We start from the raw sequence: 50,978 nt of genomic DNA on the forward strand, positions 1-50,978 counted from the left end.
AGTGATGCACAGTTCAAGATCCTCGGCATTACATCCGGCCGCTCGAACAGTGACGGCGGAGAACTTGCATTGGTCCAAATCAAGCCATTACAACTGAATGAGACAGAAGTAGTTGAGCCTAGATCGTTCAAAGAAGCACGCATATCAACCATCAGTCCAATCGACATAACAACATCAACCACTGATCGCTCCACTACGGTCGAAACTCAAACGAGTAAAATAATAAAACTCCAAATTATGGATTCATCTGAAGCTCGAAACATTTCAACCAGAGAAAGAAAACTACAGTATGAAAACCACCGCACGGACAACATCATCAACATAAGTCCACTGAAACCTGTCTCGCTACACGGTGGTCCATCGTCATCGCATCGCAGAAGAGCAACGGGATCGATCAAACTCACGGGCGAATCCGATTTGTTCTACATCCAAAAACCCTCCTCACCGGCGCCGTTCAAAAAACACCACCAACCGAAGGAAAACGACGTTATCAGTGATTTTGTGATTCAGCGGTACAAACGCCGGAAATACAAGTCCAAGTGCCGCTGTGAACGAATCTGGAACTGCCCACGAATTCAGATCTCAATAGCTAGATGCGCACCCGACTATTTTATGTGCTGCTTCTAACGGTGGCAATTAGCGAGAAAATCTTAAGAGTGATAAATTAGGCTTAGAATCGTATTTATAATTATTTATGCAATAAAAACACCACAAACAACTGCCAGCGTAGCTTTGTGAATGAATTCGCAGAAATAAAAGAATAAATCAAATTCGCTTCATAACAGGAAAGAAATACGGTTACGTACAAGCAAAAGAGAAGGAATAGGGAAACCAAAATAAATTTTTAGCATACATAATGCTAGGCGAATAACGTTGCAGTGGTGAAAAGCTGAATCGTGCTGTGCTTTTCTCATTTATTACTCTCTTAAAGCTGATCAAGTAGAAATCACCTCTAGCACACGAAAAAAAATAAGACGATGCCCGATGCATAGACGCGCGGTGAATTACACCACTGTACCGTTTTTCGCGCAGTTTCTTATACGATGTACACGCTATTTCAAAACAAACCAAACTGAACCTGCCCAAAAATGGGTAAACTATGTTGGGTTATCTGAACAAAGTCGATCGGATTCATGTCGATGTTGTCCATTTGTCAACTTGTCACTCCCAACACAGTTTACCCATTTTTGGGTAGGATCAGTTTTGGCCGATCTGGGTGGATTCTTTCCAAATTTGGGTAGTTTTGAAATAGCGTGTAGTGAACTCTATCACGGTGTTTGACGAATACTCATAGCGTCACCCAATTTATGATGTCAAAGTTCCTCCATTTTCTGACAGCTGCATACATGATTTGAAAATGGGTATTTTTTAACCCTTTAATAGATATTCGCCAAACACCGTGAAGGGTGGGCGATAGGGTGGAGCATAACTTCGTAACCCAGTTTCACAACAAAAAAATGTAATACACAGCAAAAAAAAATGTAATATCGTTCAACGCAATTCAAGCTGATGTATGAAATAATGATGTAATAGCAATAAGCAGATACAGCAGATTTAATTATTTCAATTTATATGATTGTTTACTGTAACATCACTCCTTACACAGCAAAAAATTAATTTAGATATCACTCAAAGTGGATGCACTTCAATCGTGTCGAAAATATGGTCTAATATTACTTGGCAAGAAGGACAAAATTATCATTAATACAGTGCATGAACAGACATTACCCTGCATTTACTGCATTTGTTTATTTTTGTAGCCATAAAAATTACATGAGATTTTTGACATGATTGGAGTGCATCCTTATGGATGTAATTATAAATTATTATTTTTGCTGTTCAGTACGACTAAACCAGCAGAAGGATTAACGCAGGAATTAGAAATAACGACTCACTGATTTTAGGCCTACTTTCAAAAAATAGAATTGAGTTTAATCAACTCAACCAGTTACAATATTCTTTTTTAGGATTGATTATGCATTAGGAATGTTGACAAACAGATAGTGTTCCATTTTCTGATGACACACTTACCTTACCTTCCCTAATAAAAATGTTATGGTTAATTTACTTAACGACGTGTTCGGGGTATCATCCAAACCATTTGTGAAATAGTTTAATCATTTGGGTTATCGTTCGTTTATGGTAATTTTTTATTAGGGTTACCAATCAGGCAAAGGCCTTGTTTTCCTCTGCTGTCCGAAGAAGTCGTCTCCATTCTACTCGATCCATGGCCACAGTTCGCCAGCCTCGTAGTCTGCAAAGGGTCCGCAGGTCACCTTCTACTTGGTCGATCCACCTTGCCCGCTGCACGCCTCTTCTTCTTGTTCCTGTTGGGTCGCTTTCTAGAACCATTTTCACTGGGTCGTCGTGCGGCATTCTTACGACGTGCCCAGCCCACCGTTGTCGCCCAATTTTTGCAATGTGGACGATGGATGGTTCTCCCAGCAGCTGGTGCAATTCGTGGTTCATTCGCCTCCTCCACGTTCCATCATCCATCTGCACTCCACCGTAGATGGTACGCAACACCTTCCGTTCGAAAACACCAAGGGCGCGTTGGTCCTCCACGAGCATAGTCCAAGTCTCGTGGCCGTAGAGGACCACCGGTCTAATCAGCGTCTTGTAGACAGTCAACTTCGTGCGGCGGCGAATTTTATTCGACCGGAGCGTCCTCCGGAGTCCAAAGTAGGCACGATTCCCTGCCATAATGCGTCTTTGAATTTCTCTGCTGGTATCATTTTCGGCGGTCACCAGTGAGCCCAAATACACGAACTCATCGACCACCTCGATTTCGTCACCGTCAATCTGAACTCGGGGTTGGAGGCTAACATTGTCTTCCCTAGAACCTCTTCCTTTCATGTATTTTGTCTTCGATGCGTTGATGGCAAGTCCAATCCGCCTAGCTTCAGCCTTCAGTCTGATGTACGTTTCCGCCATCATCTCAAAGTTCCTTGCCATAATGTCAATGTCATCGGCGAAGCCAAGGAGCTGGATGGACCTCCTGAATATCGTGCCACTCGTGTCTATCCCAGCTCTTCTGATCACACCTGATTCTAACGTGATGTTGAACAACAGACACGAAAGTCCATCACCTTGCCGTAACCCCCTTCGAGATTCAAAGGAACTCGAGAGTGTCCCCGATACTCGAACAACGCACATCACTCGATCCATCGTCGCCTTGCCCAATCGCGTCAGTTTGTCCGGAAATCAGTACTCGTGCATAATCTGCCATAGCTGATCTCGATCGATTGTGTCGTATGCGGATTTGAAATCGATGAACAAATGATGTGTGGGCACGTTGTATTCGCGGCATTTCTGCAGAACCTGCCGAATCGCGAAAATTTGGTCCGTGGTAGCGCGGGCACCCATGAATCCCGCCTGGTATTGCCCCACGAACTCTCTTGCAAATGGTGACAGACGGCGGCATAGAATTTGGGAGAGTACCTTGTAGGTGGCGCTCAGCAGTGTGATCGCGCGGTAGTTGCAGCAATCCAACTTGTCGCCCTTTTTGTAGATTGGGCATACGACACCTTCCATCCACTCCTCCGGTAATATCTCCTCCTCCCAAATCTTGGCAATTACCCAGTGCAGCGCTCTAGCCAGTGCTTCACCACCGTATTTTAATAGCTCACTTGGTAGTTGATCTACACCAGTTTCTTTGTTGTTCTTCAGCCGACCGATCTCCTCCTCAACTTCTTGAAGATCAGGGGCCGGTAGCCTGTCGTCTTCTGCGTGTGCTCCAAGGTCTGTTGCCGTGCCACCTTTGTTTTCTGCTGCTTCACCGTTGAGGTGCTCGTCATAGTACTGCTTCCACCTCTCAATCACCTCACACTCGTTCGTGAGAAGGTTACCGCCCAAGTCCTTGCACATATCGGCTTGCGGCACGTAGCCTTTGCGCGAACTATTTAGCTTCTCATAGAACTTCCGTGTGTCGTTTACGCGGTACAGATTTTCCATCGTTTCGTGATCCCTGTCTTACTGCTGAAGCTTCTTCCTTCGGAAAACCGAGTTTTGTCTGTTCCGCGCTTGTCTGTATCGCTCCACATTCAATCTCGTGCGGTGTTGCAGCATTCTCGCCCGTGCTGCATTCTTCTCCTCTACTAACAGTTTGCATTCGCCGTCAAACCAGTCATTTCTTCGGTCCGGGATTGCAGTACCTAGTGCCGCTGCAGCAGTAGTACCTATGGCTGAACGGATGTCCCTCGAGCCATCTTCAAGAGAAGCTGCGCCAAGCTGCTCTTCCGTGGGTAGTGTAACTTCCAGCTGCTGCGCGTAGTCCTGGGCAACTCCGGCGTCCCGTAGTTGCTCAATGTTGGGTCGCGGCGTTCGACTTCGACGTGTGTTATGCACCGTTGAGAGTTTTGAGCACATGCATACTGCAACTAGGTAGTGGTCCGAATCTGTGTTCGCACTGCGGTACGTGCGGACGTTGATAATGTCAGAGAAGAATTTCTCGTCGATTAGAACGTGTTCGATTTGGTTTTCTGTGTGTTGGTCAGGTGATCTCCAGGTGGCTTTGTGGATATCCTTGCGGGGGAAAAAGGTACTTCGAACCGAGGGGGACGACTCTATCTACGATGCAGGAAATATTGTGTTTTGCTGTGGCTAGCTGCGCGTACGCTGAGTAGATAGAAAGAAGATTTATCACGATTTTGAAGATTTCCTGCAAAAAGATGATGCGCGATGCAAGTAGATACGAGAAATGAAAGAAGATTTTTCGAAGATTTATTCGCTAGTGTGAGATTTTTTGAGCATCTGGAATTGAGATTTAGATGTATCGCCCCCCTCGCTTCGAACTACCATACCCCGAGAGGCTGCAAAGTTCACGCATCGTTGGCCGTTGTCGTTCGATACGGCATGCAGGCTGTTTGGCCCAATTGCCGGTCTATACATTGCCTCCCGTCCTACCGTAGCGTTCATGTCGCCGATGACGATTTTGACGTCCCGTTGCGAACAGCCGTCGTACACCTGCTCCAGCTGCGCATAGAACGCTTCTTTCTCGTCGTCGGGTCTCCCTTCGTGTGGGCAGTGCACGTTAATGATACTGTAGTTGAAGAAACGGCCATTAATCCTCAACTTGCACATCCACGCGTTGATCGGCTGCCAACCAATCACGCGTTGGCGCATCTTACCCAGCACTACAAAGCCGGTTCCCAGTGTAGTATATTAGTCATACCTTTACCAAAAAACCTTTGTGTCTAAGAAAATAGGACTACCTTTGGGTTAAGCTACCTTGGCCTTGATAAGGGTGTGGTAGTGAAAGAGGTAGTGAAAGCATAGACGAGAACGGGCAGGGAGAGAGATAGAGAGGGCATTCAAGTAACGACCAGCTAGCGAGGAGGCCACGATACTACAACCTGGCGACTTGGTGGGATTAATTTTCAAAGAAAATGGTAAGCATAATGCTGAGTTGTGAAAAATATACAATGCTGAAATATTTGACTGTCGGTGAAACTCGTGCTGAATGTTAAATAATAAAGAAAACACGGAGACGATTGTCCAATCCTGGAATTTCGGACAAAGGAAAATGTTGCTACGGCAGTGGCGTGATTTAGCAAATTCCAAGAATTTGCCTCGCAGCACCATGGTTGAGAAATGGTCAGAAAAAAAAAATGTTATTGAATCGGAGGATAGCGGAAATCAGTAGGATTTCCCTGAAATTTTGTGAAAACCAGTAAGGGTTTTCCATGAAACGACAGAATTTATGTAGGTTTGTTGGAAAATAGGCGAAAATCTGAAGGGATTTTCCACGTGGAGGTTAAAACTGAAGAGGTTAACTTTGGAGTGGCGAAAATCGAAAGGATTTTCCCTTGCGAGATCAGAATGCGAAAATTATGTAAATTTTCCATGCATAATGAAATCGGGAGAGATTTTCAATGGAAACAGAGCTTGAGGTAGTAGTGAGTTGAGAAGAGCAGTGTTTTTTTGAAAAAAAAAAAGAGAAATCGGTGCGTAGACATTGTGCAGAGACGCTAAGTGAAATTTTGTGTTTGTTTCCATTTCAGATGGAAGAATCACGTCCGGTACCACCTTTCAGGTGCAACCAGATTGAAACAAGCAAGTTGGCAAAAGAATGGAGATCCTGGAAAGAATCGCTGGAATGCTATTTCGCAGCGTATGGTATTACGGACCAGCAAATGATGAGGGTTAAGTTACTGCATCTAGGCGGACCAGCGTTACAAACCGTTTTCAAGAATTTGAAGGATCGTGACCAGATGCCGATAGTCTTGCTCGTTCCGAAATGGTACGATGTAGCAGTCGAAAAGCTCGACGAGTTTTTTGAGCCTCGTCACCAAACGACGTCGGAGTGCCGCAAGCTACGACAGCTAAGACAAAAATCCGGTGAGAGATTTGCCGATTTCATCATTCGGTTGAAGCAGCAAGTTTCTGAATGCGGTTTCGAACGATATGGAAGGGAGATTGAAGCGATTTTGACGGAGATCTACTTAACAGATGCTGTGGTGGAGGGATGCAGTTCGAACGAAGTAAGACGAAGAATTTTGCTTAAGGATCTACTTTTCGCCTATATTGAAGCTCTCGGAATCTCGTTGGAAGGCGTGGATCAACAAATCGAAGAAATGAATACGAACGAGCCCCCTCAGAAGATTTGTCGAGTGGGTCAGACAAAACAAGAACGATTTACGAGGTCTAAAGCTTCGTCGGTGAAATTCAAGCCAATGCGGGATAATGCGTGCTACAACTGTGGTCGTGTAGGTCATGTGGCCGCGTCGCAAGCGTGCCCAGCTCGTAGCAAACAGTGTATAAATTGTCAGATTTATGGACACTTTGAACGACTGTGCCGCAAACAGAAGCAACGACCACTTCCGGATCAAGGTGGCAAGCAGATTCGAACGGTACAGAATGAGCAACCAACTTGTGAGGACAGTAGTAACAACAATCAATACGAAAGTAACGATTTTAAATTGGCTCACCACTTTAGTAGCCTATTGGTCCCAAGCAAACGATTAACGTACCCTATTCTAGTTGAAATTCTATTACTACACTATGTTTGTTTTGATTCGCTATGAAAGTTTGACAGATAACATCAGGGGTGTGTGGATTCATGCAGAACATGGAGGGGTGAGTGAAATAGCTTGGGACTGCTTGGGACCGTTGTTCTGGTACTAAGTGAGCCAAAAATAATAATGATTTTCTTCGGGACCCAGTGGTCTTAGAGTTACCTCTATGGTAGTAATGTCAAGGAGGAGATTGGACAGGACAAAGTATACTATGCTTTCTACTCGGGCAACGAAAGCAACGTTGTGACGTGCGACATCGGTGGCGTTGAATTGGAAATGCTGGTAGACTCCAGTGCTGACGCCAATCTTATCAGCAAAGCGTCTTGGTCCAAACTGAAGGATAAACGGGTATTGTTGCAGTCATCTACGGAAGGAAGTACCAGGATCCTAAAGGCTTATGGAAGTAATGATCCGTTGAAAATTTTGGGTTCTTTTGTTGCTGACATAGAGGTGGGAAAAAGCCGAACTCAGGCGGAATTTCTGGTGGTCGAAGGTGGCCAGCGTTGTCTGCTAGGCGACACTACTGCCAAACAACTGGGCATTCTGAAAGTTGGGTTGAATATCAACAAAGTCAACGATTTGTCATCACCGTTTTCGACGATCAAGGGCGTAGAAGCATTCATTCACGTTGACCCCAACTTTGCACCTGTTTTTCAACCCATGCGCCGACTGCCTTTGCCTCTGGAAGCAGCTGTCAACAAAAAGTTGGACGAGTTACTTCAGCGTGACATTATTGAGCCGAAAACAGGGCCGACAAGCTGGGTATCGCCGCTAGTTGTGGTAGGGAAGACAAACGGTGAAGTACGATTATGCCTTGACCTTCGTCGTGTAAACGAAGCGGTCTTAAGAGAGCATCATCCTATGCCGGTGGTGGATGACCACATTGCGCGACTTGGTAGAGGTACGGTCTGGAGCAAGCTTGACATCAAAGAGGCCTTCTTGCAAATCAAACTCGAAGATGAATCCAAAGATGTTACCACCTTCATCACAGGACGAGGATTGTTCCGGTTCAAACGGTTGCCATTTGGGTTGGTGACGGCTCCGGAGCTCTTCCAAAAAGCGATGGATGAGATTTTGTCAGGATGCGAGGGAGTAGCTTGGTACCTCAACGACGTCATCATCGAAGGCAAAGATATGGAGGAACATGATGTTCGCCTAAATGAGGTAATGTAACAAGTTTTGTTTTGATAATAAAAGTGAATGAAATAACATCGAATTTGTGTTATTTTATTTTGTATGTGATGATTCCTTGCTAGATAAATGTACTGTTTCAGGTGTTGTCCCATTTCAAAAGTCGCAATGTCGCCCTCAATTGGGAAAAATGTCAGTTTAGAGTCACCGAGTTAGAGTATCTTGGACACAGAATCAGCGATAAAGGGATCAGGCCATCGGATTCGAAGATACGAGCTTTGCTATCATTCCGGGAGCCTAAAAATGAACAGGAGCTCTGCAGTTTCCTTGGGTTGGCGAACTACATGAACAAGTTCATACCTAATTTGGCAACCACAGATCAACCGCTACTGAAGTTGTTAGCAAAGGACGTCAAATTTGAATGGTCAAAGGAACAGGATGACTCTTTTAATGAGATAAAAGCGGTTTTAAGCAATGCTCAAAATTTGGGATTCTATAGATTAGAAGACGTAACTGCCGTTATTGCGGATGCAAGTCCGCATGGGCTTGGGGCACTGCTGGTTCAGTTCAACAAGGATAACGAACATCGTGTGGTCAGTTTTGCCTCCAAATCGCTGACCGAAACGGAGCGTAGGTACTGCCAGACGGAGAAAGAGGCGCTGGCTATCGTCTGGGCAGTAGAGCGTTTTCAGTTTTATTTGCTAGGGAGAAGTTTCGATATCATGACTGATTGCAAAGCGCTATCGTTTTTGTATGCAAAACGTTCCAGGCCCTGCGCGCGAATCGAACGCTGAGTTTTGAGGCTGCAAACGTTTGACTACAGAGTTATACATATCGCTGGTAAGGAAAATGTGGCTGATTCTCTTTCCCACCTAGCTGTACTAGAACCCAGACCATTTGACGCGAATGAAGAGATAGTGGTTCAAGAAATAACGATATCTGCTCTTTCTTCGACAGCGCTCACGTGGAATGATATCAAAGAAGCTTCACAATCAGACTCTGAAATCAAGAACATATTAGAACAGCTGTTCAACGGTACGCAAGATAACCTGCCAATTGAATATCGGGTGCTGACAAATGAGCTGTGTCAGTTTGAAGATGTTTTGCTTAGAGGAGATCGTATTGTAGTGCCAAAATCCCTTAGGAATAGGGTTTTGTCTTCTGCTCATGATGGTCACCCTGGAATATCGATGATGAAGAACCATCTCCAGAACAACATGTGAAAAGGGCATACAAGCTTTTTGTAAACAAACCTTTGTAGGCCCTTTTCTCACCAACCGAGGGTTGCCCACGCAAACCAGCAATATCATCGGGAAGGGGAAAGTTTCCCCTACCCGGTGATGTTAAAGGTTTGCGTTGGTGTCATATGGGTGGTGAGAAAAGGGCATAAGAAGGTTTGTTTACAAAAAGCTTGTATGCCCTTTTCACATGTTGTTCTGGATCTGAGGTCAAATTTGTGGTGGCCTGCACGCTTGTGGCAGCCCCAGATCCACCAGAAGCAATGACCCGTAGCCAGCTTCCGTCTTATCCATGGCATACTTTGGCCGTTGATTTCCTTGGTCCATTACCGGAGGGACAAAGTTTGTTTGTGGTCATCGATTATTACTCTCGGTTCATTGAAGTTAGCGAAATGCAATCCACTACTTCAAGCGATGTAATTAGACAGTTGGCTATTATGTTCGGTAGGTATGGAGTCCCTTCGGTCATTAAGGCAGATAATGCTCCTCAGTTTAGTGCTGATTGTGCGGAAATAAAAGAGTTCTGTGCATCAACAGGATTAAAATTTTTGAATACCATCCCTTATTGGCCACAATCCAACGGAGAAGTGGAACGCCAGAACAGATCCATTCTAAAACGCCTTCGCATTGCCCAGGAGTTGGGTTTGGACTGGAGGAAAGAACTACGTGATTATTTATTGACGTATCATTCGACAAATCATCCCTCAACAGGAAAGTCACCCGGGGAATTGATGTTTGGAAGACGTATCAGGAGCAAAGTTCCATCAATCATGATATTCCACGAGGATAGTTCGGTCCGAGAACGAGACGCCATTGTCAAACAAAAGGGGAAAGAGTATTCAGACAAAAAGAGAAATGCCAAGCATTCTGAAATAAAGGAGGGTGATATTGTATTGGCTAAACGAATGCGAAAGGGTAACAAGTTGGATACGAATTTCAGTAATGAGGAGTTCATAGTTCAGAGCAAAGTTGGGACTGATATAATCATCAAATCAGCAAAATCCGGTAAGGAATACAGACGCAGTTCAGCTCACTTGAAGAAGGTGTTGGAGCGAGTTGAGAGAAATGATCTTGGGTATTCTCCAAATGGGATCGCTTCTAAAACAGTCGCCCCACAGACTCAGGTTGATGATTTCGAGGGTGATTCTACATCTGCAGGAGTACCTATTAAAAGGATTAGGAAAGCTCCAAGCAAATATGAGGATTATATCTCACACTGAAGGGATAAAGCTGTTTGTAAACGGATAAAACAATAAATGAAGACATTGGTAATCTACAATGCATTTTTATTCCAAGGGGGGGGGGATTGTAGTATATTAGTCATACCTTTACCAAAAAAACCTTTGTGTCTAAGGAAATAGGACTACCTTTGGGTTAAGTTACCTTGGCCTTGATAAGGGTGTGGTAGTGAAAGAGGTAGTGAAAGCATAGACGAGAACGGGCAGGGAGAGAGATAGAGAGGGCATTGAAGTAACGACCAGCTAGCGAGGAGGCCGCGATACTACACTCAGCTCGTTGGTGGTGCCACAGCTCTGGTAGAAAGTAGCCGCTCGATGCCTGCTTTTCCATACCTTTTGTCCCGTCCAGCAAAGTTCCTGCAGTACTACGACTTCGAAGTTGCGTGGTTGAAGTTCGTCATAGATTAACCTATCGCAACCCGGGAAGCCGAGCGATTTGCAGTTCCAGGTTCCGAGTTTCCAATCGTAGTCCTTATTTCGTCGCGTAGGTCTGTGCCGATTGTTCCGATCCGTATTTCTTTCTTCAGTATTTGCAACTTTGTTTTTTTTTTTCCAGGGCGGCTTGTTGGGCCTGCCCCAACCCCCTGTCTCGCCGGGGGACCATCGTGCACAGCTCTGTTTAGAGTCCCACGCTGGCACTAGGATGGTAATCAGCCGCTCCTAACATGGAGAACAGACGCCGTTTTGAGCCGCACCTCCATGATGAACAGACGCTCAGGTTTGGTGAAGCATTTCCTCTATCACCGTACTATGGTTACCGCGCCAGTGTTCGCGTCGCACCTCTTCACTTTGCTATTGCCGGACTGGCAACATTGCCCAGGCTACGCCACCCAGCTGTGTCCATGTTTCAGCTGGTAGTCTTTTGTTATCATATGACTCGAGGAGGCGTGAAGTAGGAACTTGCGAGGACCAGGGCTAGGTATTCCGCTCCTTCCAGGTAGTCAACTCACCATTTTCTAGCCTTATGACACACACTACATGTAAATTTCGGTTCCCTGAGACCGACACATGTAAGCGGCCCTTTTGACATAAGAATCAGTTGAAAGAAACGTGAAATTCAATTCAATCAAACGTTCTCTTCGTCGACTAGCTGATGTTTCGGTTTGAGAACACTTAATTTTACATGAAATGTTTGTTTACGTTCTATGATTTACGTCCAATATGGATTACGTCTCGTGTAAAAGTAGTTATTTCTAAGTGTGTACGTAGGCATCAGCAGATCTTAAAACACATAGGTCCTATAAGAATGCATAAATGGTATGTGTGACCGTTTATACATTTCGTTTGAAACATGATCTTCATTAACTTTTTTTTACAAGTGCTTATTAGTTAACTTATAAGGGGATTTCTATCCATGAGGGTTGGTGAGCCAGTAGTGGAAGAACTAAGTCAGTTTATTTATTTAAAAAATAATTGTGATTAGTGCGATAAGTATAATAGTGCCACGCATTGGTTTCTAATAGATAACACTATTATAGGAACACCTCCGCAACTATAGGATCAAAGGATTCAAAATCTAAAGGAAAATTAATAGTTTTCCTTGATTTTTGGGCTAATTTCAAGTTTTAAGTATGCTACTTTATGTTAAGAAATTACTGAAAACTGAAAAGCTTAAACTAACTTACTTACTTACTTAAGGGTCCTGTGCACCACCAGCGGTGCAAAGACGTGAAAGACTTCCATCCTGGGCGGCTGCTCGCTTTTGCCCAGGTCAGATTCCTATCGACTTGCTTAATTTCCTTATTGAGGCTCCACCGCCATGAGCCCTTGAGTCTGCCTGCGATGTCCTGCCAGATTCCAATCCAGCGCTTGCTTTCAGATTTCGTTTCCGCCCCGTCGAAGTGTGTGGCCGACCCACCTCCACTTTCGCTCTCGAATTTCTGTTGCTATCGGCTTCTGATGACATCGACGATGGAGCTCGGCATTCGAGATCCAGTTGTGAGGTCACCAGGCACGAATTATATACCGCAGGCATCGGTTGATGAAGACCTGCACCTTTTGAGTGTTCTCCGCTGATACATACCACGTCTCGCTGGCGTATAACAATACAGATTTCACGTTCGAGTTGAAAATTCGGATTTTGGTGCGTTGGCTTATCTGGTTGGATCTCCATACGTTTCGTAAACTCGCAAAGGCAGCCCTAGCCTTCTTGATTCGTGCACCTATGTCGCTCTTGGCCCCGCCGTCCGACGCTATTTGGCTGCCAAGATATTGGAAACTTTCGACCTTCTCCACTGCTTGCCCCGCTACCGTAAAGTTGGAAGGGTTGCCCGTGTTGATATCCAACGATTCGGTCTTGTTGACGTTGATGGTGAGACCCGCCGCAGAGGAGCGTTCGGCTAGGTCATTGAGCTTACTCTGCATATCAGAGCGCCGTTGTGCTAGTAGAGCAACATCATCAGCCAAATCGAAGTCGTTGAGATCGTCCATGGTGATAGGCTGCCAAAGCAGCCCACGGTTCGGTACACGGTCAATTGCACCTACCATGATCTCGTCGATTACGATGAGAAACAGTAGCGGTGATAGTATACATCCTTGTCTCACACCAGCGACTACCCGGATAGGGTCAAACAAGGCTCCGTTATGCAGAACTCTGCACGTCAAAGCCTCATACTGCGCTTCGATGAGGTTGACGATTTTATCCGGGACTACCTTGCGTCTCAGGGCGCCTCACAGATTCTCGTGATTGAGACGGTCGAAAGCTTATTCGTAGTCAATGAATACCAAATAAAGGGACTCTTGGAATTCATTGACCTGCTCCAGGATGATGCGGAGCATGACAATATGGTCCACACAAGATCTTCCGGCACGGAATCCTGCCTGCTGCCGTCGGAGAGTCGCGTCAATCTTCTCCTGTATCCGATTCAGGATAACTTTGCACAGAACTTTGAGAACAATACACAGTAACATGATGCCTCGCCAATTGTCTCACACAGTCATATCCCCCTTCTTTGGGACCTTCACTAAGATGCCCCTGCATCCAGTCAGCCGGAAAAGTCGCGGTGTCCCAGATATTACAGAATAGTTGATGCAACATTTGTGCGGATAGCATGGGGTCAGCTTTGAGCATCTCTGCTGATATGCGATCGACCCCTGGAGCCTTGTTGGATTTCATGCTTCAGAGAGCTGCTTCAATCTCCTACAGGGATGGGGCTTCGGAATTGACGCGAGTGATGCGCCGCACCCTAAGCAGATCGTGCCGAGATGTTGATGGCTGGTTGGCCGTCGAAACTTGAAGAAGTTGTTCGAAGTGCTCAAACCAGCGTTTCAGCTGGTCAGTGGGGTCGGTAAGCAATTGTCCAGTCATGTCCTCCACTGGCATCCTCGGGTTCATCCTTGCTCCACTCAGGTGTCGTGAAATATCGTAGAGGAGGCGTACATCGCCAGTGTTTGCTGCTTTCTCCCCTTCGTCGGCCAGGGACTTCACCCACGCTCGCTTGTCCGGTCTGCAAGAGCGCTTGACTTCCTTCTCTAGAGCCGAGTACCGTTGACGGGCTTCGTTCTTGGCTCCTCTGGTTCTCACCCGCTCTATCGCGGCTTTTGCTTCTCTACGCTCCTCAATCTTCCGCCAGGTTTCATCTGTGATCCACTCTTTCCTCTGGGTGCGCACCTCACCCAAGTTGTTCTCGCTTGTTTCTGGAAAGGCATTCTTGATGGCCGTCGATTGTTCTTCTACGCTGCCACCTTCTGGAACGTCCGCAGCTCGAGTCTCAACCCTAGTAACACGGTTGTCACAAATCGGTTGTGGCAACTTCTATACAACTTATATCAGTCATAAACAAGTTGCTGCAACTTATTGTAACGGAAATGTGCTATTCGGGAAGTTCTTCAACAAAGACCTTTTTACCGCTGGATCTATAATTTAGAAAACCATTGTTTTATAGCAAGTGAGTGGAAGCAACCCTGATGTTAAAGACTGGGAGTTGGCGTTTCCATTCTCCCCATTCATTTCGCTTCAATCAGTGGACCCTCCCGTACCCAGTATTAAATGCTTCATATAATAATGGAATGAAAGTTAAGAGAACAATAAAGGAAAGATCTTACCCGATATGTTGCAAAGGAATCCATGAAATCACGATGATTTCGAAGAGCTGCCATAGATATGCTGTCGCTACTTCTTCAACCGATGTTAAAAACAGTTCTCTCGTCGTTCCTTCGTCCTCCGCAGCGAAAACCTCCAACAACCACTAAACACACTCTTGCTGCTCCGACTAGAGGGATATCAGCAGAGAGAAAAAAGGACTGCGACCACTTTCAATTTCCAATCACTCACGACACAACGACTTCAGTTCACCAGTACACAGTGTGGAAAACGCAGCACACCGGCCGAATCATCTTGCAACCAACGTCGAAATCAGAACAGACAACTCCAGCGACTGAAAACAAACGCGTCTAAAAGCAGCCAAGGCACACTTCGATTGCAATTCTGAAACACAACCTCAACGCACAACATTTTTTTTTCCTTTGGTTTGTTTTTTTCCGTCGATCTTGTTTTCCATGCTGAGCAGGAATGACGTGCCAGGAAGGCAGCTCCCACACCTGGACCCTACCTATCGACCCATCAACTCATGAACCGGGGACCAACGGCTTTACTTCCCATCCGAAGGAAGGCGTGATCAGAGATGTTATGCCTCAGAACATCCCGGCGGCGCCGACTGGGATTGAACTCAGGCCTGCTGGGGTGAGAGGTAATCACGCTTACCACTACACCACCGGCGCCGTTGACGCACAACATTTGACAATCGCCTTTCGTCCGGGAGGTGGAACGCCAGCACGCAGCAAGCAAAGGCAAGAAAAAATGCACACTCACAGCACGACACGAGCTGAACTGCTAACGTTGAAAGCCAAACGCGAACTATGGTCGCATGCATCTTAAAATTTCGATTCTTAATCATGCAAGCTGTTATTGTTTAATCAATTTTATCAATGGATTTTTCAATATTTTTCAATACATAACAAATAAAGCATGTGCACCAATGTTATCAAATTAAAACTTTTGATACATATAAATCAGTTCATGGTCACATACAAAAAGCATTGCGAAACTATTAACTTTACTATGACATAAACCAAATCGAAACAATACTTCAATTCTATTCTTAATTAAGACACACACAAATAAATACAATGTTTAAGCATATACTAATTAGTTAAGAATTTCTGCTTATCTAAAAAAATTTATAAATATGACATGAAATGTGATGAAGTGTAACAAAACTTTTAATTTCATTCTGTTAACTATTGAAAAATGGTTAAAAGTAAACCATTGTCTAAAGATGGTGAAAATCGATTGATTTTTTTATATTCTTACCGTGCGGGACCGAAATCCGTACAGCACCGAAATCCGTACACCCTGTTGAATTTGTTTGTTTATATGCATCATAACAATGTAAATATTATACATGAATACATATTCATGTTCATTCATGCATCAGCTTGATGTTTACTTCAACAATTAAGCAGTATAACATGCAATTAAAATAAGAAAAATAAAAACCTTATCACGTGTCGGGCATTTCTGTCAATCGGTTGAGTTCTTAACGATTTTCTAAGAAAATGTCTCGGATTTACTTCCAGTTGTTAAGCGTATTTAAGTGATTTTTGCAAGTAGTTTCCTGAAGGTCGATCGGAAAGGTAAGTGTTTATCGTTTTATATCTCAATTCTAAGCAATGGATCGTTCATATGGTATTTATTTATCAAAATTAGTACTGTACGGATTTCGATCCATATATAACAGCTGATTCTAAATCCGTACACTTGTGCATCACTAATGACGATTCTACTTTATCTAATGTTTTTCAGCAGATCATGGAAACTAAATACACGCCGGAGGATTTGGAGAAGACTGTGGCAATGATGCGTGCGGAGAAATCTTACCGAGAAGCATCCAGGGATTTTGCCGTTCAATTCACCACCATAAGAGATGCCGTATTGAATCGCTACTCTCTTATTTTATTCGTATTGTAAACGTTATATTATTAATATCTTTTAATGAAGAGCGTCAAGAACCAGCCGAAAAGTAAAACAACGCAGCTCCCCTACAGGATATCACCAACACGCATATACAAATCAGGGACCATGCATAAATGACGTAGCATTTGAGGGGGGAGGTGAGGGTTTCAGAATTTGTGACCGGCCATGTATTGGATATAGCCAAATACGCTACGAGGGGGGGGGGGAGGAGTATAAAATTGATCAAAAATATGCTACGTCATTTTTGGATGCTCCCTTACAGAGAGCAGACAGAAATGGGCCAGAGAGCATTCCCAGCTACCAGCGAGGAATGACCGGAAATACACATGAAAGTAGTGCGGGCGAAAATTGATAAAGAGAACGCAAAGAAACAAAGGATTGAGGAACGACAAAAGAAAAAGGTTGAGCGAGAGAGGAAGAGGAGGAAGAAAAGGAAGAAGAGCAAAGAAAGTTCCCTAATAAACGATACCATGAACGAACTTTATCCCGGATGGGTAAACTTTCCCACAAATGGTTTGGATGATACCCCGAACACGTCGTTAAGCTCTCTATTATGGTTATTTTTATTAGGGTTGGAAGCAAGAAAGCATTATAACTTGAAAAGGCAATGGTAACAATGGAGAAGAAGCAGAAGAAAGCTGTGGAAAAGAAGCAATGAAAGATCTGTATTTTTATGATTATTACTCTCTTGACGTATTAAATTAAATTAAGTTATAGTCGTTATTTTACCATTTTTAATTTTCATGCACAAAACGAAAACTAATCCTTGATGTCAGTTCATTGTCTTTTTTTGTTGGTTTCTAAGATGGTTGTATTTTTCTTTTACTTATCCGCCATTATAGGGCTACCATCTTAGGAACCGGTTAATTTATCGCTTGATACCAGTGGGTTGGTGGAGTTCCAAAGTATGGCGCATCTTGCACGTTATCACATGTCAAATTTCAAAAACCTCGAAGTTTTGATCGGAGGAAAACTCCAGTAAGAATATTTAACCCAAAGCACTGGTATAGAATAAAATTTGGAAGAAATTAATCCTTAAACATGATATTAGTTAGCATAAAAATCCAGAACAGTTACCTTCTTAAATACAAAGAATTCAGTTACCTCTCCTTTGAATCGATTGGAGCATCAATTAATCTAACGCTGATATCATTAGTAAAAAAAGTAAAAGTAAAAAAAATGAACTTGAACCTTTGAAGAATGATTCTTATGTAAAATCGTGCACTGAATTCAACAATGTAGTCGAAAAAATGTCAGTAGGATAGTTTTTGAGATACAGCTAAAAATGAAAATTCACTTTAAACAAGTTTGATTACTATAATACAAATATCTCCGGTTGTAATGAGATTATATCAATTATTTTAACGCTAAATTAGAGGTAAGAAATTTTTTCGTTCGATCAATTGAACATCAATTGTCAGTGAGATTGATGGTATTGTTGTTAGTTAATAGTTTGTTTTTTAAGTTTTCCTAAGAAAAATTGAATTTCTGCTAAGTTTTTAAGCAATGTTAATTAAAATGTTTATGGTGGTTCTACCATTACTCTCACGGAAAAATAGTGTTATAACGATCGAAATAAAATTTTATCACGTTTAATTTGGCGTTAAAATAATTAATATTACTTCATTGCAGCCAGAGATATTTGTGTTTTAGTTTTTTTAACGTGAGATTTCATTTTTTAGCCATGGGAAGGAGGGGCATAGTGAACAGGCGGGGCATAGTGAGCATCCCGTACTTTGGCTCTGGATCTCCAACTGCATGAAACAAATCAACTGGTAGTAGGATCAATATCCTTAAGATATTGATCCTACAGCCAACAAATTTGTTCTGAACGGCCGGAAGTCCAAGCTGGAGCACGCGTGATGCTCACTATGCCCCACCTGTTCACTATGCCTCTCTTACCCCTATATCTCCAAAACTATCCTACCGAGATTTTTTTTGACTATATTTTTAGATTCAGCGCACGATTTTACATGGGAAATGACCATCAGCGTACAAAGTTCAAATATGCTGTAAACTAGTGTATTTAAACGAATATAGCTGTTTTGGACTCTTAGCCAAGCAACTACAAAAAAAAAATACTTTATTCAAGATAGCAACACGTTTTTTTTTTCATTGAGTTGGATCGATTTACATTCATGTACGGATTTTGATTCATGACTGTACGGATTTTGATTCATCCTCAACACAGTGTACGGATTTCGATTCAAAACTGTACGGATTATGATTCAATCGTAAAACGCTGTACGAATTTTGATTCAAGATATGTGCAATTTAAATCCTTTTTTCTAATAATTGAAGGTAATTTTAAGACCTGGTGTTTGCAAATATTGGAAAAATAAAGATAAATGTAAAGGAAAAAGATGTGATACAGAGCATAATGTGATAGCATTATTTAGTATTGACCGTTAATGATTCTCTCGTGCTTAGGTGTACGGATTTCGGTCCCGCACGGTATACTTTCTCCAACCGAGACATCAGATGCGAGTATCTGACGCCTCTGATATTTTCTGTTCTACTATATAAGCGTCCAACAAAGTCGCCCGTTCCATCATTGTCTATCCGATCGTCGACCCAGCAGCAGAGCAGCAGAGCAGCAGAGCAGCAGTACCAGAGCAGCGGAAGCAGAGCCTGGGGGCGAAAGGGCAACTACGCCGAGTGCGTTGTTGCCAGTGCTCCGGTATACTGGGCCGCCGTCATGGAATGAACAGCTGCTTCAGTTCTCAGTCGGTCGTATTCACCGTCTGCTCCGTAAGGGCAACTACGCCGAGCGCGTTGGGAAAATGGCCCTTTTCAGGGCCACAACATTATCAAGAAAGAGTTTAACGTACGTATGCGAGTATCTGACACCTCTGATATTTTCTGTTCTACTATATAAGCGTCCAACAAGGTCGCCCGTTCCATCATTGTCAACAACATCAGCCCAACAAAACGGCCCTTTTCAGGGCCACCAAACTTTCGCAAAAGAGTTATTAAGGAATATTCCTAAAATATAATATACACAATTAAGTACAACACATAACAGACGTTATCCAACGCCAACCCTGCGGTCGTATGTAGTATACAACCCTTCCAACTTTTTTTTGTTTTACAATCTATACGAAAAGTTAATTATGAAGCGGAAACTGTGAACTGTGCTAACTTTCTGTCGTGCTTTGACCACATACGCGTGACTCTTTTATACGTCTGCACGTGCGTGAATAAGCCAGCATGCCACATCAACACTGGCATGGTATCTGTTCGCACGCCGGTAGCTACACACGAGGCGGCGTCTCGTAAACAAACCGATCGATATAAAGCTCCGACGCCTTTCAAGGTATAAGATGTAGTCAAGCTTCCTATCGCTCTTGTTGTGTTAGTAACCAACCTATCGTCATCGTCCGTCAGTGCCATTGGCTGGCGACGGCCACGACGATGTCCAACCACCGCGTAATTTCATCGAACATCAGTTGCTGGTAGATCATGTCGGTGTAAGGTTCAGCGTTCGAAACAACGTGCATTTTAAGTGTTTCTTAAAATTTCTCTGTTGCATATACCGTCTGCGTCTCCACTCTCCAGTGATAGCCGGTAATTTTTCTCATTTTCGTTTTGTCATTCTGTTCTGTTTTTGTGTTTTTTGTGTCACATAAAAGGTGGATAACATCTTAACTCAAGGTTATTTCATCTATACACAGTTACCAGCTGGTGGCGATCAAAATATATGGCATACATATACCTATTTCGAATGGAAGTGTGATTTGATAACAGAGGCTAGAGTATCTTGGGTCAACCGGGAGTACATCCTTCAGAAAGTGCGCCCTATTACTCAGTCCAATCAGCTGTTCATCTTCAGTGAATCCATCTAACGGCGAATAAAAAGAACTTTGCCTGCGGACAAAAAAAAATATTGCGTAATATGAAGTGGTGCGTATGTGATTAGTGGATGTCAATTTGGTGTTTTCGGTAGTGTTCACAGCTGCTGTTGGAAATAAAGATTCCATATTATTCCAGTATCTGGTACAGATTGACTGACAGACGTAAAACCGATGTGGTTCGACGATAAGATTTTTTGTGACACAATTTGTCATTGATTGACTATATTTTTATGTTATCGCCTTTTAGATTGCATTCATTTTAAAGTAGCTTCAATAAAACTAACGAACCAAAACTCATAAAATCAATCTGGTCTAGACAAATCCGATGCCAATGACAAATGAAGTGAACAATTATATTTAATGATGATTACATCCGGATTGGACGTATTTTGCAATGTCTACGATGATTCTATCAACTTGTAAAGACACTAACCTCAATCTGTTGTTCCTACTACAAGTAAAAGCTACAAAGTCTATTATTATCATTCTCTTATCATCAAACTAGCAGGAGAGAATCGTACGACTTAACAATGATTTGAACCAAAAGGCAACCATCGAAACAGGTACCTACATTAATATTCTGGATTTCGTTTCATTTTGGATGGCTACAAAAACCGGATTGCCGAATGATTAAAAACATTCCAGTTGGATCCAGTTATCTGCTGGGCTAAATTCGTCTGTCCATTAATGCTTTATTATTGGTTACGTAACGGGTAGTGGTAATGAATTTATTTATAGCATATATAAAACGATACCGCTTCTTCCAAAATTAAGCGAAATTTGGCACCGTCACAAGTGGATGCACTCGACTATAACCTATTTCCATGCTAATAACTCAGTGCACGCTTCGAAGAAAGCTCGAATAGATTGAGCCGGTTCTATGCACTAATGGAAATATAAAACATTGCTCACCCATTGGTAAGAATCTCACCAACACATGCGTGAGTTATTAAGTGTGACTATGTCTGGACTGACGTCGTTAATTACCTTGAAAAGGGTCAACCGCCCGAATAGAAATTTACATTAACCCAACGTTTGATTTTGATGTCTACATCAGCATCGAAATCAAATGTATGCCTGATGTCAAACATTAGGAAACATTATGATTTAGTTGTATTTAAGCAACGTAACATGGTGTATACATCAGAAATTTTGGAACAAAATTTTGCCATTCTAATGTCGGTCTGACGTCAAAAATTTCAATCTATTGACATTAGAACCAAACGTTTTAAGGATGTTTTCAGATGTACAAAACGTTAGAACTAAACGTTGTTCGGATGTTTTTAAATGTAAACGTTTTCTGATGTTTTCTAATGTAGATGTTTCCTGATGTTAGAAACAAACGTTTTTGGATGTTTTCAGATGTAAAAAACGTTAGAACTAAACGTTTTTCGGATGTTTTTATATGTAAACGTTTTCTGATGTTTTCTAATGTAGAGGTTTCCTGATGTTAGAATCAAACGTTTTTCGGTTGTTTTCGGATGTACACAACGTTAGAACTAAACGTTGTTCGGATGTTTTCAATTGTACTTCGTGTTTGATGTTCTCTGATGTTTTCAGATGTACAAAACGTTTAAAGTAAACGTTGTTTGAATGTTTTCAAATGTAGATGTTTACTAATGTTTTTAGATATACAAAACACTAGAATCTTACTTTTCAAATGCTTTCAATTATATTTACAACACATTAGAACTAGAAACATGATCGTGTAAACACTACACACGATTGTTGTTAGATTACATCATAAAAATGCGTGCATAACAGTCAATGCTGAAGCTCCCGTTTCCCACCAGTCAGTTAACTGACCTTAGCTAACCTAATATCATTGCGGCAACTCTCTATGCGGCAGGGGAACTATGCCATTAGCGCGCTAAGAGTTGTTAGACCACTGACATAGGCGCCAATTTGTAGGTGACGAGGCACTTGGTGACATTACAGCGAGCTTGACGATTTTTGCAGCATTTTTTTTAGCAAACTACCAGTTAAGGTGTGTAGTGTTTACAAGATCTTGTTTCTAGCTCTAATGCTTTGTACAATTGAAAGTATTGAAAAAGTTAATTCTCATGTTTTGCACAACAGAAACCATCAGAAAACATAAAATTGTACAAAAAAAGTCATCCATTCTGGTAGACTATCTCTTTAATGCATAAAGAATAGCCATTGCTTAAGCTCCCGTTTCCCACCAGTCAGTTAACTGACCTTAGCTAACCTAATATCATTGTGGCAACTCTCTATGCGGCAGGGGAACTATGCCATTAGCGCGCTAAGAGTTGTTAGACCACTGACATAGACGCCTATTCGTGGGTGACGAGGCACTTGGTGACATTACAGCGAGCTTGGCGATTGTTATAGCATTTTTGAGTGAACTACCAGACAATCATGACAATGTGATCGCTGCGCCTCCAGATCTCCCTTTAAATCGACCCACTGTGCCAGTGTTCTCATTGACTTCGTTCCGTAGCTTATTAACTAAAGTATCGTACCAAATGCATAATTGAATTGACGAACTCTGAAATAATGGATTTCTATTGAAGTTTTCTGCTCGATAGGCCCAAAACGGGCGATTAGGCCGAAGTAGTTCTCTACCCTACGTTATTATGACATTTTGTATTTTTAAGTTACAAGAGGACGTTGCAAAGGATGAGTTTGACGTATGAAACCTGTGCATTTAGTTTTCAGAGAGTCGCAATCAGCGAATTATTCATTAAATCACTTATGGCTGTAAGCTTCAATCGGTATTATCCTCGGATTATATCCCGATCAAGAATGTCCGGCTGCTTTGATGTCGACATCAGAGTTATTCAACACGATGCTATGCAAACAATACGCAGATCATCCAAACAGGGACGGTATTAAAAGTTAATCCGAGTTGGAGCTTACCGCCATTATTGCGGCTCTCTGAATCCAATATTAATAGGTTGAAAAAATGGTTTAAAAATGGAACCTAAATCAAAAAATTTCATAAATTTTGGTTCACATGAACTATGATAAATCAGTGTTATTACATTTGCAAACATCACTATTTTAGCGGCCCTCGCCATAGAGCGAACTGTCATTCAAAAGGATATTAATGTCATCTAAAGCAATTTATCGACAATTTAAATCTTGGTTTACAAATCGAGATGAATGTCTATGGGAACGATAAAAATATATTTGTGCTCAGAAAACGAAGCTCGTTCAGATGATGTATAAAAATTTGTTTGTTTTTCGAAATTATACAACCCAATTCCAGGTTTTCCACACAAAACGATAACTAATGGATACGTATTCGGTTTCCCCATTGGGACCCGTATTCGGTTATCCCATCGGGATCCGTATTCGGTTTCCCCATTGGGACCCGTATTCAGTTTTCCCATCGGGATCCGTATGCGGTTTTCCCATCGGGATCCGTATTCGGTTTCCCCATCGGGATCCGTCTACGGAATCCCCATCGGAATCCGTATTCGGTTTCCCCATTGGGATCCGTATTCTGTTTCCCCATCGGAATCCGTATTCGGTTTCCCCATTGGGACCCGTATTTGGTTTTCCCAATGGGTTCCGTATTCGGTTTTCCCATCAGGATTCGTATTCGGTTTCCCCATCGGGATCCGTATTCGGTTTTCCCATCGGGATCCGTATTCGGTTTCCCCATCGGGATCCGTCTACGGAATCCCCATCGGGATCCGTATTCGGTTTCCCCATTGGGATCCGTATTCGGTTTCCCCATTGGGACCCGTATTCGGTTATCCCATCGGGATCCGTATTCGGTTTCCCCATTGGGACCCGTATTCAGTTTTCCCATCGGGATCCGTATTCGGTTTTCCCATCGGGATCCGTATTCGGTTTCCCCATCGGGAACCGTATTCGGTTTCCCCGTCGGGATCCGTCTACGGAATCCCCATCGGGATCCGTATTCGGTTTCCCCATTGGGACCCGTATTCGGTTTTCCCATCGGGATCCGTATTCGGTTTCCCCATCGGGATCCGTATTCGGTTTCCCCGTCGGGATCCGTCTACGGAATCCCCATTGGGATCCGTATTCGGTTTCCCCGTCGGGATACGTATTCGGTTTTCCCATCGGGATCCGTATTCGGTTTCCCCATCGGGATCTGTATTCGGTTTCCCCATTGGGACCCGTATTCGGTTATCCCATCGGGATCCGTATTCGGTTTCCCCATCGGGATCCGTCTACGGAATCCCCATCGGGATCCGTATTCGGTTTCCTCATTGGGATCCGTATTCGGTTTCCCCGTCGGAATCCGTATTCGGTTTCCCCATTGGGACCCGTATTTGGTTTTCCCAATGGGTTCCGTATTCGGTTTTCCCATCGGGATCCGTATTCGGTTTCCCCATCGGGATCCGTATTCGGTTTCCCCGTCGGGATCCGTCTACGGAATCCCCATCGGGATCCGTATTCGGTTTCCCCATTGGGACCCGTATTTGGTTATCCCATTGGGATCCGTATTCGGTTTTCCCATCGGGATCCGTATTCGGTTTCCCCGTCGGGATCCGTCTACGGAATCCCCATCGGGATCCGTATTCGGTTTCCCCATTGGGACCCGTATTCGGTTTTCCCATCGGGATCCGTATTCGGTTTCCCCATCGGGATCCGTCTACGGAATCCCCATCGGGCTCCGTTTACGGAACCCGTCATCGGGCTTGTAGCTTTTAGTAAAAAAATACACTGACTAACCTGCAAAGAGATCTGGCTGCAAACTCCCCGCCCGGGATCCAGCTTCGGATTCCCTACCGGGATTCGGCTGGGACTGGTACCGGTACACTTTCCTAAAAACAAAAAATAATTACATTACATTAAATTAATAAATTCACATTTACTTACCAGAAAAACATTGCATCGCCACCAAAACTTGCGACGGACACATTATTGGCACTTTCCCGGGCTAATTCGTAAACAAATCAAACTTTTCCCATACTGCGAAAAAAAACTGTACACGGCCAATGAGATCACGCATATTTGAGTACAGTGTACTCAATATCGAAAAAAGTGCAGGATGAGTAAATTTGCCGCATGTTTTCCTGTGGAAAACCTCAAAAATCTGGAAAATTTACGAGAATCCAGAGAATCCAATCTTTGCTTTTCTCATATTCGGAACATGAGGGAAATTAATTCAAAACTGAGTTCCTGCACTTTTTGCGATTTATGAGTGAACTAACCTCAAATTAGGGTCGTTCTCATTCGCCGTGTAGTGCTGACTCAGGACAAAACAAACTTTGCATGCGGCGAGAGACCGAGGGACAACAATTTACATCGTGATGAACTTTGATTCTAATGTAACGTTAGGTTCTGTTGTCATTGGATGTATTCTGATGTTTTATGCGTGCAACAAATTACATCGTGATGAAGTTTGATTCTAATGTAACGTTAGGTTCTGTTGTCATTGGATGTATTCTGATGTTTTATGCGTGCAACAAATTACATCGTGATGATGTTTGATTCTAATGTAACGTTAGGTTCTGTTGTCATTGGATGTATTCTGATGTCAAATTTTACATCGTCAAGACGTTTGATTCTGATGTAACGTTTGAGGCTAATGTATTTTTATGTACTTGGACGTCACACTGAAGTCTGAATACATTAAGGTTACAGCAATACACGTTAAAATTTAATGTATTGAAGATGTCTGCTGATGTTTCCTACATTACAATTTCTATTCGGGCGGGTTTGTCTAGAGCAAAGGAATAGCAACACTCACTTTTTTTTCTTGTTTTTAGAATCGAGTAGGATTCTAAAACAAAGGGTTTTGCTTTATCTCAGGGTGCTTTCAATTCATTTTGGCCAAAAAAAAATTTTATGAAATTATGGAATAATAAGATAGTACGATGATACACATACGAGTAATAAGAAAAGATCATAAGTTTGTGTTTGACAAATAAAACCTGTACATTTAGCTTTGACAGCGTCACAATGAGCGATTTTTTGATCGTCACCCACACACTTAGATTGTTTGCCGAGATGGACACCACCGAGCAGCTCGGCAATCTATTTTGCTGGATCTCAGTGAAAAATTTGCCGAGATTCAGTTAACAAACGGGAATTTGCCGAGATCTCGGCTAACAACCATATTTTTTGTATACATCTATATCTTTTCCGGTACTATAGAATCAACAAATTAAAAGTGGAAGGAGAGCAGCAAAATTAAGCACATGCGATACGATAATGGAGTGGTGCTTGTTAATAAAAAAAAAACCGGTTTATAAACCTGGTTTTATAAGACACAACTAGGAACTCAAGACAATCATACAAAGATATAGGACGTCGAAATGTCGTATAACACATCAGAAATATATGGGAGACTTTTGGGAGACTAGCAGGTACTAGCAGCAATGACAGAAGGGTAAAGAAACAGTAAAAGTTGCTGATCGTTCTAATTGTTGCAAATAATTGCTCATATTTATACAAAAATTGCTTATACTAAATACGCGCCAGAATACAAAAAAAAAGTATTTTTTGTTTTTATTTTGGAAGTGTGAATGCGTTACATGTCAATTGATGTATCGATGTGTTCATTCGGGGCTTATTGTAAGGCGACCTAGAATGTACGTGTATGAACAAGAAATCTTGAAATAGGTCGTTGGATGTACAGTAGACCTAACACCTTCCATCTCCAGGGCTAAAAATGTTTGCATCTATGTATAAAAATAGGTGCAACCATTTTTCTTCCATAAAAGCACTGCTGGTCAGTGGGAAATGTATTGGATACACACACACAAGCCATTCTTTAGTCGTACGATTCTCTCCGGCTAGTTGGTAAGATTATGATTATAATATATTTTGTGACTTTTACAACAGATTGAGGTTAACGTTAATACAAGTTGCTAAAATCCAATCCGCATGTAATCACCATTAAATATAATTGTTCATTCCATTGGTCATTTACATGGGCTTTGTCTGGACCAGATTGATTTTATGGAGTTATACCAACAATCAATTCGAAACTAACGATTTTAAATTGGCTCACTACTTGACTAGCCTATTGGTCCCAAGCAAATCGATTAACGAACCCCATTCTAGTCAAAATTCTAGTACTACACAATGTTTGTTTTGATTCGCTATGAAAGTTTGACAGATAAAATGAGGGGTTAGTGGATTTTCCTATGTTTCGAGGGGTGAATCGATTAGCTTGGGACCGAAGATAGTACAAGAGCTGAGCCAAAAAGTTGAGCACGTTTCTTCGGGACCTTCTAGTCTTAGAGTTACCTCTATGGTTATACTTCGTAAATTTTATTGAAGCTACTTTAAAATGAAAGCAATCCAATAGGCGATAAAACAAAAATAAAGTCACTCAATGACAAACTGTGTCGCAAAAAGTCTTATCGTCGATCCAGATCGGTCTCATGTCTGTCAATGTATTATAGTATTTGGACCAGATACTGGAATAATATGGAATGCTTATTTAATTTTTGACCTCCTAGGTTTTTTTTTTATTCATTTATAGTGATTTTTAACCGGAGGTTTTTTGGCCTGATTTTTATCATTAATTGACTCAAGACACGTACTCACGGATCTTATTCGTTTTTCCTACCATATCTCCTGAAGTTGGAGACCAAGCGATAACATATTTTGATATTCTGATATAATTGTTCATGGTAATAATGCACAGTGGGCCAGGAAGTAGATCTAGCAGGAAGACAATAATAACGGTCTGGGATTGCATCCAATTGAGTTGACGTCTTGAGTGAAGTTTCTTGGATTAATTCGGAACTACAATTTGAGCGATAAAAACAGTTCAAGTTTTGGCCGCAAAGATGGCGCAGCGTTCTAACTTTTTTATTTCACAAAAGAAAGTTTGCTGTCTTCGGCAAAGTTGTACTTTGTTCAAGACCACAAATCGATTGGACTTCTGTGCAAAAAGTGACCAACCATTTACTTTTGGCTTACTGCACCACGCATACCACGCATACCAGGCCTGTGTATATGGGCTTATAAGTATGCGCGGCGCACTTGCCCTGAAGTTAAAAGTTAATAACATTTAGCGCAAATGTCTAATCGGTTTGTGATCTTCGACATAGTTGTTCTGCATAGTTTTTCGAAAAGGTTTGATCCAAATTGTTAAAATTTTTGAATTTTTGACAAGAAGGGTAAGTGAACCAGTTTTTGGCCCAAGAAGTTCCCTAATTGGCCCTATCTTAATTTTTAATGTTGTTCAATGCTTAAGTTAAACCCTAGGGCTATAAATTGGAGCACTAGTACCATAACTGGCACACTTACCATGTATGAATAGTTTAGATTCGTTTTCTATTTTTTTTCAAAACAAATTTTAAAGATCTCCCACAAATGCAGATTATAACCAAATTCATTCATATTTGTCACAGTTGTTGGGAACCTCAATACAGATCGAAAGAACTTTAACAAATTTGACCCACCTACGTAATAGAATAATATGAGCTTTAAATAAAATATATTGTTTGAGAATCAAATATCACAAATATAGCTCAATATACTCTGATATATTTTGAAGAATTAAATTTTATTCGATGCAATTGCATATGAATTGCAATGAATAATTGATTTTATTTTGCGTTCACTTACGCATTTATTAAAAAATTCATTTAGAAAATCACGTGTTTTTTTTTATTTCATGTGATATATATTTTTCAGTACTCTTAACATAAAATCACTGATCTGGAAAATAATGGATTGATCAGAACCGATCGAGGAAAAAAGGTAAAAGTATTCTTTTGAACGATTGTTCAAACTGTAATACTAAAAACGTGAATTTCCGGCAAAGTTTTTTCGTATATCTTACTCGTTTGAAGATGTACAGCTTTATGGTTCTTCGATTTCGGTCAATTTTAAAGTGTCCATTGTGTCCAATATCAGCAAAATTAGTATACTTGATAAGCTTTCAAATAAACATACGTTTAATGATCTAAAAATGTACTTTTTTTTTTGCTACAAAAGTTTCATCAGTTTTTTTTTCTGCAATTTTTGACATTTATTTTTTTTTTTTTGGGTACGCGATCCAGTTTTCTACAACTTTGTCTTAGACGTCTTAATGCCGTTTTAGAATAAAAGCAATATATATATATTTCAAGTGCAAGTACCTTTTCATAACTGTTCATGTGAAGAAATTATTCAGATTTTCCCAAGCACCCTTGATACTGAATATCTGATGACTGCTAACACGGTCACGCTATCAAAACGAATTAATTCCGCCTATTAAATCAGTACAGCTGGCTGTGCACAATCGCGCTTCAGCTTCTATGACTGCATTAGCCAGCATAGTGGCTCATGACAGCGCGTTATTTATTAGATATACAACGTAGTTAAATTTATTTTATGATTTTCAACAACTGTAATATTATTTATCTCATGGAACATGAATGATTCACATTGATTGAACGAAAGTGAACCATTAACTTATCGAATTTCTGTGACCATCGAAGTCGAATTTAAATGATCGCCTGCACCAATACAAATACAAAAAAATGGTGTGATGTCAAGGCAACCATATTTTTTTCCTAATCGCTGGTGACATTGTGACCATATGCAAGGGTCTACACCAGTCTAATAGAGTATGCTCGTATTTCTTAGCAAACGCTTCAGGCTATTAACGTTTGAAACGATCATTGACCGGCATAAGCGGCTCTAGGTGTCATACAAAGGGGGGGGGGGGGGGGGAGCACAATCCCAAGCAAAGTGATGCGTTTGATTAAAATATATGATTAATTTTTTACTTGGTTTGGAATATCGCAACTTATTTTATATTTCAGATCACCAATAATTTCAAAATCCTAGGAATTCTTGTTGGAACCCTATATTTCAAACAAAATCAAATTAAATGCATCAATCGTCAAATATTTCGGTGCCTCGGAGATGAACTAGCCTACGGCTAAAGTCTCCTTGATAAAGTTTTTAAAATATAGATGTTTCAAATATTTGATTTATATTAAATTAGAGATTAAATTGGAAATTATTCCAGAACTTCCTTGGCTTCGTTCATAGGATTCATAAGGAGCCGGTGGTCCGCAGAATTACCTTAGAAGCAATCCTTAGATTTCGATTGAAATTTTCCTCACTATCACCCTTGAAGTCATCAGAACCAATATGGAATTCCACTGAGAACTCCTAAGAAATTCTGTAAATATTTTGTGTTTGTGATTTTTGGTTGTTTTAATGTAAAATTTCTATCCATAGAACAGTGCTGGAAATTTTTTCGAAAGCTCACTATAACTCGCGAACTTTTCCCTTGGTGAACTTCGTGAAATTTCGCGAACTTTTCCAACACTGGCATAGAATTCTCTTTATATTCGCCACAAAATTCGTTAGATATTTTCATTGTAGTCCCACGGAGTCTTATTGATTGCACTTAATTCAATATTTTAAAAAATGGACGTACAAATATACAAATTCTAGGACACATATAAAATTCTACAAAAAACTGCTTGGCACAAAGTGGTAATTGATATAATAAGCAAAATGTGTTAGGGACCAATGAAGTGAAAATTATCTTCACACACCCTCCCCCTGGAGCCGCCAACGTTGACCGGTATGGACTAAAGTTTAAGAATGGACGAGTTTCACCACAAAACTGAAAAAGCTGTTCCAATCGAGCAAAGCGGTGCATTTTGACGGTTCGATTGGAACAACTTTTAAAAAACACTTCCATACTTTTGTATGGACTCTATATTTATGTAGCGACTTATGTTTGTCGATCCGGGCCTATTATTTTCACGTTCTCGGTATGACGCAATATTATGCGAACATCATCGGCCGTCTTGTAGCCAAGCCCCTTCGGTGTTATCAGTTGAACATGCCGCAATCAGGCACTGTCCAGACGCATAATAAATTTAGCATATCTGTAGCTTCCTGTACAATGGATCTCTGACCGCAGAAGTGTAATTTTGTGGTTGATGTTTATTTTTGTAAAAGGAATTAACAACAATTACTTATTGCAAAAGTGAATCTACATGTATGGCAAAAAATCCACGATTATCACCAAACTACACGTACCTGTATGACTAATTGAAAATAACGCGTGGTTGCTCATTATCAACAAAGCTCTAATCAGGTTATTTTTATTGGTATGCGATCAAGATTCCACTTACGCGGTCCCATTACTTCTACCATTTGTGAACGAAAATTGACCTGCGTTGCTACTATATTAAACAGCAGTGTACATTCTGAAAGACACCAAAATTCATAGTCTATGATTTTTTGAGGTTATTGAGCTTAGTATAAAATTACTTAAGGTGTCTATTTTGCGAGAACCGGTGGTCAGCAAACATTTCCTAGTAATCGCCTTATGAGAATTAGTGAAAAGTTAAACTACACTGTAGACTGTACCTTCTAAGCATATTTGCCCATTATAGTGCTCAATATCTATGATAACCACTATCAGAAGTACAATCCACATAGGAACAAACAACTCATGGCAACGATTCTCTCGAAAGTGGAACAACAAACGATAATCAACAAGTGCCACCCTGTCCATGCTCCTAACATAATTTCTGGCAACAAACGAAAAGATAGATTTCTCCGGATAAAAATAGTAAAACGTGAACGACGCGGGATCAGCAACCCAGATGATTAACCTATTTTTATTTTCGTTTTCATTCGAATTTCTTTATGCTTCCCGCACTTTGCAAACACAAAAAAAAAATGTATTTTCACGTTTTGTTTTCCTTATATCTACACCATTGTGCATAGTAATTGTAGGAGCTGAAATATTCTTGACGGTAATATTTTGCGAAAACCTGTATTTTCGAAAACACATCACGACCATCATTATAAAAAGCCCTTATCATGTTTTGTGAACAGACAGGCCCTTTTCTCGGAAATCGGAACTTGTACATTTAACTATTTTAGTAGTGTCTTCAGTATTTTTAGACGGATTTTATGCTTTAATATTTAATAGACTTCTATGAATGCTCATGTAGAAGTGCAACCAAGTATGGATAGCTCCTAATATAAGTAAGCTTGAAAAAACTATCGTTCTTGGGCTAATGCACATCCTCGTGAAATTGGCAATATAATTAATTAAATTCGAGATCATATACATCGTTTAACATCGAAATTTCCCGGTTCGAGATATCTTGGCTGAGCACGATTTGGAATATATTAAACTCATTTATGAATTTTTGAAATTCATTAACCTTAGGTTGTAGATAGTTTGTTTTCTTAATTAATTTGGTATGTTTGTCAGGATGAATGTGTTTGCGAGAAAAAGTATGTGTGTGTGTGTGTATACATTCCTTCTGTAGTATTCATGTTCATCTCATGTTGAAATCATCAGTTCTTTAGATTTAAGTAAGTGTTTTAGAAATAGTTACCATTTTAAAACAAATGAAATTCGTAATCCTCAAAACCTTTCCCCATCCTTAAATTGTAAAACTCCCTAACCTCGAGACGACTGCAAGTAATCGGTTAAACCCCCTTAACTCTAGTTTTAATATTCTTATTGTAGAAGAAAAAGAATATATCGGTTCTGTAAAGTTTATTCGACTAAGCCTATACAAATAAATGACTTAACAAAAAAAACATCGAAATTTGATTCAGATGTTTGATTTTTCTCAACTTAAAATATTAGACTTATAAATGAAATGAATATTGGCTAACCATATCATTAGTTTTGAAGTGATGAAATTGGGTTGTTAGCGGAATGCTTAAATAAAACAGCAAAAAAATGTCTTTAGTGGAAATGACACTGATGGAGACTGCACACTGTAGTCGAAATACGTACCTATGGCGGATACAAAATATAATTTAGTGAAATTAAATGGAAGATAGCCATTTTTTGCTAATATCATTAGGATACAACAGGTTTAATGTCATGCATGTTTTAACTGTTGCAATTAATATGTCCAAGGGTGTAATCTGTCATTCAACAAACCGAAAGACAACCAATTATATCCGGAATTTTTTTTTTCACTGTCGGCAGACTTTGTTTTCAAAAGCGTAGCAATGTACGACTAGGTCCATTCACACAGTATTGGTGTGCTTACTTTTACCAGGCGAAAGTATCAGCTACTTTTGATGCTGCGTTCGGTGTTGTCTAGCACATATTGGTTGAGATCACTAAAGCAAATATTGATAACTAATGGTAAACCAGCAAGACTTTACCATGCAAATATGAATACATAGGTATACACTGTACACAGCAAAACAATAATTTTGAATTCACATCAAAATGGATGCAATCGTGTCAAAAAAGACAAAATTGCCATTAATACAGTGCATGAACTGACATTACGCTGCTTTTACTGTATTTGTTTATTTTTGTGGCCATGAAAAATAGATGAGATTTTCGACATGATTGAAGTGCATGCTCTTGGATGTAATATTAAAATTTATTTTTTGCTGCGTAATAGTTTGAGGAGCACATCATAGAATGGCAGAAAAGATGATCACTGGTGTTGAGCTCAACACATGTTTATAGAGATTTTCACGTCCGGTTGTGTTGGTGCGATATGTGAGAGCGTGTTAGTGAATATCCGAGGAAAATACATAACAAATCGATGTCAAACTCATTTTTTTTTTTTTTCTTTGGATTTGTCTTTTCAGACAGGCTAAGACCATGGCTGGTCCATCTCGCCACCAAACTCATTTTGACAGATCTACTTTCATACATTTTTTAGGTTAGCCAGAGGAAAATAATAAACAACTTTACACGGCGATGCTCCCGCTAGTGTGCTTGCGTTACACGTCACATATCTATATCCCCGCAGTGTTGTTCAGATAAACGGGAGTCTACAGTACAGAGTGGTGTGCAGTGAACCCTTTAGCGTGGCCAAAACCTCTAGCGCCGTGGGTATGCATTCTAAAGATTTGTAGTCTTCGACAAAGTTACTAAGTTTATTAAGGGCCAACTTTTGGTGTTTTCTGGCTAGATCGTTTTCCTACCGCATAGGTGACGCTCGAATATATATTTTAAACGGAGAGTCCTAGAAGGATGGATAGGCAAAGTTGTGCATTTTAAAGTTCTTACCTAAAGTGAGACATCGGCCTACTAAAAAAAAATACCGTAAATAAGGCGTTTTCATCATTTTTACAGTATTTAAGCCAAAATTAAAATCATCATCTTCGTATCGTCAAAATGATAGAACCTATCCATATCAAATGTTGACAAGCAAAACGTTCGTTTAAGAAAACGAAAGACCCGTTTGGAAAAACGGAATGGCCGCGCGCTTTCAATACATGATAGCCTTGGTACACCATATACTGACTAATACACATTCCACCAAAAGTGCTGATGTGATTTAATACATTAATTCTGATTTGATTTAAGGTACCGCATGATGGGTTTTAATCCATGCCAGAAAGTGGCCACTTTCTAGGGGTTAGTGTGGTCCTGGGCACTTCAAATTACTACCATTGAACTGGATTTTAAATTCTCATTTAATTTGATGGGTTTTATCAGAGATGAAGCAGCCTACGGATGAAAGTCTCCTAAATAAAGGAAATCAATCAATGATAGACTTAACTCCGGGTCATATTCCGGTCATATCTCCGGAACCAGTTGACATGTTCCAAAAATATTTAAAAGCGTTCTATAGAATTTTAGTACCTTTCCTGTTGTTGAGTCCTATTGTGTCCAGTGGTTTTCGAGAAACATGACTGAGTTCCATAAATCTGTGTTTTAAGATATTATACTGTGTATATCTCCGGAACCAGTTGACCGATTCTATAAATATTTAAAGGCATTTTATGAGACCATGAATCCTTTCATTTGGTGGTTGTTGCCATTCAATTCGGTTTAAGAGTTGTTGAGAAACACGACTTAATTCCCTTAATAAGGTTTTTTTATCTTGGTCCGCCCTTATCTCCGGAACCAGTTGACCGATTAAAAAAATATGGTTGTTGCACCCAATTCCGTTCAGTAGTTGCCGAAAAACACGTCTTGAAAAATTGTTCGTTAGATACGCACACATACACACAAGCAGAAATTTTCCGATCTCGTTGAGCAGAGTCGATTGGTATATGAAACTCGGCTCTGCGGGCCTTGGATCGAAAGTCGGTCTTCCATGCGATATGTATACCTTGCTTTGTAAGAATGGTAAAATTCTCGAAAAAACAGTAACAGCTTTTCTTTCAACGTCCCACGATCGAGTAAACTGTGTTGCTATGTATCAGCAAACGGTGAAAAGGCGTTTGAGTGTTCGCGTAAATAATCAGGGAGCGTAAACGGTTCCCGTACAGCTACTAATTGATAGTCTTGCGGTTGCTTCGGAACAGTGCACATCACTGCTCTCGGTGCAACCTATCTTAAGTTGAGAAATTGGTCCAGAAAAATAACAGTCAATCAACGTGATTCTTCTATCAAAGGTACCTGACTCACTAGTGTTCCCTATTGCTCATATATCAATTATGATAATGATTGACACATTTTGTGATAAGGCACATTAGGGCGATAAGGAATGTATAAATTGGATCCGACATCCGAAATATTCTCATCACGAAATTTTAAACTTTCATTGTTTATCTTGAAGTGCAGACAGATAACGAGTGAAACGTGTGAATCTATTTCCTTATGTAAAATCACCTGAGATTGAACAATTGTACAATTACAAGCTTATCGCATGCCAAACGCCGTCGATCAACGCTATCGCCTAAAAAACAAATATTAAAAGGTACCAAGAACTATCAGGCGGCAAGTCGAAAAATCATGCTCAATCGTTTAAAGTGAAAGCCTTATCACAATACACAATAAAATGTTGACGTAGCAGCTACTGCAAAAACAAAGTCATATGTATTTACATGCAATATGTGTATAAAAGGTGATAACTGAGCATGACCTGTGAGCTGATCACCGTGTACTTGAATGATATGATTTGTCCGTTATTTGAACTTGGTGTGATGTAATAAATAAAAGCAAAAAAAAACTTTCTTTGGAAGCATGGAAAGTACATCAGCGTAAATTGAGAAAACGTACTATCAAACAATAATAAAATATCTGCATCGATTTCCTAATTACGACGATACAAAAGAAATTATCGTCAAATATTTACGCTTATTTACTTCACTGTAATTTATTCTTAACGCACTGTGCGAAATAATGTTAGAAGTTTGTTTGAATTGTTGGCCGCACTTTTTGTCAATTTGGGCTAGATATATTTGGTTTAGATTGTTTGATGCTGTTTTTGATTACCATAAATAGGGTTGGTGTACCAGAAAATCATGTTTTTATAGCAAGTGAGTGGAAGCAAACCTGCTTGCAGCTGGTCAGTTTACGATGAGCATTGGTGATATTTACAGGATGATTTTACATGTATGTAATTCTCAATGGATAAAATTAATACATGATTAAGTATTTTTGTTTTAAAGTGTATATAAATGTCAGCTTGACATGATAGAGGAAGGAGGGGCATAGTGAACAGGACAGTTTTAAATTTATAATTGTTCAAAATTTAATGTTATGGCCATTAGTTCAGTATAAATATGAAATTTGTTTTGATCAATTATAAATTTAAGGATTAAGGGAGTAGTACACTCTGGAACTTTGAAAAAATCAATATTTTTACGGACTCAATTTTGTTTTTTAGAATGTCTATGTTATGGGAAACATTATCCAACACTCTGTTCGAAAATAATAGGCCGAAACGCAAACCAAAGTCCTGGCCCGCGCTCCGACGTCTCAAAACATTAAACATGACTTTTTAAGTTGGCGTGGAACCCGAATGAAATCATTTGGCGTGGAATCCGAATGAATTTTGGCCGAATTTGAGCAGAAAAGGTCCTAAATAACAAATGTAAACAAATCGAGTTAAACGATACAAACTATTGCTCTTCTATCAATGTTTGTTATACAAAAACACCCATCCAAATTTACTTTCAATTATTTAAGATAATCATAGGACAACAATTGTCCAATCTACAGTTTGAAATGATGGATACATGATTGTTACTTTGGTCATTTGGACTGCATAACATGACTGGTGCTCATTTTTTAAAGGCGGGGCCAATCTAAAGTTAGGTACTCTACTCTGAAATCTGTGAAAGGGAATCTAGTATCATGTAGAACAAAACCTCCAATGTAACACACATTGATTATTTCATTTAGAAAAATCATCCAATGTACAACTTTATTAGTCAAAACGTCCTATGTGTTTTTTTCTATATTGTAGCATGAAATTCAAAGTAAAATTGTGATTTTACCGTTTCTACTGAATTTTCAACGTTATTATGATGATTATGATTTAAACTGTTTAGAAACAATACATTTTGCAATACTATTTTTAATGTAGTCAGTGAATACTGACTGCATTAAAAATAGTATTGCAAAATGTATTGTTTCTAAACAGTTAAAATCATAATCTGTCGAACTTCAACTTCGATTTTCTCAAAACGGTGGTTTTCAAGCCACCGAGGCGAGAATTATGCAAAGTTTCATGGAAATTGAAGAAGGTCTGATCGATTTGTCATTTGGTGTGGAACTGCTCAAATGCTGTTGATTGACTGTCAATTTATACAGGTTAAATCGGTCTAAACTGAAAAATAGCATTTAGGACGTTCAAAATTTGTTAATCACATAAATATAACAGATTGCTCAAATAGGTACACCATTTCAATGCAGATGAAATCGATTACCACCTAAATAAGGCTATAACCAGACATACTGAATTACACAAATATTTACCCTACAATAAACAGCCAGTGGATTTATGGAAATGCATCATATCGTTAGTTGACTTTCAGTTGCCATGAGATACAGCAGTGCTTCTGATCAGCGGTTCTCGAGTAAATCTATGATAAGCTTGATTCAACTACACATACACAAAATAAGATTTTTACTAACCATTGCTATTATTCTTATCCACTTACAGAATACCTTATCCGATAACGCAGAAAACACAGCAGCTACAAATCAACCGATTTTCAATCAATTTTTTAAGTATAAGTTATCCAAACCTCATCTAATTTATTGCGTCCTAGAGTGTACTTCAGCATCACACTTAAATTAATCTATTACATTCGTTTATACCTGAACTATTGAATAACGATCAATATAAATAGTTGTTAAAAAATTTACACGTACAAATTTATATAAGCCCTGAGGCTTGCCTAGTATTAAGCTACATAATCATCGCCATCACCATGTCAATGTGCGGTGCTCAAATTGCCTTGAAGGCCTTCAAAAAGGCTCCTCGTATCAGAATTTGGTCAATGATCAAAAATGCGTATTCAACTAAGGTAAGTCTAAAAACACATTTTGATCATCACTTACACAATCCTTTTTGAAATACACAGGTAGAGTACAAGCCGATCCGATCCGTGCTGGTTGCGAATCGTGGCGAGATTGCCATCCGTGTCTTCCGAGCGTGCAATGAACTGGGCATCCGATCGGTAGCAGTGTATTCCGAACAGGACAAAATGCACATGCACCGCCAAAAAGCAGATGAGTCCTATATGGTGGGTAAAGGACTCGCGCCTGTCGATGCTTATCTAAGCATTCCAGAAATTATTAGAGTCTGCAAGGAGAACGATGTCGACGCTGTGCATCCTGGGTGAGCATAATACATTCCGTTGGTCTCAAATGAGACATTTTGAATCGACTGAATGAACATCACACTTTAAAACAAATTTTTCAGTTATGGTTTCATGTCTGAGCGATCTGACTTTGCCCAAGCCGTCATCGATGCTGGTCTTCGATTCATCGGTCCGTCGCCAAAGGTTGTGCAACAGATGGGTGATAAAGTGGCTGCACGTAAGGCAGCTATCGAAGCCGGTGTTCCGATCGTACCTGGCACTGATGGACCTGTGACGACCAAGGATGAGGCTGTCGATTTCTGCAGAAAGCACGGTTTGCCCGTCATCTTCAAGGCTGCTTACGGAGGTGGTGGTCGAGGAATGAGAGTGGTTAGGAAAATGGAAGAGGTTGAAGATAACTTCCAGCGTGCCAGTTCGGAAGCTAAGGCAGCATTTGGTAACGGTGCCATGTTCATCGAAAAATTCATCGAACGACCACGGCATATCGAGGTGCAGCTGCTCGGTGACAAAGCAGGCAATGTGGTTCACTTATATGAGCGTGACTGTTCGGTGCAAAGACGTCACCAAAAAGTTGTTGAAATTGCACCTGCACCAAGATTACCACGAGAAGTACGGGATAAAATGACCGAATACGCCGTCAGATTAGCTAAACATGTTGGCTACGAAAATGCCGGAACAGTGGAGTTCCTATGTGACGAATCGGGCAATTTCTACTTCATTGAAGTGAACGCTCGTCTACAAGTTGAGCACACCGTCACAGAAGAAATCACCGGTATCGATCTTGTACAATCACAAATCCGCATTGCAGAAGGCATGACTTTGCCAGAACTAGGGTACAATCAAGAAAACATTAAACCCCAAGGTTATGCCATCCAGTGCCGTGTAACAACTGAAGATCCTGCCAACGACTTCCAACCAAATACTGGCCGCCTGGAAGTATTCAGATCCGGCGAAGGTATGGGTATTCGTCTTGATAGTGCCTCTGCCTATGCTGGTGCTATTATTTCACCATACTACGATTCACTGCTAGTTAAGGTAATTTCACACGCATCCGATTTACAATCTTCCGCTGCCAAAATGAACCGTGCTCTGCGCGAGTTCCGCATCCGTGGTGTTAAGACCAACATCCCGTTTTTACTGAATGTTCTGGAAAATCAAAAATTCTTGAATGGTGTCCTGGATACTTACTTCATCGACGAGCATCCACAACTGTTCCGTTTTACTAAATCTAAGAACCGGGCCCAAAAACTATTAAACTACCTTGGTGAAGTGTTAGTCAACGGACCTACCACTCCATTAGCGACCAAGCTGAAGCCAGCGGAGGTGCAGCCACATGTGCCACAGTTGCCGTTGGGTGAGTACCCAGTTGAATTTTATGTGTTTTACTATGTTTGTTGAAAACAGTGTGGCTTGCTTATTTTTCCCAAGAGTTTGTGTAACTATCAAGGTAAATTGCTTTCTGTAGATTCAAAATGCATTTACTCTCAGATGCATCTAGTTAAAACATATCTATGTTAATAGTTTGCAATAACCGGACCACTAAGGCTAAGTTTGTTCTCGAAAAAAGCATTATTTATTGTTCAAGCCATTGTTCAAGTTTTGCCATTATGCGTATATCAGGGGTTTCAGAATTAATTATTTATTTTTGTTGGCGAGAATTTATCGTTGCGCCCGTATTCCATAATGATAGGGGATGAGTTGATAGATAGTTGGTGTTGATAGACGTCTTAAGGCAATTTAGATATTTTTATGGCATGTGTTTTGCGATTTTGAAACCAGTTTGGTTTTTTGAACGTCACTATTGATGCTTTGAAGTATTTTTTTAATTATTAAAGTGATAATGATTAATTTAAACGTTTTCAGAGTTATTAAAGCTATTTTTTCGTTTCAAATGCAAGAAACCACTTTACTATACTTTACACTTAATCGGTTGTAATGGTATATTTCCGCTATGTATACCCTTCGAAGAGTAAAAGAATCCTGCAAAGGCGTGGTTCGTTGTCAATCAAAAGCTTTCAAATACTCATTTCGCATAAATACTATTTTTCGGTATTATGATATTAAATTGATAATTTCCTTTTTTAGGATACAAGAGAATGTTGCAAAGTATGTATGTCATTTCGCTATCACTAGTCTGAATCAGCGATTTTATGCTCGCTGAGTGTTCAGTGATTCAGAACCCTCGTCTTAACCACTACAAATTAGAGAAAAACAAATAGAAGATTGGGAAGGAATCACATAACAGATCAAGCCATTTTTCCTTGTTTCAAGATCATCCTCGGTGGCGTGCGACCCGAGTCTTGTTACTGTGAACAAGACGTAAACCGTAAAATGGACAAAAACCTTTTCTTTTGATTACTGAAAAAAACTGTTCCCCTAATCTTACCCAAGTAACCTACTATTCCGCTAATTGCTAGCACATCGCTTTTTTTTTTGTAAAATATTGTTATCATATACTTGAGCTTGATGGCTATTTACTTGAGTACACCTGCCACGAAAAGGCGATCTATCAGCGTTACGTAAAATTATGGCCTTTAAAAAAAAATCTCAATTTGTTGCCTGCTTCGGGACCTGGACTCAAACATGCGACAATCGCTACACCAATATTTATAACTTATCTAGGAATACCGTAAAACGGGGTGATGTGAATCCATAACAACCGATTCTACCGCTCTAAATTTTCAATTTTGTGGAAGTGATAAAATATGCTACTTTTAACTGCTCCTTATCTTATTGTGTCTCGCAAATTACCAAAGATTAATAAGTGTTACGTAGATTCAATCGGTAGAAGTAATCAATTTACCCCCGGATTACGGTATATAACTTTGAAACGTGTTGATCAATGTTGATGACTAGATACTAGTCAAAGTTTTTTTTTTTTTTTTCTTTATTATAGAGATTTTTAGCCATAGGCATCTCTTTACTAGTCAAAGTATAATAAACAAAAAGATGACAAAAGTTTCTGGTTCTGTTCTCTAGGAACGCGATGGTGCGTTGAAACCTGTGATCAGATTTTCTTTTAACCTGGCTTTATATACGTATTAAGTACAGAAAATATATATACAAGCTAACGTTGTGTGGTAAGAAAATTCTGAACTTATATGTCTACCATTCAAAAAGCTTGGTCTCCTAAAAACATTGCCGAAGTCATCAACTGTCTGGATGACCAGGACCTTGCATATCTAGCATATAAATGAAGTTCACTTGGACACTACCACCACGTTTAAGAGAGTTTAAAAATAACCTGTTTATCTGTTATCTGGGTCACCTGAACAATCGTGTTGAAGACAGTAGTTTCAAAAAGATTGGCGCTGCGTAGTGATGAAATTGTACACTAATTCATCTTCCATCTGGAAGGCCTCAATCACTTGAGCGACTTTGCCAAAGGCAACAACTTCCTAGATGATTAGGATATCAAGGTAGTGAGAGAAATCTTAACTAATCTACTCACTATTTGGAAGGCCTTGATCAACTGTATAACTTTCCCCAAGGCCCAGTAACGCTAGTAGATCACCTTTTCGTGGTGCGTTACTGGTATTAGATCTTCCACCAAAGCCTAAGTTATAACTACTTCAAACTAGGGGAACAGGGTTTTTGTTTTGTAAACAAAGGAACACATTTTAGTCCTTGTTACTTGTTTTACCTTGTGTGACCATAGTTGGGTTTTTCCACCGAGGATGGTTATGAAATAAGAAAAAAAAAGATTTAGTTATTTTACATGCATTAGGTATCAAACCTAATCTTTTACTCGTTGTTCTTTAGTTTGAAGAGGTACTAGGGTTCTGATGCATAGTCAATATCGGTGTCATTGCTTGATTTTGTTGCTAAGGAATCTGATTTTAACTGACAAATAGGTGTGCCTTTGGAGGGTGTTTTAATTCTTTGATTTTAAGAGTTTAGTGATACAATTTTAAACATCTCGACAGTAAGCATGCATGCTCTTATGCCCTTGTACACGGGATGATCGATTCTCTTCGTCGATTTTCTCTTTTGTTAATAACTCGCTTGGATTAACATTTCTCGGTGCGTTTGTTGTTGCTTTTGATGACCAATACAACCTGTTACTGCACTGTATTAGAACAAAATCAGAAAATTGCTTCCCTTAACTGTAGCAATTTAAAGAGAAAATCGATGAAGAGAATCGATCATCGCGTTTACGCCCTTATGCATGCTCACTGTCGATCTATTCTCTATCCAAAAGGCCTTTATGCCACTGTACAACCTCCTTATGGTCAGGAGTCCGAGATATTCTAAGTGTTTCATGAAAATCCTTCAAGATATGTGAAATACTCCAAAAATCCATATTGACTTCATTTATTGCTGAAATTTTGCAATCTTCTTTTAGTTTAGGGTAGCCGTCTTACCTCCATCTTCTTAATAACAAGAAATTGTACATAACATAAATGGCTTCAAAGTTTTCAAAATAGCTTTAAACTTTAAAATGTAATCAATGATAAAACAGCACCAAAATTTCCAAAACCAACCTTAAAAACTAGGCCATCAGCATTTGGTTTTGAAACTCTTAAAATGTCTTGAAATTTCGATTAGTTCAATATGCTTTAAAATTCAGATAAATTTTCCATAAACTTTTAAAAAGCAAGTTATCTGAATTCCACCAAGGCTATAAGTGTGGCCGAAAATTTTCGTTTTTGCTATCGGGTAAAAATTTACATTTATAAATGCGCAATCGTTTTAAAATCATTATCTTCCCAAAATTTGAGATCATTTGAATTCTATGGGAATTGCTTTGGGCAAATGAAACATTATTCATGTAATTATAAGCATTTTATTTAAATGTATCTAGTGTTTTATAAAAAGTTATCATTAAACAGTGTTGTATTCCAAATACCGAAAAACAAACATTCGCTAAGTGAAAAAAACTTTAATTGAAGTGTCTTTCAGTTGAAAGTCCGTTTCAGTTAATCCTTATATATCCAACCTTTTTCTACAAGTAGACCTGTTTTATCAAAATCGGTATGAACTGATGAAAATTGGAGATTAAGAATTGTTTTAGGAGCAAACTTTTGATATATACATTTCAGTAAGTGAATGCCCTTCGCTAGACGAAAGAAAAACATTTTTCAGTTAACGTTGAATGTATATCACATTCATGGATAAGTTGTGTAAACACGATTGATTTTATATCACCAAGACTTCAAATACCACTCGCCTAGTCGGAACATAGTTCGTGAAGCTAGATTCGAAATCTAGAATCAAAGCTAATAAAATAGAATTTAATCTTGAAACGAAAACATACTTGAGATTGATTATATATAAAATTCACAATAATGCTCACTACTTAACATTTACGATTATTGTTTAAAAAATGGAAGTCCAATTTATAGCAAACCGGTAATCAAATTTAGTCTTGAAGTAGGTAAAACGTTATTGCTGATAAAAAGATCTTAACTTTGATTTACAAAATGTATCAGATGACCCGAGTTCGGGTGGTCTTTGATGACTTGATGGCACGATCATTAGCAACCAACACCCATAATCGAAGAATAAACAGCATCTCTTACATTTCTTCTATATATATCACAAATAATATTGCAGCGAGTTTATGTTAGTTGGTACTGCTTGATTGTTTTATTTTATGTTTACTAATATTTTGTGTTATGCAACTACGTATGGATGTGTTTATTCACAGATTTGTCACCAGAAGCACTTGCAGAGGAGGAGAAGGGCAAAAAAGGTAAAAAATTAAATGAGGAAAATACACGGAACATGATACGAGGAAGTATAAGCGTAATAAGTTCGTCCAACGAAAACAAAAATTGTTCAGTAAAAAGCATTAGTTTAGGCCACCAATTATGAGATGAGTTCCTATTGTTTCACGTTAGTCGGCTTTTTTATCTATTCGAAGAGTAATAATATTTGATTAACTCTCTATTGAACCAGTAATAACTTTCTGTGAATAACTTCTGTAATGGCTACGGATTGTTCAAACTGCGATTAATAGTTCAAACGACATATCCCACAGTGACCGATCCCCCACGTGGATTCAAGGACATCTTGCGAGAACAGGGACCAGAAGGATTCGCCAAGGCAGTCAGAGCCCAGAAAAATCTTCTGCTCATGGATACGACTTTCCGTGATGCCCATCAATCTCTGCTGGCAACCCGTGTTCGAACTCATGATTTGCTGAAAATCTCCCCCTTCGTATCGCATAAGTTCAACAATCTATACTCTCTGGAGAACTGGGGTGGGGCCACCTTCGACGTTGCTCTACGATTCTTGCATGAGTGTCCATGGGAACGCCTGGAAGATATGCGAAAGCAGATTCCAAATATTCCATTCCAAATGCTGCTGCGTGGTGCGAATGCCGTAGGCTACACGAATTATCCGGATAATGTCGTTCACAAATTTTGCGAACTCTCGGTATTATTTCCACTTTAGGTATGTGTGTGTGTTATCTGTTATCCAACTATTTTTAATGTTTCACAGGTTCAATGTGGAATGGACATCTTTCGAGTGTTTGACTCCTTGAACTACCTGCCGAATTTGGTTTTGGGAATGGAAGCTGCCGGTAACGCTGGAGGTGTAGTCGAAGCTGCGATCTCCTACACGGGAGACGTAAGTGATCCTACCAAGAAAAAGTATGACCTCAAATACTACACTAATCTTGCCGATGAACTGGTGAAGGCCGGCACTCACGTACTTTGCATCAAAGATATGGCTGGTCTACTTAAACCACAAGCTGCCAAGTAAGTTCTACCGAATGATTAAAGCACAACTGAATAATCCAGAAATATCAAACATTTTTATCTGCTAGATTGCTTATCGCGGCCATCCGCGACAAACACCCGGATGTCCCGATCCATATTCACACTCACGATACCTCTGGAGCGGGCGTTGCTTCGATGTTGGCTTGTGCTGAAGCTGGTGCTGATGTCGTGGATGTTGCAGTGGATTCCATGTCTGGCTTGACTTCCCAGCCCAGCATGGGCGCTGTTGTTGCCTCACTACAGGGAGCTTCGTTGGACACCGGTCTGAATCTACGGGACATTAGTGAATATTCTGCCTACTGGGAGCAAACTCGAACTTTGTATGCTCCATTTGAGTGTACGACAACGATGAAATCTGGAAATGCTGATGTGTATCTGAATGAAATTCCTGGTGGTCAATACACCAATCTTCAGTTCCAAGCATATTCCCTTGGATTGGGAGACTTTTTTGAAGATGTCAAGAAGGCTTATCGTGAAGCCAATCTGCTGTTGGGTGACATCATTAAGGTCACTCCTTCGTCTAAGGTTGTTGGTGATTTGGCTCAATTCATGGTGCAGAATCATCTCACAGCCGACCAGGTAATGGAACGGGCCGAAGAACTTTCCTTCCCAAAATCTGTAATTGAATTCCTGCAAGGAGCTATCGGTACTCCGTACGGTGGATTCCCTGAACCATTCCGCTCTCGTGTGCTCAAGGATATGCCACGAATTGATGGACGTCCTGGTGCTTCGCTGCCCCCACTAGATTTCGACAAACTGAAAAAAGACCTACAAGAATCTCATCCAGATGTGTCTCATCGAGACGTTATGTCCGCTGCCTTATATCCTCAGGTTACCAACGATTTTCTTACCTTTAGAGATTCCTTCGGACCCGTAGATAAACTAGATACCCGCGTATTCCTAACCGGTCCCAAAGTGGGCGAAGAATTCGAAGTCACCATTGAGAAGGGCAAGACGCTTGGCTTCAAAACACTTGCCATGGCTGAAGATCTAACGACGAACGGTGAACGTGAGGTCTTCTTTGAACTGAACGGTCAACTGCGATCGGTAATGGTCCGTGACAAGGAAGCTGTTAAGGTAGGTTGAAATTTTACACAGTAATTTTATTCAGTAACACTAATCCAATCGCATCGTTACACAGGAGCTGCACATTCATCCCAAGGCTACTAAGGGAAATAAGGATCAAGTTGGTGCCCCAATGCCTGGCTCTGTCATCGGTATGTATTTCAAGTTATACTCTTAGCTAAACACGTACTAACTCACATTAATAATTGATTTTAGAAATCAAAGTAAAAGTAGGAGATCGCGTTGAAAAGGGTCAACCGTTGGTGGTTCTATCTGCCATGAAGATGGAAATGGTTGTACAAGCGCCACGTGCTGGCGTTGTGAAAACACTGGACATTTCTTCCGGAATGAAATTGGAAGGTGAAGATCTGCTTCTAACTCTGGAATAATTCGCCGGACACTATACTTCAGAATGAACAAATACGAAAAGACATACAGTTGATATTCACTTGACGTGCATTAATATTAAATAGCAGACAGGAAAAAAAACTTCGCGCTATAGGGGTGTATTTACGTGGGAAATGTGTATGTGGATGATATAGGCTTAAAATGTACTGTCACGTCATGTTATATTAACATTTTGCCCTAAGCAGCTTTTTTGTTAAAACTTTAAATTCTACATTTATTTTTCGATGCATATTCTGAGTTTCAAATAAAGATAAATACTCAAGTCGAATAGCAGCGTGTTTTAAAGACAATTAACTCTCTTCAACGAAAACTTACTGAAACCGAACACAGGGCAATGGGGTGAGCTATCCAAAAATGAAAACCCAGCTTTTCTTGCGACCCATCATTTTTTAGCAACTTTCTGGATACTGAACTCGCCATAGAGTAGCGCAAGCTCATGCTTCATTCTTCTTCTCATTTTCATATAGGTAGTCTGCCAAAGATTGTCCACGTCACGTGTCCGTAGAGAACTACCGCTATAATCAGCGTATTGTACATGGTACACTTAGTACGGGTCAAAGTTTACCAGACCTCAAGCTATTGAGATTGTGATGTCTGTAGTAAGCACGACTTCGGGAAATAGTACCCTTCGAGCTTCTCTGCTGCAGTTTTTATCCGACGTCATCAATGAACCAACAAATTTATCCACCACCTTGATACAGATTCTTATTTTTCGACGTAACAGAGTTGTTCATCGATAACCGTCAATAACGTCTGCAATGAAACATTCACCATTGCAGCCGTTACCGCTGACGTTAGCAACGGTTATCGATTGACAACCTTGGTATGTAATATAGCCACCATCCCTTCGAAGATCTTGCCTTGTATGTAGCTCCACTCCAAGATCAAATTGAGTTACTCGTCTGAATTCACTGTATGAAGGGGCAAGAACGGAGGGACAGACCCATAGGCAGAAACAATTAGGCAAAGTCTATTTGAATTTCCTTCCAACGAACGAACCTTATACTTATTAACCTTTCAGTACTCGCACCAACAGAACATTCAGAGTCTTTGACAAGATTACGATAAATTATGATAAATCCACGTCTGGTTACATTACATATTGTTGCACAGACAAATCAAGGCATTATTTGAATAAATATACGCAGTAATGAATTATACGAGCCATCCGGTGGACACTAAGAATTATTTGTTGTTCAAATAATATTTTTTCTTTGATTTGTTTATTGTCGATCTTGTTTTCCGTACTGAGTACCAATGCAACCGACGCCAAAGAGGTAGCTCCCACACCTGGATCCTACCTATCGACCCAGCAACTCATGGACCGGAGAACAACGGCTTTACTGCCCTTCCGAAGAAAGGCGTGATCAGAGACTTTATGCCTAAGAAAATCCCGACGGCGCCGACCGGTATTGAACCCAGGCCTTTTGGAATGAGAGGCAGTCATGCTTATTGTTCAAATAATAATGTGTTGGGGCCAGTTTCACATCCTGCACATTTCTAGCGTACTGTACCCCATTGTTACTCATAATTACAACCTTTGCTCCGGTTCTAGCCACTACAGTGAAGCGTTCCGAAGAAAACATTGGATCGCTTTTGCATTTTCTTTGCTGGCTCATTAACACAATGTCACCAACCTTGATATTACATTCTTTCGCACCTCGTACCTCGTCTGCATAATGTTTGCTGTACAATTTTGCTTCTGCATCCATCTCTCTTACATTCTCCCTGTCTAACTCCTTTGAACGAGAATCTGTCCACAGACTGGGAAAAGTTCCACGATATTTGTAGCCAACCATTAATTCAAATGGCGTAACCATGAGCCGTGCATGTGGAATTAGTGTGTTATGACTGTGTACGAACGTGTCCAGGCTCATACGCCAATTAGTCCCATCAAGTGAGGAAGCTGATGCACCTAAATTTAACGCAATCGCACGCGTTTTAAATTAGTGAAAAAAAAGGAATTTTTCGGTACACAGCAATGGCTACGAAGCGTCACGACACTACTCATAGAAGCCTGTTGTTGTGGCTTTACAGCAGGTCTGCTCACCGTTTTTAAAATATTGTTATAAAACTTTTTTTAAATATTTTTGAGGTTATTTATTTATTAAGCTAATAATCCTCAGTAGTAAAATAAGCCAACTTAACTTAAGAAACCTAAAAAGCACAGTGTTGGTAATTATTCTACTTATCGAAATAGTACAATGTATCTATTAACCATGTAAAATGTATAGAAAACACATTAATATTCAATAATTGGATCGTATTTGAACTCTTGGTCCAAGATTTTTGTGATTGAGCAGTTCAATAAGATAAATAAAATAACTGATATCATAATTACAATATTCCGAAAATTTGCTATCAATCATCTATGGGATCATACATAAATGACATAGCACTTGAAGAGAGAGAGAGAGAGAGAGAGGGAGGGTGGTATAAAATTGGTCAAAATATGCTTCGTCATTTATGGATAATCCCTAACTGAATGATTTGTCTTGCTGAATAAATTCATTCTAAGATGCATGCAGTCAAATTTCATGGGTGTTCAATAATTATATAGAGATTAACAATTAGATAGAGATAGAAAGGATATGTTTCCAACAAAGTAAATTGGAATCAGCTCAGCTTCAACTTTGTCGAAGATCATGGGCCACTATTTTCAAAAATAAGAAAGTTAGAAATACCAATTAATCAAAGGGTGGTGGAGACCTTAATTTAAAAACGACAAAAAGAACGACAAAAAAAAAGTTCACAGAATACAATAAAAATGTCTAAAACTTAAGACAAAACCACTAGGGTTTTAATTTTGTGGACAAATCAGTGCAGCATTAAAAAGTCTCATTGCATTGATAAAAAGATGGTGTAGTGTGTCGTAACTCAACGCACCTGAGGCCTGATTTTTGTGTTATTTCGACAAATAGCATATAATTTTGAATTTTTCCACTCAACCGACAAATGTAGATGTGTATAAAAAATGAGGTGTATATTGAAAGTTGTAATTAATCATCGCATACACATATTCTATAATGTAATCTTAAGAAGACATTCCAAAGTAGTTTATAAATTATTTTTAGCTTATTTTACAAATCATGTTTGCTTTGATTCGACCAATACGCTGAACCTATAAAATCTTCTTGCGACGATTTAACATGGAAATATTATTTCTAGAAAAAGTTGCACTAGTTACATAATGTGTTTTAGTTTTTTTTTAGTGAATAGTGAATTAGTGAAAGTGACATAATAGTAGTAGAATGAAAAGGAAACCCAACTCCTTTGATATAATAATGCTATCTCGTTTTTGTCTTCACCGAAGCTACGGCTTCTACCAGGCGTTATGGATTTTTCGTTAACAACACTGGATTGAATGCGTAAAATCCGAATGCTAACAATTTAAATAGCCGAGTGGTATATTTGTTGGTTCAGTGATTTGAATCAGTTGAATTGGCTACAGCAGTTTACAGTGTCTGCATGACGCCTACGTTTATGTGTTACAGTATAATACTTTTCTCCATATTAATAACCATTTAAATGTGTCAATTTATGTTTAAGCTTGAAAATAAAAAATTGATTCTTTCTGCAAAATTCTTACTCAGCTCACTCAGCAGAATGCAATCGTAAATAGCTCGGCATGCAAAAAATATTAAGTGAGGAATCACCTACACTACTACACTCAGAATCATTCATGTTTTGCTCAATTCTGCATTCATCGAAGAAAATAGATGCAATGAGAACGCAAACGAAATCAGTGCGACTCGCACAAGCTTCTGCTCGTTTCTGATGTTTTATGTGTGTGAGTGAGTAGTAAGTGCAAAGTGAAACGATTTTTCCCATGCTGGTACAGAATTTTTTTTTCTTATTTCTTTTTTTTTTGTTTAAGCTTTATTCTATATCTTTATTTGA

The 50,978-nt window shown here is 39.9% G+C and overlaps 3 protein-coding genes across 6 annotated transcripts in view; all 3 read left to right on the top strand.

Moving 5' to 3' along the window:
* LOC135716259 (uncharacterized) overlaps positions 1-718 on the top strand; it is a 13,079-nt gene extending 12,361 nt beyond the window's left edge. Inside the window, exon 2 of the mRNA XM_065238946.1 lies at positions 1-718. This exon is cut by the window's left edge and continues 43 nt beyond it. Coding sequence (XP_065095018.1) covers positions 1-627 — 627 coding nt within the window. The 3' untranslated portion in view covers positions 628-718.
* A 5,155-nt stretch (positions 719-5,873) lies between these two features.
* LOC135716260 (uncharacterized protein K02A2.6-like) lies at positions 5,874-9,370 on the top strand. Its single transcript, XM_065238947.1, has 5 exons — positions 5,874-5,897; positions 6,003-6,851; positions 7,173-8,180; positions 8,291-8,777; positions 9,105-9,370. The coding sequence occupies exons 1-5, from the start codon at positions 5,874-5,876 to the stop codon at positions 9,368-9,370; spliced, it is 2,634 nt and encodes an 877-aa protein (XP_065095019.1).
* Positions 9,371-20,043: 10,673 nt separating this feature from the next.
* On the top strand, positions 20,044-47,340 carry PCB (Pyruvate carboxylase). Of its 4 annotated transcripts, none has more exons than XM_065238934.1 (10): positions 20,044-20,164; positions 38,214-38,580; positions 38,638-38,894; positions 38,979-40,231; positions 44,528-44,572; positions 44,861-45,258; positions 45,325-45,584; positions 45,653-46,682; positions 46,747-46,822; positions 46,887-47,340. In XM_065238934.1, the coding sequence occupies exons 2-10, from the start codon at positions 38,485-38,487 to the stop codon at positions 47,057-47,059; spliced, it is 3,588 nt and encodes a 1,195-aa protein (XP_065095006.1). In that variant the 5' UTR covers positions 20,044-20,164; positions 38,214-38,484; the 3' UTR covers positions 47,060-47,340. The 4 variants fall into 4 exon arrangements, with proteins under 4 accessions (XP_065095006.1, XP_065095009.1, XP_065095008.1 ...); XM_065238936.1 differs by lacking the exon at positions 20,044-20,164 and adding an exon at positions 20,295-20,500; XM_065238935.1 differs by lacking the exon at positions 20,044-20,164 and adding an exon at positions 35,608-35,715.
* Positions 47,341-50,978: the final 3,638 nt, after the last annotated feature.

The sequence above is a fragment of the Ochlerotatus camptorhynchus genome, unplaced genomic scaffold, assembly GCF_037179485.1.
Source record: "Ochlerotatus camptorhynchus isolate MF236.1 unplaced genomic scaffold, CSIRO-AGI_Acam_v1.1 ptg001181l, whole genome shotgun sequence".
NCBI lineage: Eukaryota > Metazoa > Arthropoda > Insecta > Diptera > Culicidae > Ochlerotatus > Ochlerotatus camptorhynchus.

Bases quoted from the DNA above. Each gene is read 5' to 3' on its own strand.
- PCB (XM_065238934.1), top strand. From the start codon at position 38,485: ATGTCAATGTGCGGTGCTCAAATTGCCTTGAAGGCCTTCAAAAAGGCT. The intron at 44,573-44,860 runs GTAAAAAATTAA...CATATCCCACAG, and splicing joins GGAGGAGAAGGGCAAAAAAG to TGACCGATCCCCCACGTGGA. The intron at 45,259-45,324 runs GTATTATTTCCA...AATGTTTCACAG, and splicing joins ACAAATTTTGCGAACTCTCG to GTTCAATGTGGAATGGACAT.
- LOC135716260 (XM_065238947.1), top strand. From the start codon at position 5,874: ATGGAAACAGAGCTTGAGGTAGTA. The intron at 6,852-7,172 runs GTACAGAATGAG...CAGTGGTCTTAG, and splicing joins GTGGCAAGCAGATTCGAACG to AGTTACCTCTATGGTAGTAA. The intron at 8,778-9,104 runs GTAGGTACTGCC...TTTCTTCGACAG, and splicing joins ATCGCTGACCGAAACGGAGC to CGCTCACGTGGAATGATATC.